We start from the raw sequence: 63,608 nt of genomic DNA on the forward strand, positions 1-63,608 counted from the left end.
GAAGAAGAAGAAGAAGAAGAAGAAGCTTAAAAGGGAACTTCCCTCAGAATTTCCAGTAACGAGGTAACAACAGCACCCTCTTCCAGTATTAGAACTTCTGGAGGTAAAGAAAATCCCATGGTGGGTTGGTGCTATCCAGAAATTACAGGCACCCAGCATACTCTAGTCCAACTCTCATCAGCACTGCCTAACTTATTACATTAATGGACTGTTTTGTCCCTCAGGGAACCTCCACAACAAACATAAAAAAAAAAAAAACTATTGTGCTCCTTTGACTTTCCAGGGCCAAGACAGACTATGACACTTTCGAAACACCCAGGCACCGAGACCCTTCATTCTGATAGGATCTGAACAAACCACAGCTCACCAGCTGTTCCTCAGAGCTGCTATGCTCAGCTCTAACAACTTCCTGGATCTGAGCCATTGGGGAACCTCTCGCCTCCTTCCCTGTTCTCTCTGGTCACATGCCCCTGGGCCATCAGCCTCATTCTCGTCCTCCAATTTCCCAGACAATGATGCTTCTTGTGCCTGACCACGCTGATCCTATTACCCCTGTGAGAGGGTTACAATAATGAAATAAGCACTCCTTTTTCTGGGGGACTGAATGTCTTCAGTCTGGTGAAACCCAGCTCACTGCCAATTGGGGATTTGGTTTTAATTAAAAGCCCTTTGGGGTACTCTCTTGGAGAGGGCTGGTCAAAGGGATTGAAAGAACTGGGCAAGGCATGGACCATTTGGTGGTGGACAACTGATAGCTTTCTCTGTGGCCCTGTCCTTTCTCCACCAAACCTCCTGCAGAACCTCAGATGACCACAGCGGCAGTCATTACAGACCTCAGAGCTCCTTAGGATGGGGGCTGCCTGAGGGAGCGGTCAGAGGTCTGGCCGACTGGAACAGAGGTGCTCCCCAACTTTACATCTCAAAACTTACAAGTCACAGGTGAGCCAGAAGCAAGCTGCTCTTCTGCGAAATGAGAAGTGGCGCTCGGAGGTTCCTTCAAGCTGAGACATGCCACCCAGACAACTAACAGTCTGCCACTGCTGTACAGCAGCTCCATTTAAAGTCTAAGGCATGAGCTCCACATATAAGCCCGTGTACACACACACACACACACACACACAAATAAATAAATAAATAAGCCCGTGTATACACACACACACACAAATAAATAAATAAATAAGCCCGTGTACACACACACACACACAAATAAATAAATAAATAAATAAATAAATAAATGTATCATTTCATAGTTGAGTGTGATGGCACGTGCCTGTAATCCAATCTTAGTACTCTGGAGGGTGTTAGAGTTGAGAGAATCACTGCCAGTTCAAGGGCAACCTGGTGTATATATCAAATTCCAGGATACTCTGGGCTACATAGTGGAACCCTTTCTCAAAACCAGAAACCAAACAAACAAAGACAGCTCATGGCTAAGGCAAAGGAAAACCCACACGAGCTAGTGAGCTTGCATTTATTTCAGTACGTCATATTGGGACCCTCTAGCTTAGGGCTGCAGAAGTCAGGGGGATGGTAAGTTTGGGAGGAGAGGTATGGGGGCTTAAGTACCTGCCCCCTCTACCAGAACACAAGTTCTCAGTGTGTGCCTTGACCACCATCAAAAGGCTCTGGCTTCCAAAATGCAAGGAAAAAGAGGAGAGAAGGGATTTCCTGGGTACGCTCTTCACCAGGTGTCCTTCCCTGCTTATTCTATCAGCCCTGAGTTTACCCGACTGTGTTTCACAGATGAGTTCATACGCTTGAAAAGCTCACACAGCGAGTACATGGCAGTGTGCGCTTTAAAGCTGTAGAATCCCCAGGATTCGTGGCCCTTGAAAACACTGAAGGAGGCCAGCCTAGTGCACACACGGCCACACTGAATACTTGCAGAAACTTGGAGGCAAACACCCACACTGTGCCTACTTCACCCATGAGAATGGTAATCTCAGAAGCCAAGTGAGCAGATCAAGGCCTTGCAGCTCCTAGGTGACAGAGCCAGGTCTGAACTAAGGGATTGCAAATTGCTCAACAGTCCCAAATCCCAATCCCAGGGACCCAGCGGCAACCCAGGATAGGATCACAGCTTTAACTTGAACCACCAGTTCCTACCTGTGTGCTACTGAGCAAATCTCTTAACCTCTCTGACCATTTCCAAATTTATATTTGAGGGTGGCATGTAAACATGATTTTAGGCATTCATAAATGTATTGTGACAGGTTAGATAGCTCAGTGGGAGAGCTTGTTCACCTAGCATGTGTGTAGGGATTGCATTCACGTCCCAGTGCAAAATTAAGTATGTATCCAGTGCATACTGGTCCCATCTTTTCACAAGAGCCAGGGAAGCATTAACACCTCCTCACCTTTAACATTCCCAAAGCTCCCAGCCCAGCCTGGCGAGCAGAACTCCAACAGCAATAGTTGTTGTGTGACTGGCACTATTGTTGCTGCAGGGGTCCTTAAAATGGTGTCTGTTACTGATGTGACTGTTACTAAGTAGGTTCTGATGCCTTCTGTTTTGTGAAGGGTCATCACACACACACACACACACACACACACCCTCCCGCCATCCTGAAGATATCTAGAAGCATATAAGGTACCCACACTCTGCCTACCGTCTGTTCACTGCTGTCCCCAGCGCCTGGTCCGCGGGTCCTCACCTGTTAAGCTGCAGGCTCCAAGGCGACAGCCACACCTTTCAGGACTGCACCAGAGCAGGCAGCTCCTCCGCCCCCTTTCCTGCCTAGGTCCTATTGCCTGGGAACTCTCAAGCCTGGACGGTTAGCTTCCCTGAAGACAGCGGCCAATGACAATGCAGGGAATTTATTTGGGTCCAGATTCAAAGACACCATTCAAAATGCAAGGTCGAGCTGGGAGGAGGGATGTTTGGCTGTCACTGCAGCACGTGGGACGCTGAGACGAGAGAACTACGAATTAGAGACCAGCATGGGCAACAAGGTGAGGATCCAGTCCTAAAAAAACGAGACAGCAAAATTACAGTGGGAGTCATGTGGCCGCTAGATACTTGGTAGCCTGGCTGTTTCAAGCTGTGATCACTGTAGCCGACTCTTTAGGAGTACCATCTTAGCCAGCTGTGGTGGGCACAGACCTCTGTGAGTTTGAGGCCAGCCTGGCCTACAAAACAAGTTCCGGGCCTGTCAGGGCTGCGCAGTGACTCCTGTCTCCAAAACCACAATAACAAAAGAAGTCTCTCGTTTTTACCAACACAGTTACAAACTGTAAGACGGGCTGAGGTGGGCATGAGGATGGGATCTAGGAGTGGCGGGAGAATGGATGGGGTGAGACTGGCATGTCTCTAGCTACTGAAGTTGATGTGAAAGGCTCCTTACTTTAGCACCATGCATAAAAAAAAAAAAAAAAAAAAAACCACGTTTGGAGCTTTCCAGCAACCCGCCATTCTTGCTAGCAAGGCTACAAGTGGTGCACACGGTGACAGTAGGGAGAGATCCGTCTTAGGTGCTCAGCGTCAAGTCCGTGGCTAGATGACCATCCATCGACGGCATGAGTATACTTCCCATAAGAATAGCCTTGTGCTGCAGGTGCAGCCCAGTGGTAGAGAAGGAGCCTAGCACGTGCCAGCCCTGGGTCCCATACCCACTGGAAGAACAGTCTTTTAAGAAAGATCATATAATAAACACACAGACACACACACACACACACCCTTGCATCTCCAAAAGAGTCAACTACTAATATATGTGCTTTTATTAAAATGAGATACAAATACATTAAAATAACGGGTTTGTATCAGTGAGATTATGCATACCTGTTTTTCATCTTACCAAGTGAAAATACAATTATGGACCCTGGAGGCTCCCTTGCAATTCTCCCATTTAATGAAACATCTCAATCATCCTAATTTTTACATTATTTTGTCACAATAAAATTAAACATTCTCTTCAGAAAGGACCCACTGAGATGTTCTGGATGCCCATCAATGGTTGGTACTCTTTCTCTAACATCCTCAAAACCATTCTTTTGTCCCCCAGGCTTTGGTTTAGTTCTCAAGCCTTGAATGATAGGAAAATCTTGCGTCTTTTGTCGGCTTCTGATTAGAAACCTATGAGGTTTGCACGATTTCTTCTAGAAAAGTGAAAGCATCTATCACGGCATGTAGAGTCGCGTGGATGGGCACATATTCACATGCACTGGGGAGCCCCGCAAAGATGCCACAATGTCACCAGTGGTACACTCCGCTATGAGTTGGACAGGTGACGCTCATTTTCATTGTCTTCTTTTGGACTGTTTTTCTTTTCTCTAGTTAGCGCAATATTTGGAATGCAAAAGCTCCACTCTGTGACCCATCGGAGTGGCAAACACAAGTGCTGAGAAACTGACATTGTGAGCTTAACGTCCTGGTCACTCCAACCCCCCGCTGGGAGACGGCTGGGGGCTCACAGGCATTTAAACGTGCAATACTCTGGCCAAGGCAGTGGCACAGAGCTACAGCCCCCTCCACTACAGGAGCTGGAATACAAGGAACACTCCAAATCCTTGAGTTTGAGACCAGCCTGACCCCCATCTCAAAAAGTAAAAATATACTGTGTCACATCCTGACAGGGAAGCTGACAATAGCATCTGGGCACCCTATCTATCCTTATCTATGTTCTCGAACAGAAGTGCAGAGATCCAATGCTGTTACCACCTTACAGGTATTGAAAGTAGTTCAAAACTGACTTTATACTGAAGGCATTCATTCATCTGAATAGGTCAGACTGACTTCAAACCCAAGGGGACTCTTAAATTCTAGTTATGTAATATTATCCTCCCAATTCTCCAGAGTGGTCTAAGATTTCATAGAGAAAAGGGATTCTGTTGTTCAGTGATACCAATGGATATTTACAAAGTGCACTTTACCAGGAAATGAAGCCAAACGCCCCAAGTTGAACTATAAAAGTATGATGCATTAATCCTTAGGGAATGAGAATCAAGCAGAACTGACTCACACACATTAGACAGATGATATCTAAAATAACTGTTGGCAAGGATGTGGGCAAACTGGAGCTCGGGGCACTGTCGGTGGGCATATAAAATGGTTTCATTATTGTAGTTTCTCAAAAAAACTAAAACTAGAATGAGTTATAGTGTGGTCCAGCAGTTCCACTTTTGGTATCTTCTCCCCAAAAAAGTGAAAACAGTCTTGAAGAAATATTTATACATTCATAAACACAGCAGCATTGCTCACAACATCTGAAATGTGGAAGTGTTCTGAGACAAATGGATGAGCCTTCTACTTTCAGGATTCTACATTCCTTGCAGATACAGTCATGGTCTTTTTTGGCTTGTGCGGGGGGGAGAAGGGAGGGACTGTAGAAAGACTGGTTTATTTCGCTTAGTATATACTAGGGTAGAACCTGGATATGGAGTTGGTTAATAGTTGGTTAATCCATTACATGTATTTGACAATACAATGATGGAAAAAATGATATTCTCTGTCAGTCAGCACTGATAATTAAAAAATGAAATCAGCTGGAGAGGGCTCAGTGGGTAAAAGCACTGGTTGATCTTCCAGAGGTCCTGGATTCAGTTCTCAGCAATCACATGGTGGCTCACGATGGACCACAATTCCAGGTCTGGAAGACCCTCTGACCTCCACTTGCACCAGCACACACACCAGCACGTGTACACATGCCGGCAAAACACTTACACACATAAGTCTCTGGTGGGGGGACAGCTGCTGGAGTGGGGCATCCTGAATGGGAATCGAGGCTAGGAAAAGACCATCAGGAAAAGGAGCAAAATCCTGACAGCCTGAAACACGGCATGGGCCATCCGACAGAAGCGCCAGGGCCCACTGGAGAGGATTCTAATTTTTACAAACCTAGAATTAGTCCCAAGTCAGTTTACTTTAAAAACAGTTCAAAATGAAAGACACTACTAAGTTTTAGAATTTCTACCTAGAAGGGAGACAACACAATCCACTGAACTGATAGAGCATAATGTGTGCACAGCCGCAGTCTGTGAGTCTCCATGACCACTAACAGCCTTCCCGCCTCGTCACCTACTCGTTACAAGAGACCTCAGAATCTCGTGTCGCAGGGCTGTAATTTCAGGATGGATTCTTCCCATCTACGTCGGAAGTATCTCTTCAGGCGCATACAATGTGAATTTCTTCTGCGTGTGTGCGCACGCCGTGCTGATTTCTGGTAGCTTCTTCAATTGCTCTCCACTTTATGTACTGAGGCAGGATTTCTCACTCAACTTGGAGCTTACTTGGGGAGCCACCTTGCTCCAGGGATGTGTGACTCCAACATACTAGGATCCCAAGGTCTTCAAGTACCTGGGGATCTATATTCCAGCCCTCATACTTGCTCAACAAGCATTTATTCAACTATCTGCCGATCCATTACATCTTTGATAAACAGGCTGTAAATCTGTGAGCGTTCTGGTTGTTTCAAGCCAATTATGAGCCCAAGTTTGTCATCTGTGGCATCAGCGCCTAAATTCTGTACAGTGTTAATGACTGGAAACACCTACGTTTCACTTATTTCCCAGCTCAGCTTCTTTCCTGTTGCAAGTTGGCTACAAACGAAACAAACAAACAAACAAAAAACTGACAGTTCAAACAGGATAGTGGAAAATACAGTACCCATTTTAATGACCTCACCCAAGAGGTAAATGACTAGGGACATTGTGTCCCCCTCCCCTCCCTCCTCTGTAATCAGTGCTCTGGTTTTGAATCCAGGTGCAGGGTGCCAGGAATCCCAGGTGCAAGCTGTGCTTCCTTTCTCCATTCACCTTTAGGGTCAACTGGCAAGCCTGCCTGACCACAGATGGAGCTCTTGGTTTCTCAGACACGACCTTAACTGGGTTTGAAGCACTTAATGCCAGGAATGGTGCACACAAGGCCGCATTATTACACTTGGGGAAAAAAAAAGCACTGCCCATCAGTAAGCAACAGCACCATCTAGTGGCCAATGGTGACATGCGCCAAAGCTTCCCAGCCCAGACAGCAAACATAAACACACCTGGTTTCCAAGACCAAACCCAGCATTTCTAATACACTGATCTTTGGAGAACCTCAGATTTTCTTGAAAAATTGTCTTGAATGCATAAACGCACGTACTTTCTCTGCTTTTCTGTGATCTTTTTCAACAGACCTCAATTTCAACAACAGGGGCTGCTCTGGGGCTGCTTGCTTCTGAATGCCCTTCCCTGGCTTGGCCGGATTAACAACAGCCCCTCAAGTGACACCAGCTAGCTGAAGAAGTCAGGTTTCCACCGCAAAAGAAGTATACTAGGGTTGCTCAGTTCCTCTGGTCACAATCTAGGGTGCTACCTGTACCTCATTTACTTCATGTCCTGAAAAAGAGAATCATAGAACACAGCACTAACACCACCAACTGTTTGTATGACCCCTCAGAGAACACGGTAACAGCGGGAGGCTGCTGGGGTGCAGCCCTTTCGCCCAGGTGTTGTTAAATGTGACTCAGTTTCTCTGTGTAAATCTGAACAGTTAATGAAAGCCTGGATAACAGTGTGACTTCCCTCACTCACACTGTCTTTGCTGTGACCACTGGGACTTTAGGCTCTGGGGTAAGCAGTCTGCTCTTCTGAATGTCCACAATGGTTACTGACCTTGCTAAAGAAGTCTCTAGCACCATCTTTGAGTTTACGGGAGGCAATCCTAGATTCTAGCATGTGTCTGTTGTGGTCTTCAGCAAACATACACGTTCTTGACAAATACTGAGCTCAGTTAAGGACTTGGGGATAAGTCATGTTCTGGAAAGGAGGCCTATGAGGAAGAGGAAGAAGCTGAATTTAGGCTGCATCCAGTCAGTCAATGCAATGGAATGCTTCAACCCTGAGGACACAAGGTAGACCGGGAGACAGAGCTGTGGGAGAGGCTGGCCAGAGCAGGCGCTTCACAACACTGCGGATGGTGCTTCCTAGAGCACTCTATCTAAATGAAGCTAGCAGGTCATTCCAAGGATGTCAAGACCGCCAGAGGTTCTCTGCAAGCTTCATGCTCCACCATGCCAAAGCTGAAGCCCGCCTTCCCTGTTTGGCCAGCACGTTTCAAATCAGGCTTCAACTGAGCATCCTGAACCCAAAGAAGAGTTTGAAAGTAACTTAAATGTGGGGCAGAGTCATCTCCAAAAACGTTTATTAGCATGATTAAAAACATTTTTTTGAATAGCAACAGAAGGAGTTTCTAAACATGAAAGAGTTATCAGTGGCTCTACCTTATAACCAATATTTGGAATTGAATGGACAGCTTTATTGCCAGTCTTCATTTATTAAAAACAATCCATTTATTGGTTCCATGACGTCATGACTATTGCTTTGTCTGGGAATGAGTCCCTACAGCAATTAAGTATAAAAAATATCTTCCATCATAATTGGAGAGTGACCTGCATTTGGAGCGTGACTCTGAGTAAAGACTTGATTAAAAATACACAAAGAGTTGGGTTTTTGTTTTTAAAAACACTCCTTTACACACTACAAAGAAAGAATTAGTATTTTGGCTTTTAAAATTCCTCCATGATACTGAGAATGGCAGCCTCCAGGGGCAGTCCCCTCACACCACTGGACACAGCCCCTCTTCTGGGGCCTGCGCATGTCTATACTGGTCTGAGAACAAAGACAGCGTCGTCCAGCACGTAGTAGTCACTGTACATGTCGCCCTCACACAGGTACGGCAGTCTGGTGAAGGCTTCGATGGCAAAGCCGGCTTTCCTGAAGACTTCAGGCAGGCTGTTCACTTGTTCTTCCCAATTCTGTCCCTTGATTTCCAAAATTTCTGATGGTTTCTCCCACTTGCCACCTACTAGAACAAATAAAAATATCAAGTTAAATCCTTGAACAAATGATTCACTAAGAGGGAAGGGAAGGGAGTGCTAGTATTCCGGGTGCTGGACACCCTTGGTGGACACAGCCGGGAAGGAGCGACAGAATCTGCCCCGTCTGCTCTCACGCTATCTGCATCCAGATCCTACACTGATGGAGCTTCTCTTGTGGCTCAGAAAACTAGGCAGTAAATACTAATATGGGCTCAGAGATGAACTGCTTGCTAGTATTGGAAAGGAAGTTTTGGTCAGTACAAGGAACTACATATACAGAACACTTACTCAACTTCCAGTCTAGAAAGTTACCTGCATGAAAATTAAAATAGGCTCATGAGGAATTTAATTTACAGACACTCAGACTTTTCAAGAGATGCTGACCCATTCCCTAAGTCATCTGTCAAACACTTCCGAACCTATAAACATTAAGAGCCTGGGGTGTGGAAAGCAGGCAAGGTCACGCTCTCCTCCAAGCCACACCCTGACTATACAAGGACAAAACCAAGAGTGTGTTTGAATGTGGGGTGCTTTTAGAGGCTATGGTGATACGCCACTGAATTCAGAGTGAAGCTTCTGATGCTAAATAGATCTGCCACCAGCAGGTGACTGGAGCACACAGGATACTGGGGAAAGACTGTATATACTTTCAGCGGCCAGCCCCTCTGAGGAATTAATCCTTTGTTGGGTGGGGTGAGGGAGCTGCTTTTCTGGCCTTCCTTGCAGCAGGGGACTGGTGCAGCACCTTGGTCTGATGCCAGGAGTGGAATGACCCAAAAGAACAGGAGGCTTTTTGCTAAGTGCAGGCACAGACACCAAGTGGCTAGGGCAGTAGACTAGTGAGTGGTGCATCGTGACGAGTGAGCAGCACTTGGTGCCCGGAGGGCGCAGCCCAGCCCAGCATCACACCAGTGTCAGTGTGACTCAGGCACCTCCTGACTCTGAGCTCACATGGCTCTCCAGGCGCCATCTCAAACCTTTTTAACAGATCTCCTTTGGCTGGATCAGTCCGAGTCAGTTCCTGAGAACTGACCTGACTGACAGGCTGAGTGTGTGTGGTGACCGTGGGGCTGTGTGTGACTCATACCCAGAACACAGACCAGGAGCACACTCAATTTGCTTGTCAACACTAAGGAGTCCAAATTAAAGCCAGGTGGACATGTTTAACAGCAGCCACACACTTCTTCACCATACTAGGATGTGTTGACCACTGGTTTTTCCCCCAAGCCTACAGGAAACATGACCTATGGCTGCTCAGGTTTAGCAATTTCTGCCCTGAGAGGCTTTCCACACATGACCACAGCAGCAACAAGAGCACTCATGAGAATCACATGACTTCCTGAGACATGGCTAGGTATAAAGCGAACCTCCACACAGAATGTTAAACGCCTATGAAAATTTCTAAAATATACACGTTTAGAAAAACACTCTCAACCAAAATCTCAACTTTATTTTATTTTTTTTTAAAGGGCTCAAAGACCTTTAATTATGGTTAGAATCCACATATGAGTGAATACAAACCATATTCCTCTTTTTGGGTCTGGGTTACCTCACGCAGTAAAGCGTTTTCTATGTCCATCCATTTGCATGCAAAATTCAAGATGTCATTGTTTTTTACCGCTGAGTAAAACTCTAGTGTATATATGTTCCACACCTTCTTTAACCATTCTTCTATTGAGGGGCACCTAGGTTGTTTCCATGTTCTGGCTATTACAAATAGTGCTGCTATGAACATAGTTGAACAAATGCTTTTGTGGTATGATAAGGCATCTCTTGGGTATATTCCCAAGAGAGGAATTGCTGGGTCTTGAGGGAGGTTGACTCCCAGTTTCCTGAGGAACCACCACACTGAGTTCCACAGTGGCTACACAAGTTTGCATTCCCACCAACAATGGATGAGAGTTCCCCTCTCTCCACATCCTCTCCAGCATAAGCTATCATTGGTGTTTTTGACTTTAGCTAATTTGACCGGTGTAAAATGGTATCTCAAAGTTGTCTTGATTTGCATTTCCCTGATCGCTAAGGATGTCGAGCATGACCTTAAGTGTCTTTTGGCCATTCGAAGTTCTTCTGTTGAGAATTCTCTGTTCAGATCAGCACCCCATTTTTTAATTGGGTTAATTAGAGTTTTAGTGTCTAGTTTCTTGAGTTCTTTATATATTTTGGAGATCAGGCCTTTGTCTGATGAGGGGTTGGTGAAGATCTTCTCCCAGTCCGAAGGTAGCCTTTTTGTCTTACTGACGGTGTCCTTTGCTTTACAGAAGCTTCTCAGTTTCAGGAGGTCCCATTTATTCATTGATTCTCTTATTGTCTGTGCTACTGGGGTTCTACCTAGGAAGTGGTCTCCTGTGCCTATGTCTTGTAGACTACTTCCCAAAATCTCAACTTTAAATGGTGAAACTTGTTAGAAACCATGTTTACACAATTTCTAAAAGTTCCTGCTTGTGCTTCCTCTTTACTTCTTCCTTTCTGAAAAAGGAGGAAAAGGAAGCATCCTCTTGAGTACATGCCCAGCACACGCAGAGTGATGGGCCCTGTGAGTACAAGCAAGGTCGGCCTCCCGCTGGAAATCAGCCTGATCCTATTTCATGTCGGTAAGGGGGGTTTTTTCTCTTCTCGATTTCATTTAGATGAATTGCTGCTTCCTGACTAATAAATGTATACTTAAGCTCTTGCCAAATAATTTAAAATGTATAGTGCTACAGTAAGGTGGTGGGTTTCTTCTTTCCCACAGCTGAAGGAAGGTTTCCTGCTAGTCTTGACAGGATCTGCTCAGCACCACATGTGCTAACGAGTCAATTCCCACACGGGCAAGCTTGCTCTGGACTAGAGCACACTGCACAAGAATTGCCTAGTATCCCATAGGACAGTGTTTCTAACGGCTGAAAAGAATTTTAAAGCTACTGTAACCTGTTCTAGAAAAGTCATCCCATAATATAACTAATCTCCAAATTCTGCCTGTACCTGTTCTAGCTTTAAAAAAGTTATTTCTTTCATCATAGTTATAAATAATCTCAGATTTACCCATAAAATTTAGACTGCAAGGAAAGAAATGGAGCAGAAGTTCTTGAAATTAGTATGTTTTCCTCATCTGTAAAGAAATACAGGGTATGTCTACCATCCAGCAGTGAGCCACTTGCCCAGCATATGCAAGGCTCTGGGTTCACACACAAGAAAAGGAAAGCAGGCTACAGGGAGGGGAAGAGAATGGATGATACTAGAATGTTAACTAGTTTTTCTGGTTAAGGAACCACGGTGATCTCTTACACGGCTCTACTGTCTGCGATGAGTTATACATTACTTTTACACACTATTTTAGTTGGTTAAAGAAAAGCCTTACCTCTCCAGCTGTACTATGAAATGCTTGCAGATACAGTAACAAAGGGGTACAAGGACGAGACAGTAAGGAGAGATGAAACAAGACTGAGGGAAAGCCAGGCAACGGTGGGTCTGCTGTGCTAGGGACCTACTTTGCATCCTTGACATTCTCCACAATAATAAAATGTTGGGATGGGTGGTAGTGGCACATGCTTTTAGTCCCAGCACTCAGGAGGCAGAGGCAGAGGCAGAGACAGGGGCAGGTGATCTCTGAGTTTGACTGAAGCTAGTCTGGTCTAATGCGCAAGTTCCAGAACAGCCAGAGCTATACAATCTTGTCTTGAAAAGTCTATGTCTTGAAAAGCCATAATAACAATAATTAATAATAATAATAAATGTTGGTGCTAGAGAGATAACTCAGTAAAGTGCTTGTTGTACCTACATGTGGTTTCTAGAACCCATGTAAAAAGGTCAGGCCTGGTGGCACCCACTTACGATATCAGTGATGGGAAGGCAGAGCTGGGCAGACTCCCCAGGGCTCACTAGACAGCCCAGTCTACTCAATCACTGAGACCATCTGGAAAAACAAAAGTAAACAGCTCCCAAGAACACAACTGAGGTTATCCTCCGGCCTCCACATGCACCTCAACACTCATGCATGCATGCCCACACACACAAGTACACACACTTGAACAGGCAGACGTACATAAGCACAAACAAAATAAGTTTACAGTATTCCTTAGTTCTCAAAAAGTAGTAAGGTGATTTTATTTCCTCCCAAGATAAATTTTCAACATTTTCAGTGGAAACTGATTTAAAAAACAAAGCAAAACTATAAAACCTAAGAATTCCTAAAAGAAAAACTTCACAGGAGAGGGCTTTGGTGAGACACTATCCAGAATTCTTGTTTTGGCTAACATTGCTCAACTGGAGGGGGAGGAACAGCAATGCCCCCTCCGTTGGCCTGTCTCGTGATTTCTTCCACCCTGAGGCTGAGATAGGAAACTCCTAAGTTGTAAGTATTTTTTACTGGGTTAGAGGTTGGCTCTACTTTTAAACTCTTTACCCGAAAGTCATCTGAGACTGGGGCTCTGTCTGCAGTGTTGGAACCTGACAGGACTGATCCATTTCAAATCTGCATGTAGAGGACTTCTAAGGTGACTGTCCCTGGACTGAGGGAGGGGCTGAGTCAACAGGCGCAGATGAGCCCACTGCCCCGGGCACACAAGAAGCCAGGAGGTACTCCCAGCTGACCAACTCCTCTCAGCAAGTCTCACAGAGCCTCAGCTTCCATCAACGTACACACAGCTCAGAGTGAAATGTGAGCACAGCCTCTCACAAACGCTGGGACTAACTTCCCTGCCTTCTGCTGCTCTGGGTGGGAACCTGCAGGACAAAATGTTAAAAAGAGCCCCAGCCCCTAAGTCAGCAGCTCTCAACCTGTGGGTTGAACACTTTTGGGGAAGTCAAATATCAGATATTTACATTATGATTCAAAACAGCAACAAAATTCTAGTTATAAAGTGGCAATGAAATAATTTCATGATTAGAGGCCACCACAACAGGAGGAACTGAATTAAAGAGTCCCAGCCTTAGGAAGATTGGGAACCACTGCTAAATAAATATAAGCATCAGAGGACTTGGACTGACCCCCGCCCCCATTCTTAGGAGCAAAGTAGGGTAAGTAAGACCATTTGGCCCATTATTTTTTCTGAGACCATTTGGTGTGTAGAACTAGGCAGAAGTTGAACTGAAAACTCATATAAATTCCCATCTGCCTCAACCAATACTATTCTTCACGTGACACGGTCAAGATAGGAACTCAAGCTCCAAGCAGCTCCACACAGTGGAGAGTAGTGATGTCTGCCTTCTATTAAATACAACACATTTAAACCATATGAACTGCACAAGGGAGCAGCATCCCCACCATCATAGCAGACCCAGGCAGCATTCAGAGCCACAAGTGCAGAGATGGGTTCCCACGGCCGTCTGTGTTCTCCTAGTTACTCTACAACAGAACTCCCTCCCTGACCTCAGCTCTACAGCAGTCAGACCTGCATTTTCTCATAGGCACATCTTTTTCCATTATCCTAATTCCCAAATGGACACCAGATTCATCCCTAGGCAATCCAGCCCCCAACAGGCAGAAAACCTGGTGGTGCTCATGTGCTCAACCAAACCCCAAATCAAGAGGTGTGTAGGAGGAAACAGGCTCTTCAGGATTACATGGATGGTCTGAGATCAAGGAAATGCTTGTAGGCATTAAGAATGTCCTTCTGGGGGTTAGATGGCTCAGAGGTTAAGAGCATTGGCTGCTCTTCCAGAGTTCCTGAGTTCAATTCCCAGCACCCACATGGTGGCTCACAACCATCTGTATGAGATCTGGTGCTTTCTTCTGGTGTGCAGGCAGAACACTGTATACATAATAAATAAATCATTAAAAAAAATGTCCTTCTGGCTTCAGACACACCACCTCCACTAGCCACACTGATCCCGTGAGAAGCTCTCTGAGGTTGTCCTCAGGTAGCCAGGTGACATGCCAACAACCATCAGGTAAAGACCAGCAGCAATGAGTTAGCACAGGCTAGTCCCACTGTTGTCTTTACAGTCTTGTTTGTAATGGGAGTAGGACAAGAATCAGAGACTGGTCCCTCGCTCAATAGGGTCAGAAGCAGCGACAGCAAAGAAGCTCCCCAACAATCACGTGCTTCCTCACACAGGTGTGGTGGGTGCCTGCACTGTCTCTGTGGTGCAGCCAAGTTACCTAGAGGTGGACTACACTTCTGAGACTGTCACCTTGGAGTGTACCTTTTCCACAACTGGATGTTCTTCAAAGCAACCAAGAAGCCTGTGGTTTCGCTGTGGCGCTCATCAGCCTGAGGCTCTGTGCTTGGATGGATGCAGGAATAAGGCAGACAAGTTCACAGTGGAAGAAACCCTGGACCAGAATCGAGTCTCCCTCACTGTCAACAGGGTGTCTCCAAATGACAGTGCAATTTACATCTGTGGAATAGCATTTCCCCATGAGCCAGCACCAAGAGCTAAACAGACCGGAAGCGGGACTGCACTGGTGGTAAGAGGTCCGTTCACAGGGCTGCGTCACATTTGCTGTCAGCTTCAAAACGGTGGAAAGTCTTTTGATTTTTTGTTATTGTTCATTTTTCTTTCTTTTTTTTAAATCAACTCTTTAAAAGAAATCAAGCATTGCTTCAGTGTTCTAGGCTGGCTTTGAACTCTTGGCTCAAGTGCTCCTCTTGCCTCAGCTTCCCAAGAAGCTTGCATTGCAGGCATGTGCTACCAGACTGTTTGCAGTCTTTACCTCAGGCTGCTCAAGGGACTGGCCTGGTGAAATTACTGCTGGTGTTTATGTAGGTCTGATGTCCTTGTGTGAGTGAGGGATTGTCAGGGATCTTTTCAGGAGGCCAGAGTCATCAGTTTTTCTTCTTTGGTATTCAGACAGAATGACAAAGGCCAAGGATCTACTGGCGGCTTCTCTCCAAATTAACGTTTAATCCTCTTTATTTCTGAGTCCAATTTTTGGTCACTTCTGCTTCTCTTACAGGGTGGTTTTCTAACTGGTGCAAACTAAGCCAGTTTCTGAGAAAGCTGGTAAGATACATAGGCCTCCCTGTGTTAAACTAAGACATTGAACATGCAAGCATGTGTTAGACCTAGCCACTGCACACAGACCTCCCTACGTTATACCTAGACACTGCACACACAGACCTCCCCCGTGTTACACCTAGACACTGCACACACAGGGCCCCCTCTCCCTATGTTACACCTAGACACTGCACACACAGGACCCTCCCCATGTTACACCTAGACACTGCACACACAGGACCCCCTCTCCCTATGTTACACCTAGACACTGCACACACAGACACCCCCCCCCCGCGTTATACCTAGACACTGCACACATAAGACCCCCCATGTTACACCTAGACACTGCACACACAGGACCCACCCCATGTTACACCTAGATACTGCACACACAGGACCCCCCGTGTTACACCTAGACACTGCACACACAGGACCCCCTCTCCCTATGTTACACCTAGACTCTGCACACACAGGACCCCCCTCCCCGTGTTACACCTAGATACTGCACACACAGGACCCCCCCTCCCTGTGTTACACCTAGACACTGCACACACAGGACCCCCCCTCCCCATGTTACACCTAGACACTGCACACACAGGACCCTCCCCATGTTACACCTAGACACTGCACACACAGGACCCCCTCTCCCTATGTTACACCTAGACACTGCACACACAGACACCCCCCCGTGTTACACCTAGACACTGCACACACAGGACCCCCTCTCCCTATGTTACACCTAGACACTGCACACAGACACCCCCCCCCCGTGTTACACCTAGACACTGCACACACAGGACCCCTCTCCCTATGTTACACCTAGATACTGCACACACAGACCCCCCCGCCGTGTTACACCTAGACACTGCACACACAGGACCCCTCTCCCTATGTTACACCTAGACACTGCACACACAGGACCCCCCCCGTGTTACACATAGACACTGCACACACAGGACCCCCCCGTGTTACACCTAGACACTGCACACACAGACCCCCCCGTGTTACACCTAGACACTACACACACAACCCCCCCCCCCGCGATACACCTAGACACTGCAGCATAGGGACGAAGATTAGTTGCTTATCAGTGAAGTCTGGGCATGGAAAGAGAACTGAGAAGGGCCTCCATTGTCTCTTGTGTCTGTGGATACCAGTTGGAGTCAGTCAGGAAGGTTCTGAAAACTAGCAGCTTGTGTCAAGACAGTATATTTCCAGATTTATAACATAATTTGTGCTTATGAGATAAAGGTTTAAAAATCTGAGCAAAATGTTATGACAATTTACAAAAAAAATGTGCATTGTACAAACTGAGTCAATGGGACAGGACCTATGGGATATTGAGCGGGAACCATAGGTTAGCGGGAAATAATTTTGTATCTAATTGTATTTCATGTTTCATATAGTCAGTACAGAAAGACACACAAGTTCCTTAATTCCCTCTTTGAACACAGGATACTTCCTGCCCAAAAGGAAAAAATTCAGAATGTGAAAATGTATTCAGTATTACTCCTTGGAGGGCTTCACTAGGGGACACACATGCCACAACTGCCTTTAAAGCAAGGGGCTGGCTCTTAGCTCCTCAGGGTTCCGCCTCCTCTAGTTTTTACCAGATAGCACTGGTCAGCTTCAAACAGCTGCACCAATGAATACCAAGAAAATATCTGCACTGCAGCAACAGGCTTGATGACACTTGTTGATCACTTCTAACAAAGAAAATGTCAATGTCCATGTATTTAAGGAGTGTTTATAAAAAGTAATTCTTGGGCTGGCTGTAGTGTGGTGGTAGAAGGCCTACGCATGCTGAGGCACTAGGTTCAATCAACAGTCTAAGAAAGGGGAGAAAAATCAAAAACCAAAAAGATAATTCTTAACCCTACAACAGATGTTCAACTCAATTTATTTGTTTGGGACAAAGTCTCACTATGTAGCCCTGGCTGTCCTAGAACCTGCTATTTAAAGTAGTCTGGTTCCAAACTCAGAGTCCATCTGCTTCTGCCTTGCAAGTGCTGGCATTAAAAGTATGAGCCACCACGGCTGGCTCTTCAATTTAATTTTTAATGTTTTTATTGTATGAAGAAGCATATCTGTTGTAATGCATTTCAAGGCCACTGAACAACTTAGCCCATTCTTGAACATCTTCTCCTCATGGGCCCCAGGCAGACAATGCTGGCATGGGTGAGCACAGCAAGTTCAGACTCCACCTCTAAATGATGTAAGTGATGCTTCATAGATGCCTGCCAGCACATGCTTCAACAGTGCCTCTTCTTTCTGTCTCCACCATGAAGAAGGACTTCTCAGCAGGGAGGTGCACAGTCTCCTGATAGTGATCATAGCACTGCTCTCCGTCTACATCACCGGGGTGTGTGTCATCTTCACAGTCCTCTTCAGAGTAAGTCCAATGTCCTCACCTTGAATGCTACCACAGCAGTTATTCTCATCTGTCCACCTCAGAAACACTTGGCCCAGTGAACACCTGGTTCACATCTTCAGGGGCCTCCACTTGGGAGGAGGCTGCAGTCCCTTGAGCCTTCATAACTGAGACTGCTAGTCAGAGCCCACAACTTGGGGACTCAGTACCTGTGATGGCTCTCTACTCCAAGGGCGAGGAATGGAGAGGAAGAGGCTACTATTATCTAGGAAAATCAGAAGAACAATTTTTAAGGGCAGAAACAGTTAATGAAGATATTAGAAGTTGCCTTAAAATATTCCAGACCTAGGAGCTGGAGAGATGGCCCAGGGGTTAAGAACACCGGCTGCTCTTCCAGAGGACCGGGTTCAATTTCCAGCACCACATGGCAGCTCAGTACTGTCTCTAACTCCAGTTCCATGGGATCCAACACCCTCATACAAACATACATGCAGGCAAAACACTAATGAACATAAAAATAAATTTAAAAAATATTCAAGTACCAAAAAGGACTATCTTTGATCCGTACATATGCTTAAAAAAGTGGGGGTATAAATATCTATTAGAATTCTTTCCTATGCTGTAATATTCATTTAAGTCATTAATTCACTTATTAATTAAACAAAAGCATCCAAAGTGTTTCGAAAATTATCTAGTGCGTCATTCAAACACTGAATTAGCTCAGTTTTCTTTCAGCACAAAATATCACAAAATGTTCACAGATTTTCTTATTCTTGACAGTCAAAATCTAACAGTTCAAGAAGCAGAGAAACCAAAGAAGACTCACAAAAGGTACTGTTTGTTAGTACTTGTATTTCAACATGGTGGCAGGCAGGAACCAGTTCAAACGTGAGCTGTGCTAGGAAGCCCAGAGAACACAGTAACTTCCACCCTAGAGGCTTCTGATCCCTGTTAGGAATCTTCTGCAATCATCTGGGGAGGAAGCTGTCATCCAATACAACAGATCTCAGCCATAAATTCTACTGAATGCACTCAGAGCACAAGAGTTAATGTGTGGCTGCAGACGGGCCCCACTGCTGAGTCCCCTGCAATACAGGTGAAGCCTATGTTTCTGAAAGACAAACCTTCCCTTTTGATTTTACAGAAGAGTGCTCGGCGCATCTTTCGGGAAATTGCTCAAGAATTATACCATAAGAGATATGTGGAAACATGCCAACAACCTGTAAGTATAAAACAGCAAAGGGCACAATGCAGATCTAAGCATATAAAGAAAGTACTGCCAACAAGCTGTCAATAACCAAGTTTTCCTTTAGAAGACTCTTTCACAAAGTGTCTTTACCAGAGAACCTCTTTAGCCCAAAGTATCACAGAGGGCATTTGATACAGTGTTTAACAGTTCAGAGGCCTCCATCTTACTGCTGTGGTTTTCTTTTGTTTGTTTTGTTTTTTGTTTTTTGTTTTTTCCTCCTGAGTCAAGGTTTCTCTGTGTAGCAGTTCTAGTTGTCCTGGAACAAGCTCTTATAGACCAGGCTGGCCTCAAACTCACAGAGAGTCGTCTGTCTCTGGTCCTGAGTACTGGGATTAAAGGTGTGCACCACCACTGCCCAGCTCATAATGTGGTTTTCAATACAGGCAAGAGGCCTTTTATGAACTAAGAGCTACTTCATACTGTAGCCAGTGAGCAGTAGGTCCAACTCAATGCTACAAACCTGTGCAGATAAAATAATATATTTAAATCACTGTTACCAGTAAGAAAAAAATAAATTTGCTAATGATACAAAAGCAGCATCTTGCTAGGTCTAGGACTGGACATTGGGGACAGGATGGTCTAGGCAACTTTCTGACACAATACCTCTCAAGCCACAGTCAGGATTCTGATGAAATGCAGTTTTATGGGTAGTTGGATCCCTGAATCCACAACACATGGCTCAAATGCTAAGCCTTCTATAACAATGCACACAGAGAACAGATGACTAGGAAAGAGACAAACACAACAGGATGATGACTATTAAGTGTGTGGGGTTTTTTTGTTTGTTTGTTTGTTTTGTTCCTTTTTTTTTGCTTTTGGGAGGGTGGCAGGATAGGGAAGACTCACCGATTTGTAAGGGCTTTTCATGGGCTGGGAATATAGATCCATGGCAGAGCATTTGCCCAATATTCATTAAGGCCCTGGGTCCCATCCCCAGCATCAGTTTTTTAAAATAAAAATCTAAACTTTTTTTTGAACCAAAAGAGAATATCATCCACATATTCAATTCACCCTCCTGTGATATAAAAAAAAAAGCATAAAGACAAAAACTGTCTGTTTACACTTTTTCCTATTGAAGCTAAGGCTTATTTTATCTTATTTTTTGAAAAAAATGTCTCCCTTGTAGTCCTAGCTGGCTGGGAACTTGCTATGTAGACCAGGTTGGCCTGAAACCAACAAAGACACACCTGCCTCTGTCTCCTGAGTGCTTTTTCACAAAAGTAAATAGTCTGAAGGAAGACTGGAACCAAGAACTGTAAAGTTCTGAGTCAAAGATTTGACAAGAGCATCATGACAGATTTTATTTTAGTTCCTATACTGTACTTTAAAAGGATGGAAAAAATGAAGCCAGATGAAGTAGTACACACCTTTGATTCCAGCACTTAGGAGACAGAGGCAGGCACATCTTTGACAGTTAGAGGTCAACTTAGTCTATGTAGCAAATGAAAGCTAGCCAGGATTATATAGTGGATTATATAGTGAGAAACTGTCCTTTAAAAAAGAAAAACTGGTAACCAGACTTAGAAGAACTGGAAGGGCCAGGCAAGATGGTACACACCTGTTATCCCAGCCCCTCGGAGACTAAGGCAGAAGAACTATCAGCTTCACAGCCAGCCCCTGAGCCATGTCTCAGAAACAAACCAAGATGAGCATGGTAATATACACTTGTGTTTTGCTCTTTTGGTCCCGCAACACCACTTTTGTTGTTGTTGTTTTGTTTTGTTTTGTTTTTTTCCCAAGACAGGGCTTCTTTGTTCTGGCTTACTCAGAACTCACTTTTTAGACCAGACTGGCCTCGAACTCACAGAGATCTGCCTGCCTCTGCCTCCCAAGTGCTGGGATTAAAGGCGTGTGCCACCTTATGTGTCAGCAACATTTACCTATAATCCCTTATTTACTTGGTAAAAGCAGAAGCTCTAAAACTCAAGATCATCCTGGACTACATACATAGTGAGTTCAAAGTCAGTCTAGAGGTTGCTTGTCTCAAAAGATCACACAACACTAAAGCAAAGGGTGGATTCTTTTCTCACACAAAAAGAAAATTCAAACTGAAAGTACACATGCACATACCCTCATGAGGAAATGCATGAACACACGCACACACACACACACACACACACACACACACACACACAAGATGATTCATTGTGTACACAAGGCCAAAGCTGCAAGGTGGCAAAGCAGCTCCTATGTAACTTAGGATGACATCTCTGGTAACATAATGATGAGCACAGCTCCCGTTTCCTGTCACAGGAGAGAGACGGCACTTATGAAAACAGAAGAGCACTTCCCACCTCTGGAAGACCATAGAGATACTTACTCTTTAATTAAACCACTGAAAATGCAACTCCATCATCTACCGCAGCATGAATGGACACAAATCAATCAAAAGCACCCAAGAGAGCTGGGGCATAGCTTAGGCGGCAGAGTGCTTGCCTAGTAGGCACAAAGCCCTGGGTTTGATTCCCATCACCACATAAACTCAGCAATGTGACACAAGGCCACAGTCTCAACATTTTGAAGGTCGAATAAAGAGGATCAGAGGTTCAAGGTCATACCTGAGTACAGGATGAATTTGAGACCAGAGATAAATGTCACCCTGTCCCAAAACAACTGTCACCATCAAAAGAAAAAGGAAAGTGGAAAAGACAACCAGCCACACCAGAAGGCAGAGTGTAAGAAACTGTCACTAACAGTAACTACAAAATGAAAACCTCAAAAAATTTCAACTGGAGGATCTCTTTTTCTACTTTTCCAGGAACAGTCTAAGGAGCCTCGTTTTAAAAGCACAAAAACAAAACAACAACAAAAAAAAACCTTCATCCTAACAGTCTTTTAAAATTGTTATGTATATCCTGTCAGTCACCCAACGTACTAGATATGTGACGGCCATTAACCTGGAAAAGGCTTAGAGTTAACTCACAGATCTGAATTCTGAGGGAATTCTCAGTGTCTTCCTGAGCTGTGGGAATGATGAAACAATGAGAATCGAGTGAGAGGGGGCAAAAGGAGGGAGGAGAAGGTCAATTTTTGAGTAAGAGAAACTCACTGTAAAAAGTATCTTGGAACAAAAATCATTTCTTCTGATACTGAAATGGAGCAATAGGCAGTGCACATTCTCCTGCTAAAGTATGCACAACAACCAAGAAAAGCAACACCAAAAGAGAAACTAGAGGAAGAATACAAAAAAACAAACAGGAAAACCCAAAGCAGATCAGAAAATGCCTCAGAACAAATGCATACAACTGACTCAGACCCAGGGAGTGCCAGGACCACTAGTGAGTTTAAATGGAGGGCCTGGCACAGCAAGGTCCTCACTACTTCACTAAGAGGTATGCCATGGATTGTTCTTTGAGTATAAAGTACTGACAAGCTCACATTGCTCACTAAATTCAATCACAGTAAATTCTATCAGTAGTTTCTTTTAAACAGGCACTAAATGCCACACACTCTTCCTAAAACACAGATACAGTCAGTCCTCACACACTTCAAAGTTTCTTTGGAAGAGTCTGACCCTGGTGGCTCAATCAGTGCTATCCTGATAACATGTGTCCCAAAAACAGGAGAGAAAGAAGCAGGTGACCTCACTTTACTTGTGCACACACGCACACACATGAGTACACATGTATTGTGTGTAGGATATACATATGCATGTGTATGTTAGCAAATGCAAAAGGAATATACAGCATATACAACATATGTACATGTATGTTAGCAATTGCAAAAGAAATATACAGTGGCATATACAGCAACACTTTTGTTGGCTGGTTAGTTGTTTGAGATTTTCATTTTTTCATTTATATGTGTACATGTGTCTGCAAGTGCCCACGGAGGCCAAGTGAGGATATCAGATTCTCTGAAACTGGAATGACAGGTAGTTGTGATCTGTCCAATGTGGGTGATGGGAACAGTACTCTTTTTTTCTTGTGTTTTTTTTTTCCCTGAGACAGGGTTCCTCTGTAGCTTTGGAGCCTGTCCTGGAACTAGCTCTTGTAGACCAGGATGGCCTCGAACTCACAGAGATTCGCCTGCCTCTGCCTCCCGAGTGCTGGGATTAAAGGTGAACAGCACTCTTAACCACTGAGCTATTCCCCTCCCTTCCTTTCTGACACATGACCCCACATAGCCTATGAACTCATCATCTTTCTGCTACCATACTCCAAAATGAACGTCCTATGGACTCCAAGAGGCAAACCTCCTCACGCTGAAACTGCCAGTTTAAGCAAAATAAACAAGCTTCTAGACCAGAATACAGAAAAGGGTAAATACTAACTCCACTAAGAGTAGAGTACTGGATGCAAGTATCATTCATTTCTGCCAGTGATTGTGTTCTTGTACTATTTCCAGGAGACAAATTCCTGTATTAGGATTGAATTCTAATATGCCTTTCCTGAAGAATGAATGCAACTGCCTCAAAGTTGAACTTTAAATCGAAACTGGAAAGGTATTTTCAGAGGAAGTACATTACACATCTATTTCTGACATTACACACAAGAGGGCCCAACACTCAATGAGCTGGCTATGGCCTGCCCTGCACTCTGTCCTTGGCTTACACTGAATTTGTCCTCTCCCAACCTCACCATGCCTGCATCTTCATGCTTTTACACACACTCTTGTGTGAGTTTGCAATAGCTATGAAGATAGAGCTCAATAGAATGAGCAAGGTCCTGAGTTCAACCCCAGCACTGTAAAAGCAAGACAACAAACACAACAACTCAACAACGCACACACAAAGCCTTCCCTAAGTCCCAGCTAATGAGCTCTCCTTCTCTAGTCCCACCATACTTTACCCTGTCTCTTAACATTATCCCAACATTGCCTGTTACAGCTACAATCTGTAACAGAATCACAACTAGAAGCACAGTGTTCACTTATCTTGGTATTTCCCACTGCCTGGCTCTTCCCAGCACAGAGACCTTCAAATGACTTTGTATGAATATGAATGAACAGTAATTCTATTTTAAAACTTCTTTCATTTCAACTGAGATGAGAAACACTTCACTTCCTTGCCGCCACTGACCTTTCTCCAGAAGCTATTAGCTGAATCCTTTCTTGCTCCCTGAGCATCCAGAGAATTTCCCGTTACATACTAAACCATAGCCTCCCATGTGACTGGCATCTCCCATGACAATGAAGATGAATGATGACAAGATGCACCTTAGTCGGCTGCTGTCACTGTGACAAAGTATCACACGCTTTGTGGCTTACAAGCAGCAGAAATGTCTTTTTCAGAGTTCTAGAGGCTGAAGTGGAATCAGAGTCCTACAAGGTGGGTTCTAATTAGGTCCCTTCTCCAAACTGCTGAAGCTCATAACAAAAGCTGAAGGCAGAGTGTGGGTTCTGGAACCTCTAGCACAGGACAATGACCTAGTGAACACCATCACCTCCCAAAGGGGCCACCTCATAGATCCCGCACAATGGAGGGGAGGCTTACCATAGAAGAAGCAAAAGAATCCAGAACTATCTATATCCTCTACCCTGAATTGCCTGCCAAGACATGCCAATGAGGTTTTCAAAAGAATTAATTCCCTTTTTATCTTTGTAAGAAATCTCAAACCTGTGACCACTGGAAATGTAACTGCGGAGTCACACTCACCGATAGAGAACTTACTTTATAACAGTTAAAACACAAAACAAAGCCTTCAGATTCTGAATGCTTTTGTTATGAGCTTAAGGCAGACTAAAAGACACTGGCTTCTATGGGAGGAACTGTGAACAAGTATGATCAATAATCACAAGTAAAAAAAGAGTAGAATAGGACAGACTAGAATAAATCTAGCATGGATCAAATACCAGAAACCAGACCCATACAGTTGGCCACTGTTTAATAATACATGACTTAACCCTCATAATAAGCCCTGACGTGGGTATTAGCCACTCTGGGCAGGAGAAGCTCTGGGCAGATTATTAAGAGGTCAAGCTAACCCATATTTCAAATTCAAACAGGGGCTAGCCCTCTGACACTAAGCTCTTTCCACAAAATAGACTAGGAGTCCTGCATGTTTCTACCTGGGTGAGTGAGTTTTAGACTGAATGTCTAACTGGAAGAATAGGCATGCCTATAAATCCTAGCATTCAAGAAGCAGAGGCAGAAAGACAAACATAAATTTGAGACCAACGCAAGCTACATAGGAAGTTCCAGACCAACCAAGACTACATAACAGGACACAATAATATTAACAACAACATAATAGTCTAATTCAATCATACCATGACCTTATAAATGAGTAAGAAAGTTGCTAACAGGCAATTTCTTAAAAGCACAGGCCTCACTCAACAGTTTCACAAAATAATGTTATCAAATTTTTAAAGAATAAAACGTAGAGTAGAACATTTCCAATTATATCCTACAAAATCAGCAGGACAATGATACTAAACCAAGATAGCACCCTCCACAGACATAAAGACCACCTAAAGGTAACTTACTTATCGACAGTATTAAGGCGATCTATGAGGCGTTGTGGTCAACTCTGTAATCTTATCTCCTCAGGTTAAGGAAGGAATATCTTGAGTTCAGGGCCAGCCTAAATAACCTAGTGGGACCCTATCTGAAATAAAAATTAAAGAGGTGTGGGGGGGCTGAAGAGGTGTTAGAGCAGTAAGAGTAGTTACTGCTCTAACAGGGACAGGAGTTTGGCTCTTAGCCCCATGTCAGGTGACTCACAACCTCCTATAATCCCAACTCCTGGTCTTTTGGCCTCTGTAGGCACCTGCACTCACACAACCCAACGCATGTACATAAATCAACTTTTAAAAATTAGGAGCCAGCAAGATGGGAAGATGGGTCAAAAGGTAAAGGTGCTTGCTGCCAAGCCTAAAGACCTCAATTCCTGGGACCCAACAGTGGAAGGAGAGAATCAAGTCCCACAAGCTGTTCTCTCACCTCCACATCTCCCAACACACACACACACACACACACACACACACACACACACACACACACACACACAGAGCCATTTTAAAAGGTAAATGTGTGAAGATAAGTTGCAGTGTAGAGCACTTGTGTAGCACATCCAAGATTATGGGTCCAGTCACTAGAACTGAAAAAAAAATAAATGGTAATAGTATCAATGTTCGTGGCATTTTCTTTTTTGGTTTGTCAAGACAAGGTTTCTCTGTATAGCTCTGGTTGTTCTGGAACTTCCAGGCTGGCCCAGAGATGTGCTTGCCTCTGCCTCCTAAGTGCTAGGATTAGAGATATGTGCCACCAGCTGTTTATGGCATTTTCTCTCTCTCTCTCTCTCTCTCTCTCTCTCTCTCTCTGTGTGTGTGTGTGTGTGTGTGTGTGTATTTATTTCTTTATTATGTATACAATATTCTGTCTGCATGTATGCCTGGAGGGCACCAGACCTCATTACAGATGGTTGTGAGCCACCATGTGGTTGCTGGGAATTGAACTCAGGACCTTTGGAAGAGCAGGCAATTGCTCTTAACCGCTGAGCCATCTCTCCAGCCCTCTTTCTTTTTTTAGAGACAGGATTTCTCTGTGTAACAGCTCTGGCTGTCCTGGAATTATATGAGCTGGGATTAAAGCCATGCACCACCACGCCTGGCGTTCCTAGCATTTTCATTTAGAATGTTTACAAGTGCTGCAGACCAGAGTAGCATTGTCTTAAAGAGGCCTCTCAGAGGGCTGGAGAGATGGTTCAGTGGTTAAGAGCAATTGCCTGCTCTTTCAAAGGTCCTGAGTTCAATTCCCAGCAACCACTTGGTGGCTCACAACCATCTGTAATGAGGTCTGGTGCCCTCTTCTGGCCTGCAGACATATACACAGACAGACTATTGTATACATAATAAATAAATAAATTTTTTTTAAAACAAAATATCTTTGGGGGGGGGGAAGAGGCCCCTCAGAGAGAGTGTCTTCAGTATGACCATCCCCAAAGACTCTGAATACTCAGATATAAAATTCAGTATTAACTCCTAGATTTGTCAACTCTTCATTAAAAAAAAAGAAAAGGGTTTTTAAAAACCAAGCAGTGATCTGTGTAAAGACTCACCTGGACTCACCATGCAGACCAGACTAGGCCAGACCTGCTCCTGCAGCCCCTGCCTTGGTCTCTCAAGCACTAGGCTTACCAACATAAGCCATCACCCCCACAGTTTTGTTACTGGTATTGTAAAAGCAGACTGCTAATGTCTGGCCTCTTTCCTCCAACAGTAAATGCTAACAACCATATTGAAGAAGGAGAAAATAATCTATAGTTTGTTAAATTCCATGTGTCAATGTTTCCACCACACTCAGCAGCAACGACACTGCATCTACTCCATGTAAGGGTCAGGTCCCATGAGTCAGTCTGAGCCAGTTCAGCTCACCACTACTTACACCCAGGTAGTGTTAAAATATGTTCCTAGATATATTTCAAGGAAAAGTTAAAGTATTCCTAATGGCTTCTATCTGCATACATGTACAGTAAGATTTGAAGAATGTTTAAGGTGATCAAAAACCAAAAACGGATTAGAGTAAAACAAAGATTTTCATTATATACCCTTTTGCAAGCAGCCTGAACAATTTTTACCATGAGTGATTTTGCATAAAATTATGATTTTAACAAATTAATCATGTTATTAAATTTTCATTTGTACTACATTACTCTCCTTAATGACATCTTTTTCCCTGAACAGGTCTCACCAGATAAGCAACCCCAATTGAAGACTAGGTGAGGGAACCAAGTAAACAGACTGAGAAACACAGGTGGAGCTGGAGACACAGCTCAGGTTAGGAGCACTGGCTGTTCTTCCAGATGACCCAGGCTCAATCTCAGCACCCACATGGCAGCAAACAACTGTCTGTAACTATAGTTACGGAGGATCCAACACTCCACACAGACATACACGCAGGAAAAACATCAATACACATAAAATAAATAAATCTTTAAGAGAAACAAAATACAAGACTACTTCTTCTAAGTTAGCCTAACCAACAAAACTTTAGTTAAATACATGGCACTGACTATCCCCTACCCCCCCCCCACAAAAAAAACATCAAGAGTAATCATTCCACCTATAGTTGCTTTTGTTAATTAATTAAACCAAGCAGGCTAAGCACACTCAGGCACCCTCGCAACAAGCCCACTCTGCGCCTTGAAGTCTCCCGTCCTCACAGTTTCCCATGGAAATCATCAGGATTTAATTAGAGCCTTAGAGAAAGGAAGCAGGAACAGCAACAACAGAGTGCTCCAGACAATCTGCAGAAGCTACAGGTCAATAAAGGTCACCCCTAGCAACAAGGCTTTGTCTCAAATTTGCAATGTGTCACAGGCCAGACTCCTTAGAGTCCACAGACAGCTCTGGACACCCACAATCAAGAAGTTTGTTCTCGGTCTTAAGTGAAAACTGCGATCTTGTTTAGCTTGACTTCCTTTCAATGCTTCTTGTCAGAAACACAAGGAAATGAAATTTGTGGTTAGACTGATGTTTCTTCCTCCTGCTATGCCAGGAAGTAGCATTAAAGCTCTATCATGTGGTTGCCCATCAGGACACAGGAAGCCAGAACCTTACAACTCAATGTCTAGTGAGCGCAGAGAGGGAGCCAAGGCTTAGTCACAGAGACTGGCACTGCAGCAAGGTCAGATCAGAGGACACTTACTGGGTCTTTTCACTGTGTAACATACACATGATAAATATGTATGGACGGCACTCACAGCAGGGATATAATGTACACAGAAGACTGGGGGGATATCTATTTCACTCTTTTTCTTTTTTATTTATTTTTATTTTGTGTGCCTGGGTGTTTTGCCTGCATGTGTGTCTGTGTGAGGGTGTCAGGTCTTGGAGTTACAGACAGTTGTGAGCTGCCACGTGGGTTCTGGGAATTGAACCCGGTCCTTTGGAAGAGCCGCCAGTGCTCTTAACCACTGAGCCATCTCTCCAGCCCCTCCACTCATTTTCTTCCTGCTCTCCAATGTCTAAAAATTTTCCATCTTCAAGCCTGGTATGATGGCAAACACCTGTAACCTACTTTTTTTTCTTTTTTTCAAAGCAGAGGACCAAACCCAGGGCCTTGTGCATACTAGGCAAGCGCTCTACCACTGAGCTAAATCCCCAACCCCTGTAATCCACTTCCTGGAGGCAGAAGCAGGAGAAAGATCAGGAGCTGAAGCCATCCCCAGTTACACAGTAAGTAAAGGTTACACGAGACAGGCTCAATAACAAATCAAAGAAGGCTCAATGATGGGGAGATGACTCAGAGGTTAACATGTTTCTATGTAAGCATGAGACCTGAGTTCAGATTTCTAGCACCCATACAAGAGATGGGCGTGGCAGCACGGAATTATGATGCCAGGGAGTAAGACAGGAGCTATCTGGGGCTTGCTGCCCAACCAGTCCAGCTATAACTCTGCAAACTCCAGGTTCAGTGAGACCCCATCTCAAAAGCCAAAAGATGAAGAGTAACAGAGACAGACAACTGATATCAACCTCCCTTGTCTGCCAATACAGAGAGAGAGAGAGAGAGAGAGAGACTGACTTTTGTTCGGGGTAAATGTAAAGACAAGCATTAAGCACAAAGGAGGGCCCTATCATAGTGACCTATCACTGTAACCCCAGCATGTGGGAAGCTGAACAGGAGGAGCATGAGTTTCAAACCAGCTGCAGTTTTGGGAACCTGCCTCCAAAACAAGCAAGCAATGAAATAATGAGAGGGAAAAAAGGGAAGGAAGGAGGGGAAGCAGGAAGGAGAAAGTGAGAGAGGAAGAAAGAAAGGAAAGAAGGACTATTACCATGGGTGAAAAATAAGAATTTACAAGCATCCTTAATTAAAAGGTTTAGATTTAAAAGTTTAATCTCTAGCACCACATAAATCCTGCACTGGAGAAACCAAGACAGAAAGATCAAAAAGATCAAGGTCATCTTTGGCTGCACAGCAAATCTGAGACTAGTCTGGGCTACATGAGACCCTGTCTCAGGAAAAAAAAAAAATGAAAGACTAAAGATTTTTAAAATATGAACATGCGCAACAAGTAGTTTTCCACTAATGTACATTAACTTATCAAAATACAGAAGAGAGAATTAAAGCCATAATTTTCAAGTTGATCTACAGTGCAAACGACAGCAGCTTAAAGTATGAATTACTGTGACATGTTACAATCAGAAGTCACAGTACACCTAAGGCCAGGAAACAGCCCATCTTTTCTAGTATATTCTTCAGTCAATACTAATGAAGACCAGCAACATTAATTTACAAAATCACATTACAAGACTTAGAGAGATAAATGGCTTCAAGGTTAAGAACATGCAAAGGAACCAAGTTCAGTTCCTGGAACTTGGAACCCAAGCAGGGCAGCTCCAGTCCCGAGGGATCTGATGCTCTCTTCTAGCTTCGGCAGACGCTGTACTCATAAGCACACACACAGAGACAGTTCTAAAAATGATAATAAAATTATTTTTTTAAAATCTTGTTACTCAAAGAAATGATACAAATTGGAGCATGAATACCTTCTAAAGAGAATACTCATTATTTTTATTAGAGTCTGGTACAGAAATTACAAAAACGTAAAAAACAAAACAACTATGACATTTAGCAAGTATCTACTAGAAGATTAAAAGATACAATTCGCCACTTGACTTGGCCTATATAAGCCACTAACTAAATGGCTCAAGTGCCATTTAAAGCTGAGTGAGTGCAGACACAGACGCACTGACCCAGCCCAGTACAAGTACGAATAGTGTCAGGGCACACCAGAGTGCAATAAGGGCTATATTAAGATAAGATTAACCAAGATGATACTATATGGTTAATTGTATTATTTTAAATTCTAGATGACTAAAAAACACTAGGCTGTGTTTAGTTGCTCATAACATAAAACCAAAAATGCCAATAGATAGTCATTCTGAGAAGAGTTGGCCTGTCCACACTTACCGTTTTCCACATACGGATGGAAGGGCAAAACTAAGGCAAGAATGACCCTGCCTTGGGTGGGCTCCAGGACACTTCTGATATCTTTTAACAGTGTCAGAGGCTGATCACAACGATCCAGCAGATTTAAGCAGCTGATGACATCATACTGGAACCCTGTATTCTGCCATTCATTTATACCCAGCACTCTGGAAAAAAAAAAAAAAAATCAAAAAGAACTTGGTTATTATTTCTCTGATTTAAAGCTAGCTTTAAAAATAACTATAAGCAGAGAGTAGCAGGATACACCAAGAAAACCTCTCACTTAATCTACCTCAAAACCAGCTGCAGGTAAGTAGTTTCTGTGTTGGGAATTCTAGAAAACAGAAATACACTCTCTGAACCAAAACTTAAAGAGCTTTATGCTAGGACAGTTATACTTATGCTGACAGCAGATCAATCTCATCCTTACTTCATTTTTTAAAATCCTATTTGTAAACTCAGTTCCATTCTTTAAGATATATTAGTAGCTGTCCTCAAATGTTCTCCAAATGTTCAACCTGGTCCTGCTCCACCAAAGCTGCGAAGATGCTATGACTAGGGTTAGCCTAAATTAAAACACGTGACAGGAAAGTAAATGGAGACATAATTTCTGTCCAAGGCCTCCAAATATTACAGAGGCAGGTGCCACCTCCACACTGTGTAAGCAGTCAATATACAGAAGTCTCTGACATTTTATTCAGAAGTCTCTGAACCCACAGACTTCATATCTAATAAATACTCTTCCTAAGTCTCTCAAGCACCAGGCAGTTTACAAACTGAACTTGACACTTTATACCCATCATTACTGTCAGCTGTTTGGGTAGGAGGTGGGGGTCCAACTTCTGTCAGAGACATGAAGAAATTAGTGCAGATGTAATTGGTATAGGTGCTATGGAAAAGACAGTGCATTCTCAAAAAATCGCACAAAGACTTAGAGGGCAGAGAGATGGCTCAGAAGTTTGGAGCACTTGGTGATTTGTAGAGGACCTGGGTTTGATTCCAAGAACCCACATGGAGGCTCACAATCATCTGAAACTCCAGTTGTAGAGAATCCCAACACCCTCTTCTGGCCTTCGTGAGCACCAGTTGTGCACATGGTATACAGACATACGTGCAGATAAAGTATTATACACATAAAACGTATTTTAAAAAATTAAAAACCATAGACTTAACATGTGATCTAGCAATTCCACTTTTAGATACCTAAGGGGGGGAGGACTTAGACATTTATATTACTCATTCATGTATTACTCACAATGGCTGTGGTGGTTTGAATGAGAATGGCCCCCAATAGGCTCATATATTTGAATACTTGGTCCCCAATTGGTGAACTGTTCGGGAAGGACTAGGAGGTGTGGTCCTGTTTAAGGTGGTCACTGGGGGTAGAATCTGAGGCTTCTCAATGCTCACACCATTCCCCGTTCTCTCTCTCTGCTTCATAGGTGTTATCTCAACACGTGAGCTCTCAGCTCCTGCTCCAGTGTCATGCCCACCAGAAAGGTCGCAGACTCACCCTATGAACCTGTAAGCCCAATAAACTCTGTTTTGTGTAAGTTGCCTTGGTCACCGTCTCTTAGTACAGCAACAAAAAGTAACTAAGACAAATGTTAGAAGCAACCCAAACGTCCATAAAATAGTGCGGAGTAACTGTACAATTGTGCTATTCAGTACTAAGAAACCTGAAATACAAGCTACAACATAGATGGACCACCAAAACAACAACCAAATGAAATAAGCCAAAGGGCTTTCATGGGTCCTCCTATGATCCCTCCGAGATAAAGTGCATGGAATAGTCAAATTCATGCAAAGCAGAAAGGTTATTATGAACTGGAAAGAGGGACGAAACAGAGACGACTATTTGAGAGTGTCGGTTGGGAAGATGAAAAAGCTATGAGGATGGATGATACAAATGAACCACTCACTGACCTAATTAGAAACTGAAAAATGATTAAAATGATACATCTTACATTACATATTATTTTTTACCAAAAAGAAAAAAAAAAGTTTAAAGCATACAAAATATCTGGACCAGATCCGACCTAGAGGACAGGTCCTCATCTGTGGCTGCCTGCTCCAAGCTGTCTCTCACTCTTGCTATGTTCCCTGTGATGACAAGTCCTCTGCTTCAGAAAAATGCTGCCATGGAAAATTCCTTTTCTCTGGTTTCCCAATGATTCGTGTTTAATTCTTAACCATGGAAAACTGTTCCTGATTCTTATCACTAGGATATGTACAGAGGTAAAGTGCTGGCCTAGCAAGCTAAGACCCTGTGTCCAATCCCCAGTGAAACACACACACACACACACACACACACACACACGTATGTAAACACACATACATACACTTTAAAGTAGAAATCCATCTAAAACCAAGATATACCCAATACCCCTGGCACACCTCTAGAACTGGTACCTATAAGCAATGTACCCAGTACCCCCAAGCACACCTCTAGAACTGGTACCTGTATTTCTTCTTCTGGAGCTGCCAGATCATCGTTTCAGAAAGTTCAGTGGCATAAATTTCTTCAAAATGAGGGCTCATGATTTTTGTGACTTCTCCATCTCCAGCACCTAAGTCAAGAAGTCTATGAGTTTTCCAGTCCGGATTAATTTTAAGCAGTCTCTGAAACTGATCTGGTGAAAACACAAACATCGAGCCTCTTCCTAGCAACCTGGGGAAAAAGGGTAAGAGTTGAAGTCTATACATATTAATACTTCTAAGTATACACAGAGCAAAATGCACCAAAAATTCTGACTTTGTGAAATTGTTATATGATTAAAATATAGTTTATCTTCTATGACTAAAAAGCAAATTCACTAACATATCATATAACGATATCATGATTTTCAGTTGGAAATGATATTCCAAAATGCATGGTAAGGAGAAGTACAGAAGAAATGAAATAACGGAAGTGCTAACTGAAGTCAAAATAGGAAGAAAAGAAGAAAGAAAAGGCAGAGATGCCAGGCCAGTGGAGTCAGACCGCAGTACTAGGCAGGAGTCAAGCATGCCTTCTAGGATGATAGACTCAACAATGGGTGATAGGAAAAAAGAAATAGCTTTATATAAAAGATACACTAAAAATACAACCATTTTAAAAGAGGAAAAGAGCAACCCTTTCAAGATCAGCCAACTGGCATTAAGGAAGTGGATCCATATTCAGGTAGGTTGTTTTACAATTAGCTGAGACCTATAATTTATTAAAGGTCCTAAAAAAAAAACTTCAGACTGATAGTACTGACTGAAAAGATAAACTAAAAAGAGACTGACAGAAGTGGAGAGCGAAGGAGCCTGCAGAGAAGCAGGGCAGCTCAGGCCTCACAGACATGCACTCCCTACTCCCTTCTTGTTCTTAAATCCTGGTTGGTCTGAGGCAAAATATCTCCAACTTCCTTTAAACAAAACAACCTTTTCTTCAAATGAAACTCAGACTTACAAAATCTAAGGAGCTATTACTGCTGCAACAAGGCTAAAAGCCTGCAACTGCCAGCAGCCCACTTTTAAGATTTTCTCTGCAACCTGAAGCAGCTTGATGCAGCTCCTCCTCAGATCAGGAAAAACACTGGTACCAGAAGCAGAGAAATCTGCATCACTTTGTCACTTTCTGGAAATAATCAGAATGTATACTAAGGTTTATTGTTCAATGACTGTGAAAATGCACACAACACAGTGCTTGCAGTAAGACCAGCTTCAAGAACAGTAATAAAAATGGAGCTGATGTAATAAATTCTTTCTCTTCTTTTGCCATTAAACCATAAGAGAGTTAAACAAAATTCAATAATATATTTACAGTAAATCTTCTGTCTCACATAAATGCTGAAAGACTAGGAAGCAGGAACCAAGAAGACCCCAGAGACCGCAAGCATGTTGTTGAGAACATTTTAGCAAAGAAAGTCATATCTCATAAGAGACATAACTAATCCCCACTGTTTTCATTGCTGGAGGAAAACAAGCACATGTGAGAAAAGGGCTAAACTCGCTGTGCAAAATCCACGCAGGATCCAGTCAGGCGATGGGCTCCAGGCAGCCTGATGCTGACTTCATGCCACAGAACCAAAATAAGTCACAAAGTAGTTTGCCTAAAATTTTCCCAGCTATAAAACGTGTTCCCAAGCCATCTCCCTGGGATGTGAAGGAGCCTGTCATGTTACTATAAAATTATAGGGCCAGAGATCATCTGAGGTCAGAGCTCACAAAATTAATGCACGAAAGTCTACATTTAAAGGCACCAAAAAGAAATGAGGGAAAAACTACCCTATGTTTGCAAAGAACATGAGCAAAGGGGGCTCCATAAAAAAGAGTGCCAAAAAGAGTCAACTAACTCTACCCTTCGAGAAGTTCAGCATGACCTAAGAAGCTAAATGCCCTACACTGTTTAGCAAGCGCAACAGAATTATCCAAGTACACATGGAGACACTGCACTAGTATGACATCAGGCCTCTGGGAAACACTGTGAAGAATGTTCTCCACTCTTTCCAGTCCTTTCTTCATAATCATCCTAGGTTCTCTAGCCAAGTCTCTCTAGACATAAGTCTACAGAGGAGCTGTGTTTCTTCCTTATAAAATAAACTGAAAACAAGCTGGGCATGGTGGTGCACACCTTTAATTTCAGCACTTGGGGGCAGGAGGCAGGCAGGTCTCTGTGAGTTCAAGGCCATTCTGGTTTACAGAGCTAGGTCCAGAACAGTCTAGGGCTACACTGAGAAACCACATCTTGAAAAACCAAAATAAATATAAATAAACTGAAAACAGCTATCAAGTTTCTCAAGGGATATAACTTAGTAGGAGATAAAAAGAGTCCTTGCCCAGTATCACCAATTTTTAAAAAAAAGAAAAGAAAATCTTTTAAACTGGGTGTGGAGGCACATATCTGTTATCCCAGCAGTCAGGAGGCAGAGGTAATAGGGCTGCCACAAGTTCAAGACCAGCCAGAGACACATAGCAAGACACTATGCAAAAACAAAACCAAACAACACAAACCAACTCTCTCTTTGCCTTCTTTCTATCATGAAGAACTTTGATAAGCATCTTGGTTCAAGAAGGTTTCACCATAACTATGTGGTTATTTCTATTGCAGAGAGTACCACTGTATGGTGGAAAATACCAGTGGGTTCAATCTGAGTTCTGAGTAGAGGACAAGAGACAAGTTTAACAAGGGGGTGGGGGCAGGGTGTGGCAGTGATGTGGCTCAGTAGGTAAAGGACCAAACCTGACTACTAAATTCAACCCCCTGCCCACACTGTGGGACAGAATCAAGTCCCACAATCTGTCCACTACCTCCACACTGGTATGCCCTGGCAATGCACATTCACATGCATTCAATGTGCATTCACACACAATAAACAATAGTAATAACTGTAGAATGAGCAAGGCAAACAGAACAGTATGTAACAGGGGTATAGCTCAGGAATACAGGAATTTGAGGCCAATCTGGGCAACTTACTAAGGCTACATAAAACAAAAGGGTAGAGGCAGAAGAGTTACAGTAATAGAAGACAATGGCATTTACCATTATGCTGCCTCTTTGGTCAAACTGTCAAATTCTCCAGTAAGGAATTTTAAGTGGGTTTCAACAGGTAGAAGAAAAAGGAAGTAATTTTAGTTTGAAATGTCCAGAAAGAAAGCACTGATGCAAGCACTTTCTTTAAAAGTTATTTCTTTATTTTATGTGCATTGGTGTTTTGCCTACAGGTATGTCTGTGTGAAGGTGTTGGATCCTCTGGAACTGGAGCTCCTTGTGGGTGCTGGAAACGGAGCCCAGGTCCTCTGGAAGAGCAGCCAAAGCTTTTAACTGCTAAGCCATCTCTCCAGCCCTAAAAGCACTTTTTAAAGAAAAGACTCCCACCTTTTTATCACTTTCAAAGAGTAAAGAACTCCTATAAAGGATTTCTGCATGCCAGAACGTGGTAGTGCTCACTTTTAATCCCAGCACTTGAGAGGCAGAGGCAGGCGGATCTCTGTGAGTTCGAGGTCAGTCTGGCCTACAAAGAGAGCAAAGTCCAGGACAGCCAGAGCCACACAAAGAAACTTTGTCTTGAAAAATAAAAAATTAGAAAAAAAAAAAAAAGAATCTCTGCAATAGTGCCATGCTTGATTTGCAAAAAATAAAAAACAAACAAAAAAAAAAAACCGGAAGGCATAGGACAGAAAACCAATGTAAACAGTGTAACCAATTTTAGGACAAAATAGGCCAGGTTGTATAAACTCAACTCCCATACAAAATATTAAATGTTTGCTGAAGCAAACATAAACCAAGTTCACATAAACAAGGGAAAAAATTAAGCAAGAAGAAACCCTGACGGATGGCTTGTGAGCCTGAAAACATATTTTGGAACTGGAGATGATAGACTGGAGATCCGGACATTTAGCAGAAATTTGATCTAAACCTCAAGGGAAAAAGAAAAGCATCATAGCCGATTGCCAAAATTTGGCTTTCTTCATTGTAAGGCCTTGGGCACGTTTAAAAATCTAACTAAGAAGTGATAAATTATATTTATGAAATCTTTTCTGTAGATATTTATGAAGGAACCAAACTTCCTGGTAAACCTACACATTATGTAAGGACAAATGCCAGATCCTTTAAATAGCTGTTGCCTACTGTTGGGCTGGATAGTCAGATCTCCTCAAAAATTTGTCTGTGGGATGTGGGCTTACGGCCTTCAGTTCTTCCTTCTGCCTACAGTTAGCAGAAGTTTGTTAAAAACACAGACCCTCAGTTGGGTGAAGTGGTACATGTCTTTAACCCCAGAACTTGTGGAGGCAGAGGCAGGAGAAGCTCTGTGAGTTTGAGGTCAGCCTGGTCTACAGAGCGAGGTCCCGGACAGCTAGGACTGTTACACAGAGAAATTGTCTAAAAATAAAAAGAAGATGAAGAAAAAAAAAAACCAAAACAGAAAATATAGACTCTCAGAAGCAACCAACTCATAACCTACCTTTTAACACCATCTCCTGGTGGTTCCTATATTCATCAGAGCAAGAAATGAACTGAAGTCTCCCACCATAGAAATACAGGCTAATAAAGCTATTTGCACAATTACGATGAATTTTAAAAATCTAGGTACACAAGGCTTCAATAGCAATTTTGACAAGCAGGAGTGTTGTGGTTAAGGTAGTATCTAGAACAAGGTAACTTCCCTCTTTCCTTTTTTAAGCCTGAGAATAAAAAGGATGGAAATTCTAATATTCACTTACCCGTTGATAGATGTTCTAGACATAAACAGGCTAAAAACAGATGATACAAAAGAATGATAGAGTTGGATAAATAGCCAGCCAGATTTCTCAATGCTGTTGTTTAAGAAGATCTGTGTTCCTTGATCAAGATAACTCTGAACAAAGACAGACTGAAGGGATTCACATAACTTCTCTCTGTTGCACACATACCACTAGGGGGGGAAAAAAAAAAAACAAGATTAAACACAGTTGATGTAATGCCTAAGAAATCTAAAAAAAAAAAAAACAAACAAACAAAAAAAACCCCAGAAGCCTAAAATCTAATCTAACATCTTCAAATACAATCTCATGACTCTGAGGGCAACCATCAATCATCTTTCCTGCCCACATGACCCACAAAGTTCAGGTGACCTCTCACTTCACTCTCATCACCCAGCCTGCGGGGTAGAGAGGAAGGTAAGAGGGTTTCCAGGTCATGCAGCACAGTAGCTGGCAGAACCAGGTCATCGAACCCTAACCCAAGGCTTCAGTCACAAAACAGTCAAGTCAGAAAACCGTCCTTGGCCGAGACTGACTCAGCATCACAGGCGGATGGCTAGCAGCAGTGTTTAAGTGAAGCACTGTATAATCCAGAGATGCACCTCGAATCTGCCACCCTAATCAGCAGCAGAGTGAACAACAACTAGTTCTCTGGAAAACAGATCAGCTTGCCTTCTTCAGAGACCTCTGGACATCCTGGGGTGTGCTTTAGCAATATGCCCGCCTCAACTCTCATGAGCTCAAGAAAGCTCAAGAAGTTACTTGAGTTCATTCTGCAATTAAGAAGACCAAGTGATTACACACTAAGAAAAGACTTCTAAGAATAGGTTCTAGCGCCGAACGATGGTGGCACATGCCTTTAATCCCAGCACTAGCGAGGCAGAGGCAGGCGCATCTCTGTGAGTTCGAGGCCAGCCTGGTCTACAAGAGCTAGATCCAGGACAGGCTCCAAAGCTACAGAGAAACCCTGTCTTGGGAAAAAAAAAAAATAGGTTCTATCCAGATAATATTTTTTAAAAACAAAATTTCCACAACTACAGAGAAAGTTAACCTTCAAAGGTTAGACACATGGCTGTGTTTAAAGGACCCAGATTCAGTTTTCTAGCACCCACACGGCAGCTCACAACCATCTGTGACTCCAGTTTTCGGGAATCTAATGCTCTCTTCTAGCCTCCCCAGGCATAGTATGCACATGGTGCACATATATACATGCAGGCAAAACACCCACAGGCACGAAAGTATCTTTATATGTTTATTTAGCAAGCCTTCCAAAACAAATGCTGCCCATCTCCCTAGAGTTAGTGTAGCAGGAAAGTGGGAAAGGAGGTTGCACAGCAGCTTCAGTGTAGACCTATGTGAGCTCAGACAGTGACTCTCCTTAGCTCACAAGTGTGATGCCACGGTATCTATCCTGGAGGACAGACAGCCTACTATGAAGATTAAATACAATGCGGACAAGTCAGTATAGCACAAGGCAGCTGTAGTGATTCCTCTAATACAGACACCCTCAAGTCCCTTATACACAGTGGGAAAACTGCAGACGGTTACTTTTAGTGCGTTATTTATTAGGAAACTACTAATTTTTCCAAATAAGGAGTCTATTAGCCCAAAGTGACTTGCTTAACCTTGACAAATCTGACCACTTACTAGCAATAAGAGTCCCATAACTTCCTGCACCATTAGTGGAGCAATTTTACAGTCATCCTACACTTAGTAAATGCTGAGTGCAATCAGTCTTTCTGACACTAACATTAAAAGAAACCAAATGGAAGCCAACAAAAACATGCAAAAGGTCACAGTAAATGTCAGTGATTCATCCTTCATACACTCTACACACTCCAAAGTTTCTCGCTCTTGACTACTTTGTACTAACTTGCTATTTAACCACTGCTAACAAAACTTCCTAGACTTTACCTAAAACTCCTTGTTGTCTCTGCTATAGTGACAAGCTATAAAATGGCTTGAAATTCACAGCCTACACTTCTCTCCTTGGTCTGGAAATGTTCTTGCTTAATCATTTACTATTTACTAATCCTTAAAACTTACTGAGCCTGAAGCTATGCCCCAGTACAGCTCATAAACCATTTTTATTATACTCATGACCTTGTGCACATTCTGAACTCTACAACTGAGTTACTCTGACTTGTATTTATTTTTTACTCTGAAATGGCTAATCAAGTTGAAACACAGCACCTTGCTAACAGGCAATCAGGAGCATTCTGTTAATGTGGGCAAGAAGTCATCCAACTGAAAACCAGGAGCTAAGGATTTCTTGGCATCCATTTGTAAATGGACAACAAGAGTAACAATGGATTCTGACTTTCAGAAGAAGTGGCATCATTAACTGCTACTATTGCTTTCAAGCACCACGAAAAAAAAATCTCAAATTTTAATAGCATATTTCTCCATTCATAAATACTAACATGCATTTGGACCATTACTGCCACAAAAGTTTTCTTAGAAAAAAAAAAAACTATGGTGTTTTGATCCAGGCTCATATATTTGAATGCTTAGTCACCAGAGAGCAAGCGAGTGGCACTATTTTAAAGGGGGAGAGGGGTAATTAGGAGGTGTGGCCTTGCTGAAGGAAGTGTGGCACTACAGGTGGGCTTTGAGGTTTTTAAAGTCCATGCCAAGCTTACAGTCCCTCTTCTCAGCCTGCAGACCAGGATGCAGTTCTCAGCTACCACTCGAGCACCTGCCTGCCACCATGTTTCCTGACATGATGATAATGGATTATGGGAAAATACTACAAACTTTAAATTTTTTGTGCAGACTGTGAAGATACCTCAGTTAATAAGATGCTTGTTTTTCAAACATGAGGGCCTGAGTTCAATGCCCAGAACCCATAAATTCTGAAATTCTAAGTAAGCCTTCAATTAAATATTTTCTTTCCTAAGAGTTGCCTTTGTCGCGGAGCCTCTTCACAGCAATGGAGTGACAGATGGTGTTTAGTAAATGGAATATGCTGCAAAATAAAAAGGAGTAAAGCTCTTCTCTGTGAAGGTTTCCATGTCCCTCCGGGCCAGTGATGTGATACAAGCCTCACGTCCACAACAGCACCAGCCGCCATTACCAAAGAGCAGAAACAACTCAACTGCCCGTTAACTGATGAGTAAGAAAGTATAAGGGACGCACACAAGGGAACAGTGTTCAGGCATAAAAAGAATAAAGTACAGGCTCGTGCTCCAGAAAATGCACCTTGACAACACATTAAGTAAAATAAACCAGTCACAAGAGGTCACAAACTGTATAGTTCAGCATATTCTATGATATAGAAATCCAGAGACAAAAAGCAGATTCTGTGGCCCAGGCTTTGGGCAAAGAGATAGTAGATACTAGGAACAGGCTTATTAATGGGCATAAAGTTTCTTTTGGAGGTAGTAAAAAAATTTCAAAATTAGGTATTAGTGATGGTTGCACAGCTCTAAAAATACTAGAAACTATTAAATTATATATTTTAAATTTTCTTGTGAACTGCAAAGATAACTCAGTTGATAAGGTGGTTGCCTTACACACATGAGGGCCTGAGCTCAATGCCCAGAACCCAGGTAAATAAAGAAGCCAGGCATGTGGTGTTAAATTTATAATCCAGTGCTGGGAAGGTAGGGACAGATAAAAGTCCTAAGGCTTGCTAGGTGGTCAGCCTCGCCCTGCATATCTGGCCAGTGATAGACCATCTCAAAGAGAACAAAATGGACAACACCTGAGGACGACACCCAAGGTTATTGAGTGCCATTTACACTCACAAACATGAATACATATATATTCACACTATTTTCACAGCAAACACACCTACATGTAAGTAGGCAGTTTGATCCTATAGAAATTAAGCAATCAGGAAACACATATGACCTAGTAAACTTCTTAGCATGTAAAATGCAATAATACATAACCGTAATAACAGTCCAAGTGCTCACCATGGTCTCCAAGGCCTTACAAGATTACTGTTCTTTCTTGATCACAGCCTCAACGCACAACATATGCTACCATTATGCTGGGCTCCTCTCTTCTAAAGGTTCCCTTCCCACAGAGATTCCACATAACATTTGTCACTGCCCACTGTGCTCCCTCCTGGTCAATGCAGCCCAACTTGATTTCCCTAAACTTCTAGAATAACTTAAGAGTTCCCTGTACTAATCCCCTCTCATACATCCCATGTGTCTCCCTGGCAATACGTATGCCAGCTGAATAGTGACTGTACACAATTGCATGTTTAACACCTATCCTCACAGACTAAGATTCATAAAGACCTGGGAGAATAGCTGACTTCAAAGGAAGACAGAGACAAATGATTTATTAGCCTCTGGCTCTCAAAACAATTACTTCTAAGACTCATAGGAAGTCTAAACAGGTAGAATCTGGTATCTTTAACAAACTCATGGAGAAAACAAGGATAACTACAGAGACCTGTTACTGAGTTGTCAGTTGCTCAAAATCCACGGTTTCTACAAGACTTTACTTAACCCTATCTTTGTAAACAGTTGTTAAGAGTTATCTACCTACCTACCACAAAACTGCATTATCACACACAAGCAAATATGGAAGACAGACAGTAAGCACCCACAGGTGCCAAGCACCTGGCAAATCTTTATGTTGCAATTACACCATATAACTTTTCATTTTGTTTTGTTTGTTTGTTTGAATGGTGTCTTACCCTGTAGTGACCTTTTTTGTTTTAACAAATAAAGCTTTGAGCTAAGTCACTAGAGGCCAGGGAGTGGTGGCACACACCTTTAATCCCAGGACTCAGGAGACAGAGGGATCTCTTAGTTCAAGGTTATACTGGGCTACACTGACCCAGTTTAAAAGAGAAACAGAGATAACACAAAGGGGATCCCAGCACTTGGGATCCCACACCTTTAAACTCAGCACTACGGAGTTGGAGATAGGAGTAATGTGGCTGGGCAGAGAGAGTTATATAAGGTGGGAGGAGACAGGAGCTCAGTGCAGTCAGAGGCAACAATCTGAAGCAGTCAGTCTGAGGATGCAGACTGAGGATAGGGTCGCCCTTTTGGTATGAGAATTCGGTAGAGGTAAAAGGTGTCTCTAGTGATTGGCTGCACTGCTTCTCTGATCTCCTAGCTTTCACCCCTAATATCTGACTCCAGATTTTTATTAAGAACAATTAGAACTTGTGTAACATACCCTGTAGCACAGGTTGGTCTAGAGCTCACTATGTAGCTCAGACTAGAGGCAACTGCCTGCCTCAGCCTCCCATGCTCTAGAATTACAGGCATGAGCTACTTCATGTGGGTTAAACCTCTTTTGAAGAGACAGGAAATCCAGAGTCCCAGAGTGCCTTCAGCTGGTTCTAGATCCTATTTGTGCCAAGAGCATCTTTTACAAAGGGTTCTTGCTTCACTCTGTCCAGTACTACTTGAAAATAAGCAGGGCTATTCTCCAATGAAGCTAGTCTGGACACGTTTGAAGAAATTAATAACCCAATCCAGGCAGTGTATTCCTGTGGGCCAGTGTTTCTCAATCTTGGCACTGACACTTGGGCCTGGCAACCCTTTATTACAGATTACCTTTACACATCAGATGCTACTAGCACCACCCCAGTGAACAAAATGTAGCCAGAGAGCAACAGTCACTGCTTGAGAAACTATGAGAACTGGATTTAGCCAGGAATGTTTCCTATCTTGGCTTAACTGTGGTCTAAGACTGTTACTGATTACAGGAGGGACTCACTGGTCTCAAAAGTTGAATTCCAGAAGCAAAAATAAATTCTGAAACCAAAAGGAACAAGTAGCAATGAGACTAGGATCTGGATTCCAACCTGCAGAGCCCTCAATAAGAAAACCTTGCTGAGAAGCCAACAAGAGCCAAGCAGTGAGAAGCTATGGCACACAGCGGTGCTCTCCTGCAGTCACTGCTCTCCAAACAAGCAGGCTTAATGACCTTGGGTGGCTGCCTAAAGACACGTGGGCACTTTCCAGCAGGTGAAGTTCTTTGAATGCATGTTCCTCAAAGGCTGCAGAGACAAAGGTGCATTGGGCAAGAACAAAATACTTACCCTTAATAAATTTCATGGTGGAAATTTATTATGCACCAACTCTAACAAGGCTCAAATCCGCAATGTTGAGAGCACAATGTCTAAAAGGGCATTTCATTATCACCCTCCTTTAAAGGTCTGTGATCTTATTAATCAAGTAAACTTTGAAATCCAACCAACCCACCGATGCCAGGCACAGTAGGCTGTGATAACTCAACACCTCTGTAAAACTATAGTAACTAGCAATATTGTCATTACTCACACAAGACTGCAAGGACAGTAATAACTTGACAAATAATAAAGAGCCAAATTGGATGGGTGACAGTAGCATGGTGGGGTTTCTGACAATATTACTAAATAAAGATAATGAGACATGAGGTCATACGGTCTTTCAAAACTTCTTCATGGTTTGGAGAGATGGCTCAGCGGGGAAAAGCAAGTGCTGTGCCAACATGAAGAACCAAGTTGAAATTCCAGGTACACATAAAAAGCCAGGCAGTCTAGCCAAAACCATGGTCTTGCGGGTCAGTGAGAGACCCTGTCTATTCAAGGGCATAGGCAGAGTGATAGAGGAATATACTCAATGTCCTCTAGCCTCCACGACTATGCACCTGCATATACCATACATACACACTCACTACACACACAAAAAAGCTTCATTAAGCACATATACATTTCATAATATTTATATAACCTGGTTGATGAGTTACTATTAGAGTAAAGGAAATGCAGCTTCTCTGTAAAACTACAGCTAATTGTCAAGGCTAATGGACACAGTTAAAAGTTTTTCTAAAATTGATTTCTGGAATTTCCACCAACCAAATACATGCTATACAATGAATACTCTTTTCTTTCAAAATACAACAGAATTGAACACACCAAAAGAACTTGAAAATTATAAAACACTGCTTATTGACTTTATATAGTGTGACAAAATAAAATATTTGGTCTTTTCCCCCATGTTCCTGGTATAGAGCTCCTAAAACTTCTGAGAAACCTTCCTGGTGATAAGAATGTCTTTTTGAGACTGGAGAGGTGACTCAGTGGTTAAGATCACTTACTGCTCTTCCAGATCACCAACTATGAAGAAGAGCTGTTAGAGGATTATAAAGCACAACTTACTTAAAATTACCAGGTACATGGTAAGAGCCCTAGTAAGTGTTCATGTGTCAGAAGGAAACGGCTGGCTGGCCAGGACGGGGGGATAGGACACAGTTCATACTAACCATCTGGGCACCCAAATCATTCTCAAAAGAAATGAGACCCATGAATTTAATGAATAAACATTCTTTCCCATTAGAGAGGTGGTCAGAAAAAGCCCAAGAACTACAAACTTTAAAGTTAAGGACTCAGAAATTCCATTCCCAGATGCAATGCAATCAGTCTCAAAATTTCACAACTGACATACTCTAAATAAAAGACAGCTCAGGAGTAAATCCAAAACCCACTCACTATTTTTCTAGAAATTTGTAACAAGTCAGTTATCTCTTTACTTGAGATGTGTAATGGGGTCGTAGGAATTAGAATCCCTCCAAGATATATCAACAATGAGTAAAGAAAGATAGCCCCATGGGGCTGGAGAGCTGGCTCAGTGGTTAGTTAAGAGCACTGACTGTCCTTCCCAGAGGTCCTAAATTCAGTTCCCAGCTACCACACGGTGGCTCTCACCATCTACAAAGAGATCTCCTGGCCTCTTAAGGCATGCAAGCATATATGGCACCCAATTCTGGTAATTAAGGCCCATAATGAAATATACACATGCATATGTCCTGGCTTTAGGTGCATCTTTCTATAAATGATAGCACCTGGTAAGGCCAAGACTGACTGAGAATTTCCCTCTCCCCAATACTGGCCAAAGCTTGTGAGTAAACCTCTGTCCTTCCATCCATTTCTGTCTGCAAGTTTTCTGCAGCGCACCCTGCAGCATAAACATCAGGCTCCACTAACAACCTCAATGCGCACAATGAAAGGTGCCCGCGCATTCATAGTGGAGAGCCATTTATACAGATTAGATCAAGTTGCTTTAGCTTGGACTTAATAAATATATAACTGGCAGTCCTCATTCCAAATACTCTCTCATGATTAGTGTTTTATAATCCTAAGATTTTAACAAAACTCCTGATGGGCACAACAACAGACTCTTTTTAGTACAGGTTACAGGGTCCTCTAGGGCACTTTCAAAGGGGAACATAATGACCCTTGGCACATTCAAGGAAGGAAGTGATCTTAGTGTTCCATGAAACTGAGGCACGCACTTGTTTAAGGGCTTTAGTAGAGGGTGCAAAGAGGAAAGAAACCTCCTCCGGAGTCTTTAGTATTCGGCTGCAAAGGCTTCCAGCCTGGAAGGCAGAGCAGAGACACCAATTCATCAGTCTGTTGGCTAGCTGGCTGACACCTTGAGCATGGTTAACTCATGCCTGACTTCTGCCAACCTCCACAAGGCAAATGAGGAAAAAGGGACAGGAAACTCAACCTATCCTTTAGCACATCTGACTCTGGCTGTGACATTCAAGTACTTTTTCATTTGGAAATATATATTCAATTCTCTCTTGACTATTGTAGAGGCTGGCACAGCAGCTCTGAGCTTATATAAGAAGGTAAAAATAGACTCTTTTTACATGTAAGCACTAGGCTTACATGTAGCTTGTAATATTAAGTGACTTTTAAATAATTCCACACATTAAATGTTATATGTGAAAAACAAATACAAGTTTTCCACCTGGAGAAAGTGCTATGGTTTGGAACCAACAAGTTTTATAACAATCTTTCAATCCATCCATTGAGAGGCTGTGGATGACTGTTATTACTAAGAATCTAGTTATTGGGGCCTTGAGGAGCCTTTCAAGTTTCAATAGCTCCATAATGGTTCTTTAACTTTAAGCACTAGGTAGAACGCACCAAAAAGACTACATCCAAAGGGTTTTGTGGTTTCCTATGCTCTGAGTGTACTGACAATGATGAGTGACATCTAGTTCTTGCTGCTTTCTACTTCGCCCCCACCGAGTCCATCCTCCCATCCTGTGGTTGAGAATCCCACACTGCTGATCAACAAAGCTGGGAACTGGGGGGGGGGGGGGGGGGGGGCGGAGGGGACGACAGACTTAAAGATAGGGCAGAGAAAATACTGTTGGGTGGTGATTACTTCTTTACCCAAACACACACACAGTCCATAGCTGAACCAATGAGATGGCTCTGTTTCAACGAAACTTGAAGACTCTGATATTTGAATTTCATATGTGAAATTCTCATGTTACAAAACAGTATTTTGTACTCCCATTGACAACCATTTAAAAACATGAGGCTATTCTTATTTCACAAGCTACCCAGGTAAATAAAACCAGTTCAGCCTGCTGGTTATGTCCCTTCTCCAGAAGTCCTTCTTCTTGCCAAAGTAAAGCATAATCTAGTTCTGCAACTAGCACACTGAAACAAGTAATTAGTTTTCAAGCTAAGCCCAACAACTAAACAGCAATTTTTAGTAAGTAAACTTCACTGCAGGTCTCTCTTAACTAAAAAACCCTGCACCATAAATCCTTTATAAAACACCACCAAGAAAACCTGTGCTAAGATGGTTTAGCCTGGAACTCCTCTTTCATGCAACTCCAAAAGAACCAGATGCGGCTGGCCATGGAACCCACACACCCAAATGAACACCAGAAAACCTCTATAAAACTATTAATTTGAAGGGGAAAACCATTAAAGTTGCTTCACAAGCAACAGAGTTATGCAGCAAACCAGGATTCTGGAATATAAAAGAAGCAAGTCATGCACTCTGCGGAGACACAAAAAGGACAGCCTCTCTCTCTGTGAGCTCATGGTGGCTTCTAGGGGTACACACTTTCCTCCTGGTCATCTTCATCTTTACTCACAGACATTTCTTTTTCATAACACAAATGTATTCACCTCAAAAATAATGTCTGGCAGGGTTTAGCAGTGAGCACTTAAAATTACCCCAGTACTCAGGTCAGTGTAGGAGGATTGTGAAGCTGAGGCCATCCTAAACTACTCAAAACACTAAGCAAGCCAGATGTGATGCTGAACACCTGTAATCCTAGCATTCTGGAAGTTGAGGCAGAAAGATTGCTTTGAGTTCAAAGCCAGCCTGGACTACATAGGATTACTAGGACAGCCAGAGCTACAAGGCCCTGTCTCAAAATTAAATACATTAACAATGACTGTGGATGAGCCTGTGGTACAGTGGTTGCCTGGCATGTACAGACCCTGGGTTCGATCCTCGGCACCACAAAAATAAATGAATGTATGTAATTAGAAAATGCTCTCTGCTAGAAATACAGAGACAGTGTCCACCAACAGAAACCAACTTTCAGTTTTTAAAATAAATACAATTTTTTTTAAAGATTTCTTTTAAATATCAGTGCGCGCGCATGCGCAAGCACAAAGACGGCCAGGGGTATCCAATCCCGTGGGAACTAGAGTTACAAGAGTTGTGAGTTATCTGGCATGGGTGCTGGAAACTGAACAGCACATTCTTTAACTACTGAGCCATCCCATAAGCACAATTTTTATGAGCACTTAAATCAAGTCGCTGCAGTATTCACAAGTGTGACCAACAACTGGGAGACTCAGCCATAATTCTTCATCAAAGAAAATGATCTTTTTTTCTATCTAGTCCTTGTTAAAAACAGCATTTCCAATTCCTCGTTCCACATGGACATGAGGCATCCTGGTACCTGCAGGGTAGTATGTCTATGACACTGAGCTAGCAGAAAGTAGCCCATTGCGATAAATATGGCTATACAACGTAAGATTGTATATACTAAGTTTATATACACTCTTAACACCATGAGTGGTAATCCAAAACACCACAATCACTAGGGCATTTTTTTTAAATGTAAATCTAGGATTACTTCCAAAATAGAGAAAGGGGCCTGAGTATCTATCAACAGTAGAACAGTTTCCGGGATCTGAGTTCCGTTCCAGCAACAATAAAAAAAAACAATGCATCCCAATAATCAGTAAATAAAAACCTAATGCTGCTTTTATACATGAAAAAGTGAGGTCGAAAATGACACGAATAATTCCTTGTTTCTCTCTGTAAAAGCAAGATGTACTAAACTCTGACTTTTAGAAGCCCAAAGTTTGTCTAAATTCCAAAGCAGCTCTTCGATGACTGCAAGGTTAACCGCAAACTACTTACGATCAAATATGAAATACCTCTCCTCTTAATTCAACAGTTGACCCATGCATACTTCTTTAAGAGGTACAAACAGCTAATGAAAAGACCGTCCAGCCAGTAGAATCCCACGACTCACGATCCATTAACTACAAGAATTCACCGCTGCACAGTTCTGATTTTAAAAACCTCTCCCTTTAGACCCTCCTTGTCCTAACCTTTCTGGTCAGCTAACTAAAGAACCGTCTCTTAGGCAGAAGGGAAGGGAGGGTTCCCAGGCTGGGAGCCCAGACCTGTCAAACACATTTTTTTAAGTGCTTCGGGAAAATGTCAGCCGAATGGTTCACGAGGCCCGGTTGAATTTCTTTATAACCCTTTGTATGTTCAGATATTCGGTTAGACAAAAAGAAGGACCGGCTTTCGGTTTTGCTCCTCGGGGGAGAGGAAGGTTGGCCCGGGTGATGGTGGGGGCTGTTTTCTGCTCGGGCCCCGGTGCCAGCTGGGTGGCCCACCCCAAAGTTGCACGGATCCTGAGGCCGGGCGCGGACGCCGCCGGGGGCCTAGGAACAATGCGGGGTTCCGGGGCGCCCACGCTGGGCCCTGGGGAGCTGGGCAGCGGAGGCCGTACTCTGCCCGCGCCACCGAACAAAAGGCGCCGCGGGGCCAGCGCCCGGGCCGGGAAAAGTTTGTGCAAGGCTGGGGCCGAGGCCAGAGCGCGCCGCCCCGCACAATGGCCCGGGCGAGCGCGGGAAGGCCGAGCGCCACGCCCCCGCTCCGCAGGGCTGCGGCCCAGTACCTGGTGCGTGTCCTTCCCGCCGCCCGCGGCCGCAGCTGGCCCGCCGGGGCCGCTCGTCATGTTCACGTACAGGGAGCGGGAGAGCGGGCTCCGCAGCGTCCACATCCTCCGAGCCAGCCACACGGACGCCAGGCTCAGGCACAGCCAGCCCGCCAACAGTCTCATCGGGGGGCCGCGGCCGCCAGCTCGGATCACCGCCGGGCCCAGGCCCAGGAGGAGGAGGAGGAGCCGCCGCCTCCGGCCACCGCTGTCGCCGCCCGAGCTCGAGCCATCGCCGCCAAGTCGCCCGTGCAGCCCCCTTCGGGGCCGAGGCGGGGGTGAGGGGGGGGAGAAGGGGGAGGTGGGAGGAGTGGCGGGCGTGTGGCCTTCTCGAGTCCCCCACGGCCCTTCCCGGTCGGGAACGCCAACGCCCCCAGCTCCGGTTTCCACCCGGAGCACGTACAGACAGACGCAGGAGGGGCGTTCTTCCCCTACCCAATGAGCGGAGGCGGGCCGGCCGGGGAGGCGGGAGAAAGACTCCCTTTCCGCACGCTCCCCGTGGTGGCCGCTTGGGCGCCTAATGGCGGAAGATCTGGGGAGACTTCCGAAAGGGGTTATGAGAGTCTTGCCAATCCGAGGTGGGACCTGCAGGACTTCCGGTCTTTCCTTGCCTTAGTAGTTGCCGGTGCGACCCTCGACCACACCCTGGCGGGATTTTTACCTAATCGTTCAGATGGACTCCGGGAAGAAGGAACCTTGTCCCTTTCTTTCCCAAGTCCAGACACACTCAGACCCAGGTCTATCCAGTAGACCAAGGCTTCCCTTCTTGTTACGGGCTTGACTGTCTTATTAATGATTTCCATCTGGGACCGGAGAGCCTGACTCCCAACTCAAAAGCCACCCAGTAGCTGTAAAGCAGAGAATCTGGGGGAAAGGGATCCCAGCGCTACTCCCAGTCCCCAGGATTCCCAAGCTGAGGAGCTGCTGTCAGACGTTTCCTTTTGTGAAGCCATTGTGGGCTGAAACCTCTGCCTTTTGTTGGAAACTGATGCTGCTGGAGCACCCAACGAAACATGGAAAATGACACCCTGTTCGACAACGAAGGCCACAAGTTAGCCCCTGTCAGATTTCCTTGAGCTAACAGATGTTGGACCTGTCACCCAAAGTGAGCTCAGGTCCAGGAGAGTTAGCCGGATGTTTCTTTGATCATTTATAGCAGGAAGAAACCTAACTATGTTTCCAAACTGAAGGGTCATGAGGGTTTCCTGTGGCTCAGCTTCCTACTGCTACACAACTACAACTAGAGAATGACATTTCCTGGGCCTGCTACTCATACCTTCTTGGGTTTGAAGGAACATGCTTTTCATGGGGTAGCGCCAGAGATTCTGTACATTAATTTTATTTTAAGAATTTTTTCCATTAATTTTATTATACTAAAGAGATTTTTCATTTATGAAAGTGTCGCAAAGATGAGAAGTAAATCATTTCTTACCCACAAACATGTTAAGTGCTAAAGAATGTCTACTTGCCATCTTTCCTTAATAAAGGTATTTTGTTGCCTCATGTGCATGGAATATAACAACAAAAATTCATGGCCAAATATGAGAGTATACTTTGTAATCTCTCATTCTAGTATATTCCCTGACATCTCCTTGTTGGGTGTAAAACCAAAAGACCATGCCTTATTAAACTGAACTCAACCGTCTAGTAGTCTTGGTCCAACATACATGAAAGGAACTATGGCAGTGAGTGCAAATGACTGTATTACATCACCTCTTTGAAGTCCAATAAACTTTTCCATACCAAAACAGTCTTCATCTTTTTTTAAGTAAAAGGGAAATGTGAGGAACAGGAGTGTGTAAATGGGCGTACATCATTTCTGAAGACAAAGAATACAGAAAACCATGCCCTAACAGTAGAATAAACTTGGCTAATCACAGCTCCAAGACCTCAAAATGTGTCATATAAACAAGAAGCAATGATACATCTGATAGGATCTGAAGTATTAGGGGTCAACTGACACCTAAGAGAAACCTAACAAATTTTGCTTTCTGCCTGAGCAGCTCACCTAGAAAAACTAAATTATTCTCACATTCAACTACTCGATAATCACAAACTGCTCATGGAAGAGTTATTTACATTTAGGAAGCTTGGGGAGAAAGCAAAGCACAGCATAATGAAATGAAAAGCAAGTTTGATAGCAAACCTTTTCATAGAAGGTGGTATCCCAGCTCCTAGTTGTTTTAGCCATCCAAGCAGCTTTGCTGTCTCTCCACTCAGCCTCTTGAATTACAAATCAGGAGGAAAGAAAGCTGCAAGAGTAAAATATACTAAGCAGAAGTTCAGATATGCTCCTGGGACAGCCCCCTTACTAGGATATCACTACTGTACATTAAAACCTCAGCCGTGATGGGAATAGAAAAAGGCACAGTTAATACAAAAAGTTAAATATGAGCCAATATCCTTTCCAATGTAGTTTTGAAATGAAATCAGTGATATTCAAGAGTCACATATCTGCTGTTCTCTTACTTGCTCACCTTGGGTGTCTAACCTGGGTTTCTGTTATATCACCAGAAATCGTGACTGGATTACTTTCCAAATATCCAGGCGAGGGGCTTGTTTCTTAAGCAATAGCTCCCATCCCCCCAACTCTTCCCTTACCTCCCCCTCCCTTTCCCCTCCTCCCTCTAGCCCTCCTCTCCTTTTTATCAATTCTTGCTATTTAGGCTAAGCTGGCCTTGAACTCACAATCATCCCACCTACGCCTCACAAACACAAGGATCACAAGCAGGTGCTACCACACCTAGCTTCATGTTTGCTTTTCAGTTTCAAAACACAATGTGAAAAAAAAAACAGAGAAAGAGACTTGGATTTACACAAGACATAGAACCGCTGTAGCCCCCCTGTAGAGCTAATGGTCTATCTTGTAATTAAATATTTTGACAGATTTTTGTGAGTGCATATGTATGTGTGCGTGTTTGTGGAAGCCATTGACTTTGTCCTCCCTATCATTCTCTTTTTTTTTTTTTTTTTTGAGACTGGGTCTGTCATGTACTGAGTCCAGTACACATGAGTTAGATAGATCAGGCTGACCAGCAAGCTCAGTGATCTCTCTCTCTCTCTCTCTCTCTCTCTCTCTCTCTCTCTCTCTCTCTCACACACACACACACACACACACACACACACACACACTAGGCTTACATACACTCTCTCAAGGCTGGGAATCTGAATTCAGGTCCTCATCTTGTGCAGAAGGCACTTTACCCACAGAGCCATCTTTAGCCCATAGATAAATGTTTTTAAGCTTCCTAATAATATTTGGTATACCATCAGGGAAAGGTGTGTTTGGCATAAATGTTGTTGTTGTTGTTGTTTTGAGACAGCGTTTCTCTGTGTACCCCTGGCTGTTTTTGAACTCAAAGATATGCCTGCCTCTGCCTTCTGAGTACTGGGATTTAAAGTGTGCACCATTACTACCTGGTTATGGCCCAATATATTAAATTAAATGTGTCCTGTGATTATAAGAATCTCTAAGAACTAAGATAGGCTTAGTAAATGATTTTTTTAATGGCTCAGATCTTTTTTTCTTCAGGATAGGGTTTCTCTATATAGCCCAGCTTTCCTAGAACTCACTCTGTAGTCCAGGCTGGCCTCAAACTCTGAAATCTGCCTGCCTCTGCCTTCTGAGTGCTGGAATTAAAGGCATGTGCTACCTCCACCCAGCCTTATGGTTCAGATCTTAAATATCTCTGATGTAGGTGGGTCTTCTTTCTATGTGTTGCTTTCATTGATTAATTAATAAACTGCTTGGCCTGATAGGTCAGAACAGAATGCTGGGAGAAAGAAGCAGAGTCAGGCAGAGGCAGAGAGCCGCCTGCCATGAAGCTGCCAGGTCAGACATGCTGAATCTTTCCCAGTAAGTCACGACCTGGTGGTGATACACAGATTATTAGAAATGGGTTGAGTCAAGATATGAGAGTTAGCCAATAAGAGGCTAGAACTAATGGGCCAGGCAGTGTTTAAAAGAATACAGTTTCCGTGTAATTATTTCAGGTAAAGCTAGCCGCAAGTCAGGCAGGAACGTAGCCCGCTGCTCCTTTTACAATCTCCCTAGGGTTCTTATGTTAAAACAACAGTCAGAGTCTGTGGTGCTACTAGGAGGCAGTAGAATCTTTTGGAAATGGGTCCCAGAAGGAAGTTAGGCCAGTAGTATGTGCTTTTATATGAGTGTGTGTGCTCTCCTCTTCCCTTTCTCATTCCCTCCCTCTTTTCCTCCCTTTCTTTCTCTCCCTTTCTCTCCCCCCTCTCCAACCTCTCTCCCTGGCTGTCACTAGGTGAGCAATTTTGTTCTCCACTCTCACCATCATGGTGCACTTACTACAGAACAACATACTAGTGTCCAGGCACTAAACAAACCTTTTCCTCTTTTAGCTTCCTCAATTCTCTAATCAGAAGAATGGGGCAATGACTAATATAATATTCAACCTTTTTTTATTAGTAGTAGTAAGTGTGACCCTTTTTTCTAGAAACTTCAGTCATTTGCAGTGGAATCATTCTGATCTCAGATAAATTCATTTAAGGTGACACTGAAGACAGGTTTTTGTACTTTTGTTTTTGTTTCAAATAGCAGCAAGGGCCCAGTGGTTAAGAGCACTTGCAGCTCCTCCAGAGGACATGGGTTTGATTCCTAGCACTCACATGGTGGCTCACAAATATCTGTAACTCCATTTCCAGGGGATCTGACACCATCTTTGACCTCAGCCAGCACCAGGCAGACATATGGTACACACACAAGCATGGAGGCAAAATACCCATACACATAAAACTTAACTTAAAACAAAATAGCAGACTAAAGACCTGAAGACCCATGGTAGCAAACACAAATCATGCGGCATGCTTCACTGTTGACCTCCCAGGACGGCTCACCTGGGAGTTACAGCACCTGAGGGACACTGCATGGTATGAAAGCCTAGCTGTGTCTTCTTGCTTGTGTAATCTGACCTTTACCACTGGCCCTCGATCACTTGAGCACTCCGTGTCTGTCTCCTCCAAATACAAAAGGCTTATTACAGCACTCCATGACATCGTAAGGACTTGCTCTGCTCTTCTTTTTAACTTGGCTGACTCATCCTTTTCTCCGCAGCCCTTTCTTTACATACAGCTGACCAATTTTATAATTCATCTATGGCAGTCAGAGGATCTGAAATTCCTATCGACTATAAAACACCGCTCTCGCAATTATGCTTCTCCTAACATGATTTATGTCTCTCCATAAAATGTTTTCTGAAAACTCAGAATGGTTGTTTCTTTTAACTACCATGTCTGGAATGGTCTCACAGCTGTGCTAGCGTTTTGAATTCTTGTTCTACGGTTGATGATGCTCTTTGTGTTAGGGGTTGTTGGGGGAACAATGACTATGAAACCTCTGAGGGATGGGGCCTGGCTGGCAGAAGTAGAATTAGAGCCTATCCTTTGACGGTTAGAGCCCAGCCCCCATGTAGGTCTAGCTCTCTGCTTCCTGGTCAGCCACAGTGTGAACAACCAGCCACTGCCTCATGCTTATGCCGCTCACCTTTGCTGCCATGATGGACTGAAGCCGTGACTCAAAACAAACCTTCCCTCCCTGACACTGTTTCTGTCACGTATTTTGTCCTAACAATGAGCAACAGATTGTCATGTCTAATCTTAAGGGACTTTTATCCTGAGAGAATGAAGATATGAGCAGAGGGTGAGGAATACAAAATTCAAAGCCATAAAACATTCGAACAAAATCACATTTCAGGTAGCAAAACCAAGTTATCCACATCGCAGAGATGCTTGCCTCTAGAGCAAGAAAGTCTCCTGCCTCTCTGGTTTATGTAACTTTTCCCACCTGGTTCATCTTTTTGCCTCTGTGGCAGGCATGATACCTACCTATTTCAAGAACATTCTGAACTGGCATAGCCCCTCCCCGAAATGACAATCTCATACCTACCTCAGTTTATGTCAGCAAGGTTAGTAGAAGTACAAAGAAGGGAAACTTCCACATACTCGGTAATACTTGCTGAACACATCAGCATGCCAGGCCCTGGACTAGAAAGCTAGAACTCAAAACAAGCATAGCAGTTCACATCCCTCAAGCTCTCAGTCTTGTGTGGAGGTGGGCCCAACTGGCAACCATGAAATGAGTGGGTAATTGCAAAACGCTGAGTACTAAAATTGAATTGTGCATTGTTAGAAAGTCTTAGAAAAAACACAGTCTAGCTGGGAGTGGGAAGCAGGGCTCTTCAGAGCAAGCTGCTCTCAGGAAGTATGGCTCTGTGGCCCTCCTTCTGTCACCCTCCGAGCTGCCAAGTTGCCCAAGTTTCTGCTGGGCTATAGGTGCACCCTGATTTACTACAGAAACGGAACTGGGGTGTTTCACAGAACCTTTTGCAGTGTGAGCAATCATGATTAGACAATTTTGAAGGAAACTATAAAGGTTAACACCACGCCCCACGGTCACTTAGCAACCAGATGATGATGATGACAGAACCATCTGATATCAACCTCCCTATCCTCAGATAAGACCAGTAAGCAGTCCCGGGGTGTGGAGTCATCACTTTCAACTTAGCCACCTACAAAAAGGGTCCTCTAAGATACCTCTCAACTTAATACTCAGGGAAGTTGCAGGCTGTGCCAAACGGATCAGTAAAATTCTATGTTCTACTAATATTTTTAATATTACTAATATATTGTGCTAAGTTATCCTTTTAAAGATAATGTCTCTATGATATGAAGGGCTTCAATTTGAAGGGCTTCATTTGATTCTGACGGTCAAATGAGAATCATAGAAACTTCAGGAAATTTACTTTTCAATTTACCTTCCATGTCACTCAACTTTCCGCACCTGTTTTTATACCATTTTTGTGAAAGACTACTTCTAGAACTTTTTCCTTTGGCAATGCTGGAGGTTAAATCCAGAGCCTTGTACATACTAGGCAAGTACTCTACCACTGAGCTCTATCCCCAGTCTTTGGTTTTTGAATAGTGTCTCACTATGTAGCTCAAGATGATCTTCCTGCCTCTACCTTCTGAGTACTGGGTTTATAAGCTTGTACCACAATGCCTAACTTCTGAGATTCGAAAAAAACTGAACATAAATGGTCTAAGTGTGAAGGGATACATATGGCTTATACATATGTGCGTGTGTGTTATATAAAGTAAATATGGACCTTTCAAGTGGGTTTATGAGTCAGAAGTCTGATAAAAAGGAGAAAGCTCTTGTTTTCATTGTTTCTGGGACATTTTCAAAGGTCCAGAGATCTTTCATCTTGTTTTAAATGCACTTTCAAAGCAACTCTCATGGTTGGCCTCTTAATTGCTCTCTCGTACATATGTGGGCTTGGTCTTCTGAGCAACTGAGCAATTGCTCCCTCTCCCCCCAATTCACACTATAGCTTTATGATACCTCATTTTGATACGTTTACTTTGAAACTATAAAACCTGATTTTGTGAGTATAAAACACTCAAACTTCTGTTTCCTATGAGACAGAACAAAAATGTTGCTCTGAACCATGAGAATGCTTCCTTAAAAATCTAAGTATTTTTCTAGTCCAGCAGTTATACATGTACAAAAACAAGCCAGGAGGTCACACAAAAACAAGAGCTATCTAGAGGAGTTTGTACACTGTGCCGCCAAACAGCCACTTGTCTGCTGGCATGAGAGAGGCCATTGCTTGATGTTAGCACAACTACAAAGTGGTCAGCAATAAGGAAGAACATTTTGATGAAAGAGGATACTTGGGTAATCCACCAACCCAGAAATCAGACAGAACCACCTCCCTTCTCTGGAGAAAACTGTGGTCACATACAATCTGGACTTATAATAAAGCCTAGGATCTTCCTCATGCTTATTGTGAGTACAATTCATTGCTGTGGGTGAGGGAGAATGAGGCCTGGGGATGAAGTTTAGCTGGGGCTTGAGCTGGGGCTCAGCTGATACAGCGCTCATCTAGAAGGCATGAAGGGCAAGGTGCAATCCTCGACACCACATAAACTGATCAAGGCTAGGGATGCAGCTCAGTGCTTGCCCAGTATACTGAAGTGCTGGTTTAGAGCCTCAACACTACACACACAGGACATGGTCATGCATACCTGTAATCCCAGCACACACAGGACATGGCAATGCATATCTGTAACCCCAGCACTCAAAGGGGAGGTGAGAGGATGAGAATTTCAAGGTCAGACTGAGAAAATTGAAATGCTTTCCTTGCAACTATGAGCCCCTAAATCTAATCCCCAGAACCCACATTTGAAAAAAAACCCACAAAGACTCATGCTTATAACATCATCACCAGGGAAACAGAGACACTGGTCCCAGGTAAGTTTGAGACCACATCTTTAAGAAACAAACAAACAAACAAACAAACAAAGGCAGACAATGCCTGTATCAGAATAACAACACCCAAGGTTTCTCCCCGCTGACCTCCACAAACATGCATGCAACCTACAACCACACCATAAAATTCAGGGTCATCCTTGGCTACATAGAAAGTTTGAGATGGGCTACATGGCTACATGAGATCCTGGCTCAAGCACACAACACACACACACACACACACACACACACACACACACACACACACAGGGGGAAAGAGAGAGAGAGAATATCAGAGAATCAAAAAACTAAAACCGCCATGAACCAGAAATGGTGGTGCATCCCAAAACCCCAGCACTTTCAAGCCTGAGACAGATGATTGTAAGTCAAAGGCCATATAAACTATATAACGAGTTCTAATCCAAGGTGAGCTAAGTAACACCTTTTTAAAAATTAAACACAGAGCTGGGTGGTAGTGGCACACACCTTTAATATCAGCACTTCAGAAGGCAGAGGCAGGTAAATCCCCATGAGTTCAAGGCCAGCTTGATCTACAAAGCAAGTTCCAGGACTGACTTCAAAGCTACAGAGAAACTCTGCCTTGGGAAAAAAAAACATAGGCTGGGTGGTAGTGACACATGTCTTCAATCCCAGCACTCAGAAGGCAGAGGCAGGCAGATCTCTTGAGTCTGAGCTTTGGCAGCACATACACTAAAACAGAAACAAGAAAGAAAGGATTATCAAACTCCCCGTACAAGGATAACATGAAAATCTGAGGAGTGTTCCATATTTTTTAACTTTAAAGAGACAGTACATGGCCTTTTTCAAGAAGGAGAACAAAGAGTAGACAGTTTTATTATTATTATTATTATTATTACTATTATTATTATTATTATTGCTGTTGCTATTACTATGTCAGACTGGATAGATGGCTCAGCAGATGAGTGTGTACCACTAAGCCTGACCTTTAGAGTTTAGCCCCCAGGACCCATATGGTGGAAGGAAAGAACCAACTTCTACAAGCTGTCCTCTGCCCTCCCATGTACCTCACAGTGTATGTACACGCAGACTTAAGACACAGACACGTGCACAAACAGAACAAGGTCTTTTTCAAGAGAGAACATTTGCACGTGTGACTCCTCCCACCACCCATCGCTGTGACCTTGCATGCGATCAGACAGAAACTCTCTCGCTGCCAAGCACTTTCCTGACATCTTTCCTCCCCTCACACCCTGACAACTGTCATTCCACTTTCCGTCTCTAGGAGTTTGACTGCAAGTCTCTTACGTAAATGATATCAAAGTGTTCTTCTACGGCTGGCATTTCACTCAGTATAGTGTACTTAGAATTTATCGATATTGTAGTATGTGTCAGAATGTCATGGCTCAGGCTGAGTAAAATTCACACACAAATATGTACGTATACATTTGAATAAATATTTTGTCTATCCATTCATCTGTCAGCCTCTCTACTCCGTGCCAATTTATCCTGCCCGATCCCACCTTTACCATCAAAAACAAATGAACATTTGCTCCAGGACACAGGAGACCTAAAGTCTAATTACTTCCATTATGCTTTTCAAATGCTCATGGGAAATCTATAACCCCAACAATCTTATTTGTATAAATGGTAATGAGGGGCTAGAGAGATGACTCTGTCGGTGAACTGTTCACCTTGCAAGCATAGGGATCTGAGTGTGAGCCCTAGGACATACATAAAAAGTTAGGTACGGCAGTACATGCCTGGGATCCAGCACCAAGGAAGCAGAAGATCCCTGAGGTTTACCCAGTAGCTAGGCTAATTGAAATGACACACTCCAGGTTCAGTGAGGCATTCTGTGCCAAAAACAGATGATTGATTAGGTAGATAGGTAGATAGGTAGGTAGGTAGGTAGATAGGTAGATAGATAGATAGACAGATAGATAGATAGATAGATAGATAGATAGATAGATAGATAGATAGATAGATAGATAGATAGAAGGTAGGTAGATAGATACATAGATAGATGGTAGATAGGTAGATAGGTGGGTGGGTGGGTGGTAGGTAGGTATGTAGGTAGGTATGTAGGTAGATAGATAAAGTGAAAGGTGGTAAGCAATGGAGGAAGACACTCAATACTGACCCCTGTCCTCCACAAACACATGCATGTGCACCCTCGCACACATGTACACACACATCCACACAAAATGATAATTAAAAAACCATTCATGCACAAAGATATAGGATTGCATGCTTGCTTTCATTAGTGAATATGTATGTACCTGTACTTACACAACCCACTAGAGAAGTGGAAAAAGCGTTTTCCCACATCCCTTGAAAATAAGCCTCACCATTTCAGAGCTCCATAACGCTCACAAAACGGGAAATAACCAACTCCAAATAGCCACAAAACTGTGGCAAAATTTGCAAGTGTAGATGTTGTTATAAGAACTGTATAGAACAAACTATCAGTTTCCTATGACACAAAATAAAGTCCTTTGCCTTTGCCATTCACGCATGTCACAGGCAGGCAGGAACACATGTGTACATACTCCATCCGCTGTTCCATAGTCTGAAGTTTGCCCAGTCCATTGTGAAGCATCCTGGAGGAACTCAAGACATGAACGTGGGAAAAGATATATTTCTGCCTCACAGAATTTTAGATCTAGGTCACAGCCTACTCATGCAGAGTTCCTTCCCACATTGCTGCGTGGGTACCACCTGTCACTTTAGACAATGGCAGCATGTACCTGGTGCCAGGCACTGTGCTGAGTGTCTTACGTGTGTCCTTTCTTTTAATCCTCATGACTCTGGTGAAATTGTTTCTTATTCCCACCTTTTTCCTGCCTCGACCTGCAAGGGTTTCCACTGCAAGCAGGGTGAAGCAAGACTTTACACCTGCTAGTCTTACTGAATACCTTCACTGCCTCAAGGCTCTGCTGCCTCCTAGTGCTTGTGGACAGGCCTCCTCCAGACACTAGCACCACCCTGGTGTTGGCTAAATTGCAGCTTTGCAGGACTCTCCCAGGCATACTTCTTAAGGGTTCCGTACACATGGAGCTCCCAATGTGCTTCACAGAGAAGACAGAGGGAGGGCCTCCAACAGAAGCAATGATGCACCTAACAAAACATCTCTGAGTGTCATGAAATATTTTATACAGTCTGCTGCCATAATCCAGAAGGAAAAGGGACATTTCCTGATGGCACTGTAACCTTCTAGGAATGCAATGAGAACAAGTGTCACCATCAACTTGCCATCTTTCGTGTATAATTCATGAATTTTGACACATAGATACAATTGTGTGACCACCATCAAAATTAAGATACAAAATACCCCGAACCTTAAAAAAAAAAAAAATCATGTGCCCCTTTGCAGTCAATATCCAGTCCCGGGCTACAGCAGCCGCTTCTGTGTCTTCTGCACTAACATACTTGCCTTCTCCAGGATATCCTGCAAATGGAATTACACAATACATAGCCTTTTGCATCTGGTTTCTTGTACTTAGCTTTATGTACTTGACATTCAGTAAATATTCCTCCTTTTGCTGCATAGTAATCCATGATGTAGATGAACCACAATTGTGTATCAATTTACCTGTCAGAGAGTTGTTTCTGTTATTTTTGGGTATATGAAGGAAGCCGCCATTAAGATTACATATATGTTTTCTGTGAACATGAATTTTCATTTCTCTAGGGCAAGTTAACAATGAGATTTTTAGGTCAAATGTGAAATGTTTATTTCCTTACAAGAAAATGTCCCACTTTTTAAAGCATCTATATCATATTAATTCATACCAAGAATGTGTGTACTGGGGAAACCCAAATCCTTCTGAGCATTTGGTTTATTGTTAGTTTTTATTTTGGTGATTCTCAATGTTATACAATGTTATCTTTTAGTATTATTGTTTTGTTTCACATTTTCATAATGGCCAATAATGTTACACACATTTCCAGGTACTATGTGTCTTCTTTGATGAAGCATCTATTCAAATCTTTATGTGTTTTTAAATTAAATTTTCATTTTCAATTGCATTTTGAGCCTTTTATTGTTCAAAAAAGTCCTTTATCACTAGGCATTTTGTAAACATTGCCTTGCAGTGTGTAGATTGCATTTCCATTTTCTTAACACTATCCAAAACAGTCTTGATTTTGTGATTGTTTTACGGGTTATAAAAGCCTACAGTGGGGGGCTGGAGAGATGGTTCAGAGGTTAAGAGCATTGCCTGCTCTTCCAAAGGTCCTGAGTTCAACTCCCAGCAACCACATGGTGGCTCACAACCATCTGTAATGAGGTCTGGTGCCCTCTTCTGGCCTGCAGGCATACATGCAGAAAGAATATTGTATACATGATAGATAGATAGATAGATAGATAGATAGATAGATAGATAGATAGATAGATAAAAAGCCTACAGTGGGTAGGGGAAATGGTTCAGACATTAAACCACTTGCTTTCAAGCTGAGAGTCTGAGTTCAATCTCACACAAACTTTAAAAAATTTAGAGCAGTATCTGTAAGAAAAAGTAGTTCACAGTAAAAGTTTCTGTGTATACGATTTACAACAAATGATACAGTCGTCCACGTGTGATGGCTCATGCCTCTGTTCCAGTACTCAATACAGCCCCCTTCTTGGGTGTATGTCTGCAAATATTTTCTCCCAAAGTGTGTGATGTTTTTTCACTCTGTTCCCTTGGGTGTGCAGAAACTTTTCAGTTTTATGTAATCCCATTCCTTTATCCTCCATGGTTTTTTTTCTTCAGTGGTTTTACAGTACTGAATCTTGTATTTGAGTCTTTGTTTTTACCTGATTTCTATATTTGGTGTGTGATGAGGGTCGAATTTCATCCTTCTGCATGTAGCTGTTCTCAGCATCTCTTGTTGAAGACACTGACGTTTTCCCCACTGTGTGTTTTTGGGCCCCTTGTTGAGAAATCAGTTCACTGTAAATGTGGTGGTTATTCCTG

At 43.2% G+C, this 63,608-nt stretch overlaps 2 protein-coding genes and 1 non-coding gene across 7 annotated transcripts; 2 read left to right on the forward strand and 1 right to left on the reverse strand.

The window, feature by feature from the left end:
* Nucleotides 1–8,102: 8,102 nt before the first annotated feature.
* On the reverse strand, nt 8,103–50,752 carry Mettl9 (methyltransferase 9, His-X-His N1(pi)-histidine). Of its 3 annotated transcripts, none has more exons than XM_085693028.1 (5): nt 50,352–50,750; nt 38,406–38,596; nt 33,676–33,885; nt 31,197–31,381; nt 8,103–8,779 (listed from the first exon to the last, which is right to left on the reverse strand). In XM_085693028.1, exons 1-5 carry the CDS (start codon nt 50,514–50,516, stop codon nt 8,577–8,579), a joined length of 954 nt encoding a protein of 317 aa, XP_085549154.1. In that variant the 5' UTR covers nt 50,517–50,750; the 3' UTR covers nt 8,103–8,576. The 3 variants fall into 3 exon arrangements, with proteins under 3 accessions (XP_085549154.1, XP_085549153.1, XP_085549155.1); XM_085693027.2 differs by having other exon boundaries at nt 8,103–8,782; nt 50,352–50,746; XM_085693029.2 differs by lacking the exon at nt 8,103–8,779 and adding an exon at nt 30,094–30,698 and having other exon boundaries at nt 50,352–50,752.
* Igsf6 (immunoglobulin superfamily member 6) lies at nt 11,237–32,767 on the forward strand. 3 transcript variants are annotated; one of them, XR_015003066.2, is made up of 7 exons: nt 11,237–11,389; nt 14,834–15,193; nt 18,005–18,108; nt 18,868–18,918; nt 19,232–19,309; nt 29,319–29,455; nt 32,657–32,767. XR_015003066.2 is itself a non-coding variant. In XM_048460526.2 (6 exons), exons 1-6 carry the CDS (start codon nt 11,302–11,304, stop codon nt 21,644–21,646), a joined length of 738 nt encoding a protein of 245 aa, XP_048316483.1. In that variant the 5' UTR covers nt 11,237–11,301; the 3' UTR covers nt 21,647–23,088. The 3 variants fall into 3 exon arrangements, 1 of the variants encoding a protein (XP_048316483.1); XR_015003067.2 differs by having other exon boundaries at nt 29,322–29,455; XM_048460526.2 differs by lacking the exons at nt 29,319–29,455; nt 32,657–32,767 and adding an exon at nt 21,590–23,088.
* An 8,607-nt stretch (nt 50,753–59,359) lies between the features above and the next one.
* On the forward strand, nt 59,360–59,462 carry LOC125417237 (U6 spliceosomal RNA). The gene has a single exon (XR_007237087.1). It is a non-coding gene; the product is annotated as a U6 spliceosomal RNA (small nuclear RNA).
* The last annotated feature ends 4,146 nt before the right edge of the window (nt 59,463–63,608 follow it).

The sequence above is a fragment of the Myodes glareolus genome, chromosome 7, assembly GCF_982192425.1.
Source record: "Myodes glareolus chromosome 7, mMyoGla1.1, whole genome shotgun sequence".
Lineage (NCBI taxonomy): Eukaryota > Metazoa > Chordata > Mammalia > Rodentia > Cricetidae > Myodes > Myodes glareolus.

Bases quoted from the DNA above. Each gene is read 5' to 3' on its own strand.
- Igsf6 (XM_048460526.2), top strand. From the start codon at position 11,302: ATGCCCAGCACACGCAGAGTGATGGGCCCTGTGAGTACAAGCAAGGTC. The intron at 11,390-14,833 runs GTAAGGGGGGTT...TTCCTCACACAG, and splicing joins CCTGATCCTATTTCATGTCG to GTGTGGTGGGTGCCTGCACT. The intron at 18,919-19,231 runs GTACTGTTTGTT...TTGATTTTACAG, and splicing joins CCAAAGAAGACTCACAAAAG to AAGAGTGCTCGGCGCATCTT.
- Mettl9 (XM_085693027.2), bottom strand. From the start codon at position 50,516: ATGAGACTGTTGGCGGGCTGGCTGTGCCTGAGCCTGGCGTCCGTGTGG. The intron at 33,886-38,405 runs GTAAGTGAATAT...CTTTTTCCCCAG, and splicing joins TCTAGAACATCTATCAACGG to GTTGCTAGGAAGAGGCTCGA. The intron at 8,783-31,196 runs GTAAGTGTGGAC...TATTTGTTCTAG, and splicing joins CCATCCGTATGTGGAAAACG to TAGGTGGCAAGTGGGAGAAA.